Below are 71,669 nucleotides of genomic sequence, written 5' to 3'. Positions count from 1 at the left end.
GCAAAAAAATGTTGTCCTGTATTTTTTTTTATATTAAAATTGAGTGAAAGTGGACTCTTGTCTAAAACTTTGTTGGCTGCTACGTCTGTTTGCTCTAAATGTTCTTCTTCCTGAGCCATCAAAACACATTGTCCCACACTGTTAGTGTGAATGGCCTGGACCTGGGTTGAGAACAGCCCTGACATTTGCACATTTTTTAGGTGAGAAGACCATATATGTCAATGGACAAGACCAACTATCACCATTAAAACAAACGGTGCACTTTACACTGGCATGAGCAACCATCAGCAGACATTGAGATGCAGAGAGTTGAGCATCGTAATACAGTCTGGAGCATCCAACCGGCTCTGATCTCAAGTCTCAGGCGTGGATAGGTAGATCAGGGGTCATTCGCAGCTTGACCATATTCATTGAATAGGAAATATTCAAGGGGTAGTAGGCCCGACTCAAATAAAATAATTTACATTTTAGTCATTTAGCAGACACTTATCCAGAGCAATTTACAGTAGTGAGTGAATGCATTTTTCGTACTGGTCCCGTGTAGGTATCAATCCCAGAACCCTGGTGTTGCAAGCACCAAATGAGCCACACAGTCCAATAATTGAAAAATCAATCATTAAGATCTATTGTATTTAGACAAGTCCTATAGAGGTTCTAGGTACCATGAAGTTATGTTATAAAATATTCGCATCATGTTTTTGTGTAGAAACTGATGAAGATTGACTTAACAACTTAATTTAAAATACAGTGAGGTTTTCACAGTAGACAACTATGTTCTGGCTCTGTACTGCATCCCTTTGAAATGATACAATCACTATGAGTTTCAAGTGTGGACTGTCAGCTTTAATTTGATGGTATTTTAATCCATATTGAGTGTACCGTTTAGAAATTACAGCACTTTTTGTAAATAGTCCTCCCATTTTAAGGAATCCAAAGTATTTGGACAAATTCACTTACACGTGTATTAAAGTAGTCAAAAGTGAAGTGTTTGGTCCCATATTCCTAGCACGCTATGACTACATTTGCTGTTTGTTTTGGTTGTTTCATATTATTTTGTGCCCAATAGAAATGAATGTTAAATAATGTATTGTGTCACTTTTATTGTAAATAAGAACAGAATATGTTTCTGACCACTTCCACATTAATATGGATGTTACCATGATTATGGATCAGGTCCTCATTGCAAATGAGAATTTGTTCTTAATTGACTCACCCTGATAAATAAAGGTTAAATAAAATAAAACAGCCTAACCTCGCACCATTACCAATAACCGGGGTGGGGGGGATACACTACATGGCCAAAAGTATGTGGACACCTGCTCATCAAAAATCTCATTCCAAAATCATGGGCATTAATACGGAGTTGGTCCCCCCTTTGCTGCTATCACAGCCTCCACTCTTATGGGAAGGCTTTCCACTAGATGTTGGAACATTACTGTGGGGACTTGCTTCCCTTCAGCCACAAGAGCGTTAGTGAGGTCAGGCACTGATATTGGGCGATTAGGCCTGGCTCGCAGTCGGCGTTCCAATTCATTCCAAATGTCTTCGATGGGGTTGAGGTCAGGGCTCTGTGCAGACCAGTACGTTCTTCCACACCGATCTCGACCATCCATTTCTGTATGGACCTCGCTTTGTGCTTCCGCATTGTCATATGGAAACAGGAAAGGGCTTTCCCCCAACTGTTGCCACAACCTTGGAAGCATAGAATTGTCTAGAATGTCATGGTATGCGGTAGCGTTAAGATTTCCCTTCACTGGAACTAAGGGGTCTGGCCCGAACCACGAAAAACAGCCCCAGGAAATGATTCCTTCTCCACCAAACTTTACAGTTGGCACTATGCATTGGGGCAGGTAGAGTCCAATGGCAGCAAGCTTTACACCACTTCATCCGACGCTTGGCATTGGCAATGGTAATCTTATGTTTATGTGCGGCTGCTTTTAATGAAGCTCCTGACGAACAGTTCTAATGCTGATGTTGCTTCTAGAGGCAGTTTGGAACTCAGTAGTGAGTGTTGCAACCGAGGACAGATGATTTCGACTCCCGAGTGGCGCAGCGATCTAAGGCACTACATCTCAGTGCTAGAGCTGTCACTACAGACTCTGGTTTGATTCCAATCTGTATCACAACTGGCTGTGATTGGGAGTCCCATAGGGCGGTACACAATTGGCCCGGTATCGTCCGGGTTAGGGATTGGCCGGGCTAGGCCGTCATTGTAATTAAGAATTTGTTCTTAACTGACTTGTCTAGTTAGATAAAGGTTCAATTTAAAAAAAGGCTCTACGCACTTCAGCACTAGGTGGTCCTGTTCTGTGAGCTTGTGTGAACTACCACTTCCGGCTGAGTCTTTGTTGCTCCTAGACGTTTCCACTTCACAACAACAGCACTTACAGTTGACCGGGGCAGCTCTAGCAGGGCAGAAATCGACACACTGACTTGTTGGAAAGGTGGCTTCCTATGATAGTGACATGTTAAAAGTCAGTCACTGTGTTCTTCAGTAAGGCCATTCTACTGCCAGTGTTTGTCTATGGAGATTGTATGGCTGTGTGCTCGATTGTATACACCTTTCAGCAACAGGTGTGGCTGAAGTAGCTGAATCCACTAATTTGACGTGGTGTCCACATACTTTTGTATACGTAGTGTATTTATGCCTCTGTAACTATCTCACTCATCATTACTCACGATTCATTAATGATTATCCTTAATCATTGTAGCATCCACATTAATGTAGAAGTGTTTAGAAACATATTATATTCTTATTTACAATAAAAGTGACTCCAAAATGGCACAATATATTATTTTACATTCATTTCTATTTGGCACAAAATAATTTTAAACACAACCAAAACAAACTGCAAATGCATCCAACAAGTTTGTAGGTTCCCGAACTTGATGTAGTCATTGCGTTCTAGGAATATGGGACCAAATACTAAACTTGTGACTACTTTAATACACATATAATGGAATTTGTCCAAATAATTTTAGTTCCCTAAAATGTACAAAAAGAGCTGTAATTTCTAAACGGTTCACCAAATATGGATGAAAATGGCCTCAAATTAAAGCTGACGTCTGCACTTTAACCATTATATCACTTCAAATCCAAAGTGCTGGAGTTAAGAGCCAAAACAACCACAAATGTGTCACTGTCCAATTACTTTTGGACCTCACTGTATGTAGAATGATTTATTAGTCTCCAATTTGATTTGAAGGAGCTTTGTGGTAAAAGCACAAAGGCCTAATAGAAAGTTGTCATCAGTGAATATATGTTCGCATATGTCAAATCCAACACGAGCTATGTTGTATAGTGTTCAATAGAGTACAATATTAAAATATTGTCATAGCTAAACATAAACTTGCTATTTGTAACGTTCAAAAATGTCGCCTCATTGGATTATTAGTGTGTCCACAATTGCATATTACAACTCCTACATTCTTCAAGGCCTCACTTGTGCCTATAGTAACACCTTATATCAAAGGAGGAGTTAGTCCCGCTAGATCGCGCACTGAACAGGACGCGCTATTGAACGGAGCTTTGGACTGCTTTAACACCCCTGGATAAGCCCATAAATAAACGGGTTAAAAGCGAAAATCTGATTAAGGATTCATTCGAAGGGAATCTTTCTCCAAGCTGACTAGAATACCGTGTTAAATTGTTATTATTGTCGGAATCCCTCACTAAAACGCATTTACCAGCTCGGTGGTAAATGGATTAAATGAGGCAGAGGACTTTTTTTCTAGCCTAGAACTGCCCACTGAGGATGTGTTGGTCAAAGCGCACTAAAGAACAGAGAGCATTTAGTCTATCCACACAAAAATAAAAAACGAAACATTTTATTTATATAGTAGTTTGATTTTATAGCTTCACGTTACATTTACATGGTCTTATTTGTTGGCTAAGTATGATTTGAATATGAGTCAGTAAATTAGGGTTTAGAGACCGATACTTTTAGCCAGATTGTCAAATCAAAGCCCATCGTTGTATAATGTTTATTTTCTGCCACAGAAATGAGTAGATTGTCATCTGTTCAGCGCCCATGTTCACGTCTCGTGTTGGCACGAGAGCCACGCGTTCAGCAGCCTACCTGAGATGTTTCACACCATCCAGCTGTCAAATTGAGTTAGTCTTTACCTCAAGCTACACAGATGGTGTAGTAAATAGTTGCTTTTCTACGAAGGTCAAAATTATGGAAATTATTTTTTAAATTAGCAACAACTCCAGCTTCATAAAGACAATTATTAATTTCACGCGTGGGTAGGCTACATATGGAGGAAAGTTCTTAATAGGCTTTTAGTAAGATTTGTTATTGAATATGCCAGTGTATCAAATGAATTGCCATATGAGAACCAGCTTTCACTCTTCATAATTTGCTGACCCATTCACCTTGTAGAGTTTAGAAAAGATCCATGATGTGAGCGACGTTTACAGGCCATTCCCACGGCCACAGGCATACACGTGTGAAGTATACAAGGAGAGAAAATAGCAAAGTAAATGCCACCTTTTTGTTTTTGCCAACGGGAGTAAATTTAATCAGGTAACAAACCATTTGTCTGTTGTCTCGTGCAATGCATGAACCCAATCCCACACCCAAACAACGCAAAGGAGAGTAATCTGGTCCATTTTAGGCCTACCTCTATTGAAATATTTTTTTTTATCAAACGAATCCACAATTGTCGATTAATTCATCCCAAATATGTCCCGTTGTCCAAATTGTTGACTGAAAATAGAGATCCTTCTTTTTAGTATTCTTGACATTTTCATACAGTAGCCTATTTAATTACCAAAGTGTGGTGTGGTCCACGAGGCCTGAAAAAAAACTTGAGTAAACTAATTCGATATTGCTGTAAATTCTACAATTGGAAATTTGCGCTTCATTCATTTCGAATTACGCATGGTCCACAATCAATTCAATATAAATTATGATTAATTGACTGATTGCTGATTTAGTTATCATGATAATTAATCACAATCATAATGAAGATGAGAACTTTGATATGAGCTGCCAAGGTAGACGAATAGAGAATTCCAGTAGACATATATTTTAATTGACTAGGCTAAATGCCTGAGAAAATAGTAACACTTCGACAGAAGGGAAAGGAAAAGTTAGCATTTAACACCTTGGCACAAAGGATTTACCACCATCATTTCTGCCACGTGTTATAGCACATGGGGTGTTAAAACGTTTGCATGCACCCACGAGCCAAAAAAGTGCTATTGGAATAGCCTACATAAAAAGTAGGCTCGTGCGCTGAAAACGGATTTTGATGTTCCTCGTACCCCTGTGTTTAATCATGGAACATGGAGAAGAAACGCAAACTCACCTCTATCGGCTACTTTCACTATTAAAACATTGAATATGGTAATATTTCGCATTGTTTGTTATACATAGGCTATTCAAGGTTATTCAATGGTCTTATATAAAATGTAGCAGGGCAAAATGACAAATTGATTCCGGCCATATCTACTCTGATTTATTTTAAACAAAACAAATGATAACGTTTATTTTTATATGTAAATATGTTGTAGCCTTATCTTTTAACATTGTGCACAGACAGTTCTTGGCTACCCGACTTTATCAAACCATTTGGAATAGGTTAGAATGTTGCCCAAATGTAATGAGTTTTAATCCGTCTTTAGAGGGGCAATCTGCAGGTGCTACATCCATTTATTTTACTTGATTCTTGAAGAACAGAATTTATGAATGCCTCGTGAGCTTAGTTCAACCGTCGAAACCAAAATGTAAGCTTGTTTAACTCCAATGTTTGTTAAGAAAGTACATTTAAACAAACACTATACAGCCTCAAAACATGGTTCAAACTATAATTTTGATATCATGGGTGGTCAGTTCTTGCATCCATACGTCTGTCTATGAATTTGAGAGGTTGCATTTCTCCACACCCATCCCTAAGCTTTTTAACGGAACAGGGGCAGATTTCCCCTTCAGTCTTTTAATAAATATTGTGGGGTTTTTTTCTTCTCTCGATCAAGCGACAAATTAGCCTTCAGAGAAGAGGTCATGGTCTGAGCAAGTCTACTGCCCTGACGAACCCATATAACACTTTTGATTCGTAGTCTGGAAGAGACTAGAGAGGAGAGAGCGTCAGACACAGAATATTGTAAATCGAAGACAAAACGAGTGAATTTGGAAGATGAAACCTTCATCAGTAACTCAATTTGACGCCACAATTTCTCCTAGAAAGGTACAATATGTGATTTTAAACTTTTCATTTGCCCCATATTTGATTCTATATCTTAAATGTGTCTTTGATATTGTTGTTGAACCGACCCTCTCTCTAATTAGTCATATTGTATTATTCTTGACAGCTTCTCAAACCATAAGTGGAGAAGCATTGCAGAGGGAGAATGATCAGAAGCTTGGAGACCCTGAGAACCCTTCTTCTGCAGGGGCAACAGGATCAGGTATGGACAGCATCTCCCTTTCTTTACAGTGTATCTCCTTATCATCTCCACCAGCTGTTAAGTTTTTAGTCTTAGCAATGCTGACGAAACAGAGTTTTTTCTGATCTCCAGAGTTTGGCCAGCAGTCACATGGAGAAGCCAGGCAGAGATACTGGAACACACCGTGCTTTTCCTGAAGAGCAGAGATACTGGAACACAGTCCTTTTCCTGAAGAGCAGAGATACTGGAACACAGTCCTTTTCCTGAAGAGCAGAGATACTGTATGCAGAGGTCTAGTCAGTTCCAGGAGGGCTTCTCAGCCTGCATGCAGAGTTATAGTCAGTTCCTAAAGATTAAAGGGGTGGACAGGGATTTAGCTACAGTGCCACAGAGCAAAAACCAAGACGTGAGGTCGAAGGATGTCACGATCGTCTAATGAATTAACGGACCAAGGCTCAGCCTACGTAGAGTTCCACATGTTTATTAAATGAAACTCACAAAAACAATGAAGACCAACAAAACGTGACGTTCTGTAGAGCTCACAGGCCTCAACACAAAAACAAGATCCCACAAAAACCCAGTGGGCAAAGGCTACCTAAATATGATCCCCAATCAGAGACAACGATAGACAGCTGCCTCTGATTGGGAACCATACCAGGCCAACATAGAAATACAAAAACTAGACCGTGGATTGTCGCAGGGACTCTGGACCGTGGATCGTTGCCGGAAGAACCGGACTGTGGATCATTGCCGGAGGCTCTGGACCGGGTACCCTCGCAAGAGGCTCTGGATCGGGTACCCTCGCAGGAGGCTCTGTACCGGGTACCCTCACAGGAGGCTCTGGACTGGGGACCTTCGCAGGAGGCTCTGGACTAGGAATCCTCGCTGAAGTCTCTGGACTGGGAACCCCCGCAGGAGGCTCTGGACTGGGAACCTTCACAGGAGGCTCTGGACTGTGGATCTTCACTGGAAGAACTGGACCGTGGATCATCGCCGGAGGTTCCGGACTGGGAAACCTCGCAGGAGGCTCTGGACTGGGGACCTTTGCAGGAGGCTCTGGACTAGGAACCCTCGCTGAAGTCTCTGGACTGGGAACCCCCGCAGGAGGCTCTGGACTGGGAACCTTTGCAGAAGGCTCTGGACTGGGAACCCTCGCTGGAGGCCCTGGACTGGGAACCGTTGCAGGAGGCTCTGGACTGGGAACCGTTGCAGAAGGCTCTGGACTGGGAACCGTCGCAGGAGGCTCTGGACTGGGACCCCTCGCTGGAGGCTCTGGACTAGGAACCATCGCTGGAGGCTCTAGACTGGGGACACGCACTTCAGGGAGAGTGCGAGGAGCAGGCACAGGACGTACCTGACTGGGAAGGCACACTTGAGGGAGAGTGTGAGGAGCAGGCACAGGACATACCTGACTGGGAAGGCACACTTGAGAGAGAGTGCGAGGAGCAGGCACAGGACGTACCTGACTGGGAAGGCACACTTGAGGGAGAGTGCGAGGAGCAGGCACAGGACGTACCTGACTGGGAAGGCACACTTGAGGTAGAGTGCGAGGAGCAGGCACAGGATGTACCTGACTGGAGGCGTACTGGCGACCTGGTGTGTAGAACTGGCACCGATGGTGCCGGAACGATGACACACTCCGCACGGGGAGTGCGGGTAGCTAGCACAGGACGTACTGGGCTGTGGAGGCGCACTGGAGACCTGGAGCATAGAACTGGCACAGATGGTGCCGGGACGATGACACACTCCGCACGGTGAGTGCAGGTAGCTAGCACAGGATGTACTGGGCTGTGGAGGGGCACTGGAGACCTTGTGCGTAGAACCGGCACAACTTGTACCGGAACAATGACACACTTCGCACGGCGAGTGCGGGGAGCTAACACAGGACGTACTGGGCTGTGGAGGCATACCTCAGGGCGAGTACGGGGAACAGACACAGGACGTAACGGACTTTGGACATGTACTTCAGGGCGTGTACGGGGAGCAGGCACAGGACATAACAGACTTTGGACACATACTTCAGGGCGAGTACGGGGAGCAGGCACAGGACGTATCGGACAGGGGACACGTACTTCAGGGCGAGTGCGAGGAGGAGACACAGGACGTACCGGACTGGGGAGGCACACTGGAGGCCAGATGCGTGAAACTGGTGCAGATGACACCGGACTGGTGTCACGCTCCACACCACCTCTCTCCGGAATCTTTCGTTGAGTTCCTCCTTCGACTCCCTGACGGCTCTGGCTCATTCCTCGCCTCCCCCGACCACCCCGTGTGCCCCCCCCCTGTCTTTTGGGCTTAATCTGTGGCCGCAAACTCCCGCGTCGTCGCTGTCCTCCCTTCTCTCCTTGCTTCTCCCGCCAGGGAAGGCGATCCTGTCCTGCCAGGATCTCCTCCCAAGTCCAGGATCCCTTCCCATCCAATATCTCCTCCCAAGTCCAGGATACACTCTCCTCCTGGGCACGCTGCTTGGTCCTGTTGTGGTGGGATCTTCTGTCACGATCGTCTAATGAATTAACAGACCAAGGTGCAGCATACATAGAGTTCCACATGTTTATTAAATGAAACTCACCAAAACAATAAAGAACAACATAACATGACGTTCTGTAGACGTCACAGGCCTCAACACAAAAACAAGATCCCACAACAACCCAGTGGGAAAAGGCTGCCTAAATATGATCCCCAATCAGAGACAACGATAGACAACTACCTCTGAGCTACCTCTGATTAGGAACCATACCAGGCCAACATGGAATCATGTAGAAACCAACATTGATTGTGTATGTGTACCATTCAGAGGGTGAATGGGCCAGATTTTTTTTTAAAGAAACTTTGAACGGGGTATGGTAGTAGGCACCAGGCGCACTGGTTTGTGTCACAAACTGCAACACTGCTGGGTGTTTCACGTTCAACAGTTTCCTGTCTGTATCAAAAAGGGTCCAGCACCCAAAGGACATCCAGCCAACTCATACAACTGTTGGAAATATTGGAGTCAACATGGGCCAGCATCCCTGTGGAATGTTTGTAGAGTTCATGCCCCAACAAATTTGGGCTGTTCAAATCAAAATGTAATTTTATTGGTCACATAGACATATTTAGCAGATGTTATAACTGAAAGATAACATATATTCAGATGAATGAAAGATAACAAATATTCAGATGACTGAAAGATAACATATTTTCAGATGAATGAAAGATAACATATATTCAGATGACTGAAAGATAACATATATTCAGATGAATGAAAGATAACGTATATTTAGATGACTGAAAGATATAAATTCAGATAACTGAAAGATATTTCAGATGAATGAAAGATAACATTTTCAGATCAATAATAGATAACATATATGCAGATGACTTAAATGTAACATATTTTCAGATGACTGAAAGATTACATATTTTCAGATAAATGAAAGATAACATATATTGAGATGAATAAAATATAACATACCTTATTTTTAAATGACTGTCAAGACAACTTGTTTTGTTGATTTAATTGTTAAAATTACTCATACAATGCAAAAACCCTTGTCAGTATCCACACAATCTAAGAGCCATCATCAGTATCCACGAAAATGATAAGAATCATGGATATCCTGGATATCTTGCATATATAGCCTTTTTATGTCTCTATTTGGTTCCAGTGCGTCTCTTCGGTCCAGGATATCCTGCGCCGGCTCTACGCACAGTGTAGCTCCACGGACCAGGCCTCCTGTGTGTCTCCCCAGCCTGGTGAGTCCTGTGCCTGCTGCACGAACGAAGCCTCCAGTGGTGATTCATGGCACAAAGCCACCAGTGATGATCCATGGCACGAAGCCTCCAGTGATGATCCATGGCACAAAGCGTCCAGTGATGATCCATGGCACGAAGCCTCCAGTGATGATCCATGGCACGAAGCCTCCAGTGATGATCCATGGCACAAAGCCTCCAACGACGGCCTCCAGTCCGGGGCCCGCAACGAGGGTCCCAAGTCCGGGGCCGGCAGAGAGGGTCCCCAGAACGGGGCCCGCAACGAGGGTCCCCAGTCCGGGGCCCGCAGCGAGGGTCCACAGTCCGGGGCCCGCAACGAGGGTCCCCAGTCCGGGGTCGGCGGTGAGGGTCCCCTATGTTTTGTGTTTCTATGTTTTGGCCGGGTATGGTTCTCAATCAGGGACAGCTGTTTATTGTTGTCTCTGATTGGGAATCATACTTAGGCAGCATGTTTTGCCACCTTAGGTTGTGGGATGTTGTTTTTGTTAGCTCTGTGTAGCCTTCAGAACGTGACGTTCTTTTGTTGTTTTGTTTGGTGTTCGGATTAATTAAAGAATCATGAACACTTTCATGCTGCACCTTGGTCCACTTCTTCCGACGAGCGTTACATAGATGACTGAAAGATATTATTCAGGTGAATGAAAGATAACGTATATTCAAATGACTGAAAGGTAACATATATTCAGATATTTCTAAATGACTGTCAAGACAACTTGTTTTGTTGATTAAATTGTTGAAATTACTCATACAATGCAAGAACCCTTGTCAGTATCTACTCAATCTAAAAGCCATCATCAGTATCCACGAAAATGATAAGAATCATGGATATCTTGCATATTCATATTCATGGTTATCTAACATATTTTCAGATGACTGAAATGTAACATATTCAGATGAATGAAATATAAAATATACTTAGATGATTGAAAGATATTATTCAGATTAATGAAAGATATAATCTAATTACTCTCCTGCAACCCGCGTCACCCAATGTGGTGTGGATAATTTTTTTTTTCCTAAAGTATTTATATTTACTTCAGATCTGGAATCCCTCAACTGAAGCTAGCCAGCTAACTACTAGCTATCAGTCAGCAAACCATTGCCAGCAGTCATCAGCTAACCTTCAGCTCGGAAAGCTCTCGCTAGTTCTTGACTCTAACCAGAGCATAACGGACCTATTATTTTTATCCCCGGATTCCCACCGCAAACTGAACATTTTCATCTGGATCTTCACAACAAGCTAACTGCAATCCCGGATGACTACTCCTGACTAGCGTTTTCATCCCAGAGCAAGCACAAATTAGCTTGAATCTAGCCCGGCAAGAGCTCCTGCGCTACCACCGAAGTATACTCCTGGGCTACAATATCCGGACCCCTTCTACAGCCGGTATGGGGCATGGAACCCCGCAGATCCCCTACAACTGGAATACCGTCATAATCTGCCCGAGGACTCCCAACAGGCCCCTCAGGCGCAACGCCCGCTGAAGGCACATTATGTTAACCAGCTAGGCCTGCTAGCTACCTAGAGCTACTTGGAACCCTACTAATTCCACGACTGGTCTATCGACGTCACCGCACGAAGAGGCAAAACCAGACTTACCCTCATCACGATGTCCCCCAAAGGCTAACTTTCTAGGCCCTGCTATCTGCTTGCTGGCTAACCCGGTCGGCTAACTGCTAGCTTGCCTGCCGGTCTGCTAACTGCTAGCTCTTGCTAACTGCTTGCTTGCTAACCCGGTCTGCTAACTGCTAGCCCCTGCTAACTGCTTGCTAACCCGGCCTGCTAACTGCTAGCTTGCCCCGGTCTACTAACCGCTAGTTTCCGGCCCCGGCCTGCTAACTGCTAGCTTACCTTCCCGGTCTGTAACTGCTAGCCCATGCTAACTGCTTGCTTGCTAACCCGGCCTGCTAACTGCTAGCTTGCCCCGGTCTACTAGCTGCTAGCTTGTTTAGCCACGGCCTATTAACTGTTAGCTTGTTGGCATCGGCCTGCTAACTGTCTGAATCGCTGTGTCCCCAGCCAGCCCAACCACTCACTGGACCCATATATTCACTTGGCTAAGCATTGCCTCTCTCTAACATCAATATGCCTTGTCCATTACTGTCCTGGTTAGTGATTACTGTCTTATTTCACTGTAGAGCCTCTAGCCCTGCTCAATATGCCTTAATCAACCATGTTGTTCCACCTCATACATATGCGATGACATCACCTGGTTTAAACATCTCTAGAGACTATATCTCTCTCTTCATTACTCAATGCTTAGGTTTACCTCCAATGTGCTCACATCCTACCTTGCCTTTTTCTGTACACTATGCCTTGAATCTATGCTATCGTGCCCAGAAACCTGCTCCTTTTACTCTCTGTTCTGAACGTGCTAGACGGCCAGTTCGTATAGTCTTTAGCCGTACCCTTATCCTACTTCTCCTCTGTTCCTCTGGTGATGTGGAGGTTAATCCAGGTCCTGCAGTGCCTAGCTCCACTCCCACCCCACAGGTGCTCTCATTTGTTGACTTCTGTAAACGTAAAAGCCTTGGTTTCATGCATGTTAACATTAGAAGCCTACCCCCTAAGTTTGTTTAACTCACTGCTTTAGCACACTCTGCCAACCCAGATGGCTTAGCCGTGTCTGAATCCTGGCTTAGGAAAACCACCAAAAACCTTGAAATGTCCATTCCTAACTATAACGTTTTCCGCCAAGATAGAACTACCAAAGGGGGCGGTGTTGCAATCTACTGCAGAGTTCTGTATTACTATCTAAGTCTGTACCCAAACAATTTGAGCTTCTATTTAAAAAAATTCAACCTTTCCAGAAACAAGTCTCTCGCTGTTGCCGCTTGCTATAGACCTCCCTCTGCCCCCAGCTGTGCCCTCGATACGATATGTGAATTGATTGCCCCCCATCTATCTTCTGAGCTCGTGCTACTAGGTGACCTAAACTGGGACATGCTTAACACCCCGGCCATCCTACAAACTAAGCTTGATGCTCTCAATCTCACACAAATTATCAATGAACCTACCAGGTTCAACCCCAAATCAGTAAACACGGGCACCCTCATAGATGTCATCCTAACTAACTCGCCCTCCAAATACACCTCTGCTGTTTTCAATCAAGATCTCAGCGATCAAATGACCACCACTCATCACTGTCAAACGCTCCCTGAAACATTTCTGCGAGCAGGCCTTTCTAATCGACCTGGCCGGGGTATCCTGGAAGGACATTGACCTCATCCCGTCAGTAGATGATGCCTGACATTTCTTTAAAAGTGCCTTCCTCACCATCTTAAATAAGCATGCCCCTCTCAAAAAATGTAGAACTATGAATAGATATAGTCCTTGGTTCACTCCAGACCTGTTTGCCCTTGACCAGCACAAAAACCTCCTGTAGCGTTCTGCATTAGCATCGAATAGCCCCCATGATATGCAACTTTTCAGGGAAGTTAGGAACAAATATACACAGGCAGTTAGAAAAGCTAAGGCAAGCTTTTTCAAACAGAAATTTGCATCCTGTAGTACTAACTCAAAAAAGATCTGGGACACTGTAAAGTCCATGGAGAATAAGAGCACCTCATCCCAGCTGCCCACTGCTCTGAGGCTAGGAAACACTGTCACCACCGATAATTCCACTATAATTGAGAATTTCAATAAGTATTTCTCTACGGCTGGCCATGCTTTCCATTTGGCTACCCCTACCCCGGAGGGACTGTTGTTTTTCAGTTTTTGATTTGTTAAAAAAGTTTGAAATATCCAATAAATGTCGTTCCACTTCATGATTGTGTCCCACTTGTTGTTGATTCTTCACAAAAAAATGTTTGAAGCCTGAAATTTGGCAAAAGGTCGCAAAGTTCAAGGGGGCCGAATACTTTCGCAAGGCACTGTATATCTCACTGGTCACCCCCAAAGCCAATTCCTCCTTTGGTCGTCTTTCCTTCCAGTTCTCTGCTGCCCATGACTGGAATGAATTGCAAAAATCTCTGAAGCTGGAGACTCACATCTCCCTCACTAGAGCAGCTTACAGATCACTGCACCTGTACATAGCCCATCTGTAAACAGCCCATCTATCTACCTACCTCATCCCCATACTGGTATTTATTTATTTATTTTGCTCCTTTGCACCCTAGTATCTCTACCTGCACATTCATCTTCTGCCAATCTATTCCAGTGTTTAATTGCTATATTGTAATTACTTCGCCACCATGGCCTATTTATTTCCTTATAACTTACCTCATTTGCACTCACTGTATATAGACGTTTTGTTTTCTTTTGTTCTACTGTATTATTGACTGTATGTTTTGTTTATTCCATGTGTAACTCTGTGTTGTTGTATGTGTCGAATTGCTATGCTTTATCTTGGCCAGGTCGCAGTTGCAAATGAGAACTTGTTCTCAACTAGCCTACCTGGTTAAATAAATAAAAAATCATTAAAAAAACAACATATATTTAGATGAATGAAAGATAACTGTCACGCCCTGACCTTAGAGAGACTTTTTTATTCTCTATTTGGTTAGGTCAGGGTGTGACATGGGTGAGCAAATCTATGTGTTCTATTTCTTTGTTGGCCAGGTATGGTTTGTATGATTGGGGATCATACTTAGGCAGCCTGTTTTCCACCTGAGTTTGTGGGATCTTGATTTTGTTAGTTGCTCTATAGCCTGCAGAACTTTACTGTCGTTTTGTATTTTTAATTTTTGGGGGGTTTTCATTTTAAATAAAAGTAAGATGTTCGTCTACCACGCTGCACCTTGGTCTAATTTATCTAACGGCCGTAACAATAACATATATTCAGATGACTGAAAAATAACATATATATTTAGATGACTGTCAAGACAACTTGTTTTGTTGATTAAATTGTTGAAATTACTCATACAATTCAAGAACCCTTGTCAGTATCCACACAATTTAAGAGCCATCATCAGTATCCACGAAAATGATCAAGAATCATGGATATCCTCGAGTGAAATGTTTGGGCCTAATTTATTTTGAAAATATGTATATTTTTGACAACTGAGATCCAATGTATTTTTTATATTCTTACAAATAAAAATGTAAAATCACCTCAGTCTTGTTTATTTGCATCTGTGTTTTGATTCATGATTTGTTTTAATTTCTTGATTTGAAAACAAGTTTTAACTGCAAAAAAGGACGGTAGCACACAGAAACATTTTAATCTGCATAATAAAGTTAAGCAACATATGTCTTGCTGGAGAAGTGGAAATGTTCATAACCATAAACTGGACTAAAATTGAGAACTTTGATTCACCATGGAGTCACTTCCCACCGGGTAAAAACTAGTTGAATCTACGTTGCTTCCATGTCATTTCAAGCAAAAAAAAAGATCAATTTGCTGAGGTTGAAACAACGCGGAAAACTGATTGGATTTGAAAAAGGAAATCAATGTAAGGGAATTTAGTATTTTTTTCACCCAACTTTCTCCCTAAATCCAATGACATGGTGACATGTTTTGTTGTCTTCACTTTTGTTGACAACTCAACCAAATGTTATTCAAAACTAGACGTTGAACTGACATTTGAATCTCTTGAAATGAGTAGCCTGAACTATGTGTAATTCGATGCTTGGTGTGGTATAGTTTCACCTTTATTTTCCTTTCCCATGGAAATCTCTAAAGAGGGAGTTACATTTGCACTTGTAAAAGGGACATCGTTCTTATTTTCTCGACTGGCAGTTTGACAGTCTGCTGCAAGTAAGTGCGAATGTTATCCAAGGCGCGTATGGTGCAGGTTTGCCAGATTTACCGCCATGTGAAAATAAGGACCACAATAGAAATAAGCTGTTAAGCTTTATTGTGTTATCGTTGCTGATTTTCTTAAATTGTCTGTGGAGGCGTCACCAGCTGGAGGGCCCTTATGTAGGGAGGGATCTTGCACGAATATGATTTTCACATGTTGTTACTAGGCCTACTTGTGGCCATGGGTTAGTCTGAGAGCCTTAGCCATGACATCAATGATATTCTATGCTGCTGCGGTGCCAGGGATGCAGAGATATGATTATTCAGTGAGGATTGGTAGACCTCGTCCGCAGGCTGGATTGGGAGAAAGTGTCTGGTGAACGAGATCCTTATAGGCTGTCATGTGGGCTATCATAGAATAATGTTTCACAATTTTCTACAATAATGACTTAGCTAAACTGGTCCTTAAATTGTACATGAATTGACATGATTTACATTCATGTTTTAGCCTAACGTTTAATGTAGCGTACGCCTTCACTTTATTCCATTCTATGAATAGGTACTTTATTCATTTGCTGTGCCAGTCTTAAATTGAGGCATTTCAGAGGGTGAGGTTTGGCGGAGGAATATTGGTTTGCAGACCAACGCGCCGTTTTCAGGCCCATTATTCATGCTGGTTAAATCCTCTTCAGGGGGGCAATGAAGGGGGAATGGTCTTTCTCCGCTGGATATTAATTGCGGGGGACGCTGCACAATGCGGTCTCCGCTGTGCTCTATCCACTTTTCATTGAAATAGAAATGGGGACCGGAGCTGCGGGGGTGCACGCTTTATGTGGGCGGGGACACACCCCTTTGCTCAAGCGCAATGCTACCAGTGCGGTTTGAATTAGATTCTTCCGGTTAACATCTGGTCGCATGGTCCCGCTTGCCTGCCTCTGTAATTAGAGCAAATGTCTCGCTCCAGCAAACGACTCCCCACCTCGTTAATTCAAGTCATGGCAAGAGCACCACGGGGTTCCTAAACAACTTTTAACGGGAGCAAGGCTATATGTGTATCTTTAAACCAATGTGGGGTAAAAAATTGGAAAAGTATGTTATGGGAGAAATTACTTCAAAAATAATGTTGGGATTATATTATCAGAATATAATTTGCCAAACCCGGAATCCTCTGAAAGTAAACTGGCATGTGTTGTGCATGGCCCATGTTTGAATGACGCGTTACCTGGCTTAAAGTTCATATATAATTGACTTTATGATCTGATTAAATAACATTTACGAATATTTTGCAACACAAACAACTGTCAGGGACCTGGAGATGGAGTCCAGCAGCATCATGATAATTTTAGCTACCATGGCAGTCAGTACATGTACAACAGTACAGTGTAACTTTTGAAATTGGCCGAAATCTGTAGCCTTTTGTAAAAAAGTATGTGCTCAATAGCTATTAAGCCAACATTGGGTTTATCATTGTAGCAACTTTGAAACTGAGGATGTTAGGGAGTCAATGGGATCAGTAGCGTCATCGTGTGGCACAAAGTAGTGGTGTAGAACGCTAAAAAAGACAGACTTCTATTACATGGGCATACATTATTTAGTGCCTCAACAGGCTGGGAAAACAATTTGTAAATATATGTTGTATAATAATTATTCTGTGAATTTGCATCATTCACCATTAGTTTGATTAATTTTGTCCCCAACTTCTAGACTAGCCATTAAGTAATTCATTGAATTGTAATAGTTGCTGTGGCCTGAGGTAAGATTTTAGCCTGGTTGACACCAGACCACGTGGCAGAACTCGAATTGTGTAATCACTGTTGTCTGGAATGATCCAGTCTGTCAATTTAGCCAGGAAAGTAACATTATCGGCTTCTGCATAAAATTTAACAAAAATATAACACATCCCCTATGGCCCTGATAGCAATACATATTTCACTCACTCATCCCAGTCACACTGGCTGGCTCATGGGGCACCAACAAAGTAATCACTTCTGTCGGTCTGTGGCCATCTTCCCCACCGTGCCCCAGCTCCAATACATATATATGTTCCACATATTCGTCGCCAGACCCACTGGCACCAGGTCATCTACAAGTCCATGCTAGGTAAAGCTCCGCCTTATCTCAGTTCACTGGTCACGATGGCAACACCCACCCGTAGCACGTGCTCCAGCAGGTGTATCTCACTGATCATCCCTAAAGCCAACACCTCATTTGGCCGCCTTTCGTTCCAGTTCTCCGCTGCCTGTGACTGGAACAAATTGCAAAAATCGCTGAAGTTGGAGACTTTTATCTCCCTCACCAACTTCAAACATCTGCTATCTGTGCAGCTAACCGATCGCTGCAGCTGTACAGTCTATCGTAAATAACCCACCCAATTTTCCCTACCTCTTCCCCATACTTTTCTGCTCTTTTGCACACCAATATCTCTACCTGTACATGACCATCTGATCATTTATCACTCCAGTGTTAATCTGCAAAATTGTAATTATTCACCTACCTCCTCATACCTTTTGCACACAATGTATATAGACTCTTTTTTTTCTTTTCTACTGTGTTATTGACTTGTTAATTGTTTACTCCATGTGTAACTCTGTGTTGTTGTCTGTTCACACGGCTATGCTTTATCTTGGCCAGGTCGCAGTTGCAAATGAGAACTTGTTCTCAACTAGCCTACCTGGTTAAATAAAGGTGAAATAAAAAATGTCTAGACACTGCACTGTATTTCACTAGTGACCAGGAAAAAGATGGACAACAAAGCATTTAATCACAAAAAGAAAAACAATGTATTTATTATAATAACAGCAAAAGAAGTCACACTAACAAGCAGCTGCATACAATAAGTACAAAGGACAATAAGTAATTGGATTCATGGCGACATTGTTGGGTGAGTAGTAAAGCTCTGTGGCTGGATTCAGTGCTTTTCTTTCTCCCTGTATGTGTGTGCATCCATGCCATCTGTTGGTCAGACCTTGCCCACAGCCAGGCCCTGAGCCCTCTGGTACTCTTGCTGCAGACTAGACAGGACCTCACGATGCTGATCAGACTTCTTCTCCATGTCCTTTAGTAGAGTCTCATATCTTTGACTACAGCCCAAAACAGACAGAAAAATGAGTTACACTTCTGGATTAAATACTTAGGCAATAAGCGGTTGTTTTTTCGGACACGTTGTGGAGTTATTAAAATGAATAAACATTATCTTTCAGACTCACATCTCCCCATTTATGTATTCTAGCCTCTTTGCCACTGTGGCTTTGGCTTCCTCCAAGTCTTGCTTCACCAGAACTGGACCTATAAGCTTGTAAACTGTGTTCTGGGTGTCCAACAAGTCCAACTCCTGAAAGACGGAAAGGAAGTGTATCAGCAACGGAATATGTACTGGGATTCATTCATAATTACTGAACATCCATTGTGAAAGGATAGAGACATGTACTCACCTCTTTGACTATATTATTCTCTGTCACCTGAGCCTCCAGTTTCTGCCTGGCTGACATGCTCTTACTAACATCTAAAGGGAATAAAAGCAACGTTAGCAAATCAGTGTGGGTCTTGACATGCACATGTAAATGTAAACAATAACAACTTTGGGTACAAGAGGACCAGTGATACTGAGTGATGTAAATAGAACATAGCTAATACCCATTTCTATGGTCATGTCTATGGTAATAATATGCTGTATAGGGTGTAGCCAACTGTACAAACTATTGATCTTACGACGACCTATCGTAAGATCCTAAGACCGATCCTATGGGATGGAAGATGAGAGGGGTATACTACAAAGCAGGTTCAAGGTGTTAACCAGTTAACTTGCCTGAATATTCTGAAACTGAAATAACTTTTTTTTTAAAAATAAAGATACGCTTTAAATGGGTATGGAAGATCAGGTAGCAAAAGGGCAGTTGTCTAACGTTAGATTTCAAGAATAATGCACATTTTGCAAGTTACTTGACCTAATAGCTAGCTGTTACAGTATAACCAGACAGATGTAAATTTCTAGCTAGCTGCTGAGGTAACAATAAATGACCATGTCAGCAGAGATGTACCATGCATGTAACATTACAGCTATAGCTAACGTTAGCTAGTTAGCGAGCTAACGTTAGCTACATACCTTTTTGCATCTGCTGGTATTTTTCTAGCTCTGATTGTAATTTCTTCTGAATCGCCTCTGCCATGTCTACGGTGTTTCTTATCAAGCCTTTGTTTATTTTAAACTGGAACAAAAGCAGTTCCCTATATCTAGCAGAAACAGAATATCGTGCGTGGCTAGCTCAGGAACAACCCTTCTTCTTCGATGAGATTTAGCGGCGATTGGCACCCAATACATTTTGCATTACCGCCACCTACTAGACAGGAGTATAACTCCTTTATACTTGCTTGAAAATAAAAATAAATAAACAAATACCTTACCATCTAACAGTACACGCACTAAAAACTCACCACCCTACTCCACTATTTACATATATATAGTCCTGCCTCAGGCCAAAAGCCGGAAAGGACGGGACACCACCACTCTTCTGAAGTCAAGTCTCATACACCCAAATACCTCTCTGCAGCGGCCACCACAACCTCAATTTTCTGTGACTTACGTACCATCCCTGCAGTACAGCAACCATTTCTATAAATGCTAAAAATCCAATATTTCTGAAGCATATATCACTATCCTTCTGTACTGGTACAGGTCTACTGCTCACACCACTCTTCTCAGGATCCCTCCCCTTGAACCATCTTCCTCTACTTTCTTCACTGCCTCAGCATAAGACAACTTCTGCACTACTCTAACCCTGGAAACCTCAACCTGCCTCTCTCGCAGGTTGATCCCCAGCTCCATGGGCACGCCACCACCACAACTAACATATACCACTACTTTCCCCATGCTACACATTCCTTTGTCTTCTGCACACTTCTCACACATAGGAACCTCCCTCCTACACACTGCTGCCACAAGCACATAAGCTTGACACCTGTAACAATGTAATGTATTCGGGAAAAAAGTTTGTACAGGACAATTTATATATCCTAACATCACTTTTTTGGGCAAGCATCTCTTCTTCTTATTCTTCTTTGTAATTGGGTTTAGCGGTGGAACAACCCATTTTTGGAGAAAAGTAACTACTTCCAGGTAAAAATGTTTAAAGAAACTTTAGAATAGAAGTCCTTGTTTGAAAACTGTAAAGGAAGCAAAGCTGATATGAAGGGTAGCATAATTCGATCCTAAATCAAACATATATTCAATGTGTGGACTAAAAAGGCTGTTATAATCTCTTAATCCACGAGATCAGAGAGGAAGAGGCGAAGGGTAAAGGTTTTACTCCGCCCAAAATCTTTCCACGAAAATAAACCCACGATGTGAAGGATTTTTGAATGGAGGTCATTGAGAAATTGTCGAATTTGGTCAACAAAAAATGGAATTGCTTATTTTCTATGTGAGGCTTATTTTGTCAAATAATACGGTTGTTAGGAATGCACTGATATAAGTAAACGCAGGTGGCATTTCGGGCAAATAAAAACAACTTTATATCTGAGTTGTGAGAAAGATAGAGGACTCGTTTTAGCATGGACATTGCCATTGAAGGCTTCCACCATTTTAAAGTAGTCAACTGGGTGGGGCTTCCTATGATTTGGGAGAAATTAGCCAATGAAGAAGAAGGCATTTGACTACTTTGGGGAAATGATCAGGGGATGTAGTATTTAATTATGGATTTCATTTCCTTTGTGAGATTAGAATATTGAGAACATTGGGTAGGTTTAGACCTTCCGTCTCTGGTCTACACTCCAGTCCAGTTGGTTGCGGTAAAGCACCTTAAAGTTGGTTGCCATCCAACATTTAAAAAAATCCCCAGAAGAAGAAGAAGGGATCAATATCCCACTTCCGGGTTCATCTTCATCGCTTACGACATTTTGTAGCGACACTGTTCATTTCCTTTCTTTCCTCATGAAGATGGCTTCGTCTTTTTGGAAAGGTGTTGTATGTGTTGGTCTATTTGCCTTGGCTCATGCAGCTTTCTCAGCCGCTCAACGTAAGTGCGATATAAAAAAAGAAGATTATCATATCTGGGTTTTTATTTTGCTCTTTAGATCAAAATCCACATAGATATCAGCCATGCAGTGAACTGCGGCCTGTTAACTAGCGCGAGCTAGCTAGCTAATTTCCATTCCACATCAACCAAAACAGTTTAGCAAGCAATGGAAAATAGTTAATATGCCAGACATGTCTAACTACTAACTAGCTATTTAGTTAGTTAACTACTTAGTATATCATATTATTGTCACTGCAATCAGCTACAGTAGCTAACAGTGGGCTTTTTCGACATTGCAGCCGATAGTGCAGGCGACTGCTGACTGATCTACAAATCACCTTGTATCATAAATAAATAGTCATTGTTTGTAGATCAGTCAATGTCTGCTTGCCAACGCGATATGTTAGTACAATGTTAGCATAAAATATATATTTTTTAATTTACTAACTAAGCCTTCGTTAAAATGAAAACAAGGAAGCTATGCTCCCCAAGTCCAAGTACTAACAGTTATGCAAATTAGATTGCAAAATCTGCGGTGTAATCATTAGTCCACGTTTTGCAAATGAAAATTGGACAAATTCAGATAGGGGTTTCCCCGTTTCGTTTGCTTCCGTTTAAAAAACGTTTAGCCACAAACGTCGGAGTGAATATACCTCTGTTATAGATGGAACTAGGCTACCAACTTGTTTTGGTCTTAACTGTAGCCACATTGCTTCCAGTGTGATAAATGTTATTCTCTTCTACCACCAGATCGATCCTACATGCGTCTGACAGAAAAAGAAAATGAAACCCTACCAGTAGATGTAAGTTATTTAATACTTAATAGTTAATTTTATATTATTTATTATATTCGTTGATGTTTAACTATTATATTCATTGCTCCGTTTGCCATATTGTTTTCATTTTGTTTTGCAGATTGTCTTACAGACTTTGTTAGCGTTTGTTCTGACCATTTATGGTATAGTCCACATTGCGGGAGAGTTCAAAGAAATGGATGCCTCCTCAGAGCTGAAAAACAAGTAAGCCACCATTTCATATTAGTCATGGACTTTCCTATATGGATAACCCTATGTTGTTATTGACCCATCTCACTGAAAACATGAGTATAGTTTAAACTTGACTCAATGCCCTCTTCCCATTTTTCAGGACATTTGACACGTTGAGGAACCACCCATCTTTCTACATGTTCAATCATCGGGGTAGGGTGCTCTTCCGCTCCCCTGACCAAGAGGCTTCCGCTGTCCCGAACCCACAGGCCCTGCCCAACCCCCTGCGGCTTCGCAAGCTGGAGCATTTGCACTGAGACTGGCCTTCTCTGCCCACATGTCTTTATTTCTGTGCAGATGAGCTTATTGGTTAGATGGAGGGAAAAGTAATTTCTCCCACTTTTAATTTGTCTTTGTACATATATTAATATGCTGTACAAATTTGCATCTTTCCATAAATGTGGTTACCATATTTAACTCCTGACTGTGCCAACCAACCCCTCAGTTTTCAGGCATATTGTTTGTATATAATTGTTATTGCTTAGGAGTTGTAAGGATTTGACACCTCATCCCCTACCTCTTCCTAACAGCATGGGGGAAATTTTCCCCTTTGTTGGACAAGGGGCATAATAGAATGTTTTCTGTTTTGTTTACCACACATGTCTATCATGAGCAGCTGTCTGGAACTATTTATTTCATATTTTATCTGCAGATATGAGATTTGTTTTATGGAGTAAAAAGCCTTCACTTCAGTTAAAGAATTCATGACCATTCATTATGCCGATCTGTTGCAAAACGTTTCTTAAATGGGAGCAAATGAAGCGAGGAGGGACTAATCTGAAATTGTCCAATTGAAACACTCTTGTTTAAATGATTACACCCCTGATCTCCTGGAGTTTGAAATTAGGCTTTTGAGTTTATTCTGTATGCAATAAAGAGTTATTACAGTCGGAGTCACAAACGTCAAGCCTGAAGGGTGCAGCAGAGTAAGGCAGTGTTCCAGAAATGCTAATGATACTATGAACACTAAGTTTAGACTAATGGTACATTTATTTCAGGCAATGTGTTTTTTTCTTCATTTTACATTTTGGTTAAGATTAACTCCCTGTTTTTAACTTAATAAAATCATACTGAGATTTTATCAATGTCAGGCTGCATGTTCTTTTGATGCATTTATTGGTCAAAGGTAACTAAATGCATGTAATATCTTGCACATCCACTACAGTTTATATATATGAAAGTATGTGGACACCCCTTCAAATTAGTGGATTTGGCTATTTCAGCCTCACCCATTGCATAAAATCGAGCACACAGCCATACAATCTCCATAGACAAACATTGGCAGAACAGCCTTCCTGAAGAGCTCAGTGACTTTCAATGTGACACCGTCATAGGATGCCACCTTGCCAACAAGTCAGTTCGTCATATTTCTGCCCTGGTAGTGCTGCTCTGGTCAACAAAATTTTATTTGTCATATTAGTGGATTTGAATACAAGTGTAAACGTATTTTAAATTTAACTTGGCAAGTCAGTTAAGAACAAATTCTTATTGACAATGACGGCCTACCGAGGAACAGTGGGTTAACTGCATTGTTCAGGGGCAGAACGACAGATTTTTTACCTTGTCGGCTCGGGGATTTGATCCAGCAACCTTTCTGTTACTGGTCTAATGCTCTAACCACTAGGATACCTGCCGCCCGACCATACAGTGAAATGCTTACTTTACAAACCCTTCACCAACAATGCAGTTTTAATAAAAAATAATAATTAAAGAGCAGCAGGAAATAACACTAGTGTGGCTATATACAGGGTGTTATGGTACAGAGTCAATGTGTAGACTATATACAGGGGGTACTGGTACAGAGTTCATGTGGAGACTATATACAGGGTGTTATGGTACAGAGTCATTGTGGAGACTATATACAGGGTGTTACGGTACAGAGTCAATGTGGAGACTATATACAGGGGGCACTGGTACAGAGTCAATGTGGAGACTATATACAGGGTGTTACGGTACAGAGTCAATGTGGAGACTATATACAGGGGGCACTGGTACAGAGTCAATGTGGAGACTATATACAGGGGGCACTGGTACAGAGTCAATGTGGAGGCTATATACAGGGGGTACTGGTACAGAGTCAATGTGGAGGCTATATACAGGGGGTACTGGTACAGAGTCAATGTGGAGACTATATACAGGGGGCACTGGTACAGAGTCAATGTGGAGGCTATATACAGGGGGTACTGGTACAGAGTCAATGTGGAGGCTATATACAGGGGGTACTGGTACAGAGTCAATGTGGAGACTATATACAGGGGGCACGGGTACAGAGTCAATGTGGAGGTTATATACAGGGGGCACTGGTACAGAGTCAATGTGGAGGCTATATACAGGGGGCACTGGTACAGAGTCAATGTGGAGACTATATACAGGGGGCACTGGTACAGAGTCAAATGTGGAGGCTATATACAGGGGGCACTGGTACAGAGTCAAATGTGGAGACTATATACAGGGGGCACTGGTACAGAGTCAAATGTGGAGGCTATAAACAGGGGGCACTGGTACAGAGTCAAATGTGGAGACTATATACAGGGGGCACTGGTACAGAGTCAAATGTGGAGTCTATATACAGGGGGCACTGGTACAGAGTCAATGTGGAGGCTATACACAGGGGGCACTGGTACAGAGTCAATGTGGAGACTATATACAGGGTGTTACGGTCAATGTGCGGGGGCACCGGTGTCGAGGTAATTGAGGTAATATACACATGTAGGTAGAGATATTAAAGTGACTGCATAGATAATAACAGAGTAGCAGCAGCGTAGAAGGGGGGGGGGTGCAAATAGTCCGGGTAACAATTTGATTAGCTGTTCAGGAGTCTTATGGCTTGGGGGTAGAAGCTGTTTAGAAGCCTATTGGACCTAGACTTTTTGCTCCGGTACCGCTTGCTGTGCGGTAGCAGAGAGAACAGTCTATGACTAGGGTAGCTGGAGTCTTTGACAATTTCTAGGGCCTTCCTCTGACACCGCCTGTATTAGAGGTCCTGGATGGCAGGAAGCTTGGCCCGGTGATGTACTGGGCTGTACACACTCCCCTCTGTAGTGCCTCGCTGTCAGAGGCCGAGCAGTTGCCACACCAGGCAGTGATGCAACCCGTCAGGATGCTTTCGATGGTGCAGCTGTAAAACCTTTTGAGGATCTGAGGACCCATGCCAAATCTTTTCAGTCTCCTGAGGGGGAATAGGTTTTGTCGTGCCCTCTTCACAACTGTCTGGTGTGCTTGGACCATGTTAGTTTGTTGGTGGATGTGGACACCAAGGAACTTGAAGCTCTCACCCTGCTCTAATACAGTCCCGTTGACGAGAATGGGGGCGTGCTTGTCCTCCTTTTCCGGTAGTCCACAATCATCTCCTTTGTCTTGATCACGTTGAGGAAGCGGTTGTTGTCCTTGCACCACACGGTCAGGTTTCTGACCTCCTCCCTATAGGCTGTCTCATCACTGACGGTAATCAGCCCTACCACTTTTTGTCATCAGAAAACTTAATGATGGTGTTGGAGTCGTGCCTGGCCGTGCAGTTATGAGTGAACAGGGAGTACAGGAGGGGACTGAGCACGCACCCCTGAAGGTCCCCCGTGTTGAGGATCAGCGTGGAAGATGTGTTGTTACCTACCCTCACCACCTGGGGGCGGCCCGTCAGGAAGTACAGGATCCAGTTACAGAGGGAGATGTTTAGTCCCAGGGTCCTTAGGTTAGTGATGAGCTTTGAGGTCATTATGGTGTTGAACACTGAGCTGTAGTCAATGAATAGCATTCTCACATAGGTGTTCCTTTTGTCCAGGTGTGAAAGGGCAGTGTGGAGTGTAATAGAGAATTGCATCATCTGTGGATCTGTTGGTACGGTATGCAAATTGGAGTGAGTCTACGGTTTCTGGGATAATTGTGTTGAGGTGAGCCATGACCAGCCATGACCAGCCACTTTCTCATGGTTTCTGGAGGGAAATGCTGTAGGAATGCTCAACCGGTGTCGCTCAACCAGCTGACAGAAACTTTCAACCGGTTTTTCCCATTAAGCAGCGATTCGGAGTCTGAGGCCGAGCCTTCTCTTGTCTCTACTCCTCCCGTTACTGGGTCTGAGACGCCGAAGCTTCCCACCATTAGCTCTGACAAATTGAAAACCCTAGTCATTGGCGACTCCATTACCTGCAGTATTAGACTTAAAACTAATCATCCAGCGATCATACACTGTTTACCAGGGGGCAGGGCTACCGACATTAAGGCTAATCTGAAGATGGTGCTGGCTAAAGCTAAAACTGGCGAGTGTAGAGAGTATAGAGATATTGTTATCCACGTTGGCACCAACGATGTTAGGATGAAACAGTCAGAGGTCACCAAGTGCAACATAGCTTCAGCGTATAAATCAGCTAGAAAGATGTCTCGGCATGGAGTAATTGTCTCTGGCCCCCTCCCAGTTAGGGGGAGTGATGAGCTCTACAGTCTCACAACTCAATCGCTGGTTGAAAACTGTTTTCTGCCCCTCCCAAAAGATAGAATTTGTAGATAATTGACCCTCTTTCTGGGACTCACCCACAACACAAACAGGACCAAGCCTGGCCTGCTGAGGAGTGACAGACTACATCCTAGCTGGAGGGGTGCTCTCATCTTATCAACAAACATAGACAGGGCTCTAACTCCTCTAGCTCCACAATGATGTAGGGTGCAGGCCAGGCAGCAGGCTGTTAGGCAGCCTGCCAGCTTAGTGGAGTCTGCCACTAGCACAGTCAGTGTAGTCAGCTCAGCTCAGGAGCATCAAAAGTCGTGCTATAAATTCACAGACAACACAAAGATTCCTTGATGCCCTTCCAGACTCCCTCTGCCTACCCAAGGACGTCAGAGGACAAAAATCAGTTAACCACCTAACTGAGGAACTCAATTAAACCTTGCGCAATACCCTAGATGCTGTTGCACCCCTAAAAACTAAAAACATTTCTCATAAGAAACTAGCTCCCTGGTATACAGAAAATACCCAAGCTCTGAAGCAAGCTTCCAGAAAATTGGAATGGAAATGGCGCCACACCAAACTTTAAGTGTTCCGACTAGCTTGGAAAGACAGTATCGTGCAGTATCGAAGAGCCCTTACTGCTGCTCGATCATCCTATTTTTCCAACTTAATTGAGGAAAATAAGAACAATCCTACATTTATTTTTGATACTGTCGCAAAGCTAACTAAAAAGCAGCATTCCCCAAGTGAGGATGGCTTTCACTTCAGCAGTAATAAATTCATGAACTTCTTTGAGGAAAAGATCATGATTATTAGAAAGCAAATTACAGACTCCTCTTTAAATCTGTGTATTCCTTCAAAGCTCAGTTGTCCTGAGTCTGCACAACTCTGCCAGGACCTAGGATCAAGAGAGACACTCAAGTGTTTTAGTACTGTATCTCTTGACTCAATTATGAAAATAATCATGACCTCAAGCTGCATACTGGACTCTATTCCAACTAAACTACTGAAAGAGCTGCTTCCTGTGCTTGGCCCTCCTATGTTGAACATAATAAACGTCTCTCTATCCACCAGATGTGTACCAAACTCACTAAAAGTGGCAGTAATAAAGCCTCTCTTGAAAAAGCCAAACCTTGACCCAGAAAATATTAAAAAACTAAATCGGCCTATATCGAATCTTCCATTCCTCTCAAAGATTTTAGAAAAGGCTGTTGCGCAGCAACTCACTGCCTTCCCGAAGACAGAAAATGTATACGAAATGCTTCACTCTGGTTTTAGACCCTATCATAGCACTGAAACTGCACTTGTGAAGGTGGTAAATGACCTTTTAATGGCGTCAGACCGAGATTCTGCATCTGTCCTCGTGCTCTTAGACCTTAGTTCTGCTTTTGATACCATCGATCACCACATTCTTTTGGAGAGATTGGAAACCCAAATTGGTCTACACGGACAAGTTCTGGCCTGGTTTAGATCTTATCTGTCGGAAAGATATCAGTTTGTCTCTGAATGGTTTGTCCTCTGACAAATCAACTGTAAATGTTGGTGTTCCTCAAGGTTCCGTTTTAGGACCACTATTGTTTTCACTATATATTTTACCTCTTGGGGATGTCATTCGAAAACATAATGTTAACTTTCACTGCTATGCGGATGACACACAGCTGTACATTTCAATGAAACATGGTGAAGCCCCAAAATTGCCCTCGCTAGAAGCCTGTGTTTCAGACAAAAGGAAGTGGATGGCTGCAAACTTTCTACTTTTAAACTCGGACAAAACACAGATGCTTGTTCTAGGTCCCAAGAAACAAAGAGATCTTCTGTTGAATCTGACAATTCATCTTAATGGTTGTACAGTCGTCTCAAACAAAACTGTGAAGGACCTCGGCGTTACTCTGGACCCTGATCTCTCTTTTGACGAACATATCAAGACTGTTTCAAGGACAGCTTTTTTCCATCTACGTAACATTGCAAAAATCAGAAACTTTCTGTCCAAAACTGATGCAGAAAAATTAATCCATGCTTTTGTTACTTCTAGATTAGACTACTGCAATGCTCTACTTTCCAGCTACCCGGATAAAGCACTAAATAAACTTCAGTTAGTGCTAAATACGGCTGCTAGATTCCTGACTAGAACAAAAAAAATTGATCATATTACTCCAGTGCTAGCCTCCCTACACAAGGCAAGGGCTGATTTCAAGGTTTTACTGCTAACCTACAAAGCATTACATGGGCTTGCTCCTACCTATCTCTCTGATTTGGTCCTGCCGTACATACCTACACGTACGCTACGGTCACAAGACGCAGGCCTCCTAATTGTCCCTAGAATTTCTAAGCAAACAGCTGGAGGCAGGGCTTTCTCCTATGGAGCTCAATTTTTATGGAATGGTCTGCCTACCCATGTGAGAGACGCAAACTCGGTCTCAACCTTTAAGTCTTTACTGAAGACTCATCTCTTCAGTGGGTCAAATGATTGAGTGTAGTCTGGTCCAGGAGTGTGAAGGTGAACGGAAAGGCTCTGGAGCAACGAACCACCCTTGCTGTCTCTGCCTGGCCGGTTCCCCTCTTTCCACTGGGATTCTCTGCCTCTAACCCTATTACAGGGGCTGAGTCACTGGCTTACTGGTGCTCTTTTTTGCCGTCCCTAGGAGGGGTGCCTCACTTGAGTGGGTTGAGTCACGGATGTGATCTTCCTGTCTGGGTTGGTGCCCCCCCCTTGGGTTGTGCCGTGGCGGAGATCATTGTGGGCTATACTCGACCTTGTCTCAGGATGGTAAGTTGGTGGTTGAAGATATCCCTCTAATGGTGTGGGGGCTATGCTTTGGCAAAGTGGGTGGGGTTATATCCTTCCTGTTTGGCCCTGTCCGGGGGTATCATCGGATAGGGCCACAGTGTCTCCTGACCCCTCCTGTCTCAGCCTCCAGTATTTATGCTGCAGTAGTATATGTGTCGGGGGGCTAGGGTCAGTTTGTTATATCTGGAGTATGTCTCCTGTCTTATCCGGTGTCCTGTGTGAATTTAAGTATGCTCTCTCTAATTCTCTCTTTCTTTCTCTCTCTCGGAGGACCTGAGCCCTAGGACCATGCCTCAGGACTACCTGGCATGATGACTCCTTGCTGTCCCCAATCCACCTGGCCGTGCTGCTGCTCCAGTTTCAACTGTTCTGCCTGCGGCTATGGAATCCTGACCTGTTCACCGGACATGTTACCTGTCCCAGACCTATTATTTGACCATGCTGGTCATTTATGAACATTTGAACATCTTGGCCATGTTCTGTTATAATCTCCATCCGGCACAGCCAGAAGAGGACTGGCCACCTCTCATAGCCTGGTTCTTCTCTAGGTTTCTTCCTAGGTTTTGGCCTTTCTAGGGAGTTTTTCCTAGCCAACGTGCTTCAACACCTGCATTACTTGCTGTTTGGGGTTTTAGGCTGGGTTTCTGTACAGCACTTTGAGATATCAGCTGATGTACGAAGGGCTATATAAATACATTTGATTTGGATTTGTTGCGCTACCGAGTTCCAAACTGCCTCTGGAAGCAGCATCAGCACAATAACTGTTCATCGGGAGCTTCACAAAATGGGTTTCCATTGCTGAGCAGCCGCACACAAGCCTAAGCTATGCTCAAAGCCAAGCGTCGGTTGGAGCTGTGTAAAGCTCGCTGCCATTGGACTCTGGAGCAGTGGAAACATGATCACTGGAGTGTTGAATCACACTTCACGATCTGGAAGTCCAACGGACAAATCTCGGTTTGGCGGATGCTCGAAGAACGCTACCTTACCAAATGCATAGTACCAACTGTAATGTTTGGTGGAGGAGGAATAATGGTCTGGGGCTGTTTCATGGTTCGGGCTGAGCCCCTTAGTTCCAGTGTTGAGAATTCCTAACGCTACAGCATACAATGACATTCCAGATGATTCTGTGCTTTCAACTTTGTGGCAGAGGTTTGGGGAAGGCCCTTTCCTGTTTCAGTATGACAATGCCACAGTGCACAAAGCGAGGTCCATACAGAAATGGTTTGTCGTGATCGGTGTGTGGAAGAACTTGACTGGCCTGCACAGAGCCCTGACCTCAACTCCATTGAACACTTTTGGGATGAATGGGAACGTCGACAGCGAGCCAGGCTTAATCGGCCAACATCAGTGCCTGACCTCATTAATGCTCTTGTGGCTGAATGGAAGCAAGTCCCCACAGTAATGTTCCAACATCTAGTGGAAAGCCTTCCCAGAAGAGTGGAGGCTGTTCTAGCAGGAAAATGGGACCAACTCCATATGATTATGGAATAAGATGTTTGAGGAGCAGGTGTCCACATACATTTGGTCATGTAGTGTATATCTGTGAGTCAGGATGCAGTAGTTAGGTTACAGATTGATACTTCAGGGCTCTCAGTCAAGGCTGTAATACATGTACATCCCAAATTGCACCATATTCCCTATATAGTGCAATACGTTAGACCAGAGCTGTATGGTCCCTTGACAAAAAGGGTGACATTTTGGACGTAGACATGATTAGAGGTATAGGTTTAAAATCATAAACTTTTCCGACTGAAAGCTCAACGATAACCCAGACGACCGAGCTTGTATATACTTCTAGTATATTCCACTAAATGCTAAAAGTGGGCTACATTTAGACTGTTATCTCATTTGACATTTCCAACAAGCAATTGTACATGACACAATTTTACTTACTAAGTGCACAACATATCTAACAATACACTTCATAGTACATTTAGTCATTTGTTTCTTTTATTTTTTGTTTATTTAAAAAAGAATTGTACATTTTCAATGTTATATATAACAGTTAACAAAATGGCCTTTATACAACTTTTACTCTCAAAATATTCTCTTTTTTTATGTTCTGGTATGAACACCATCCAAAAATAGTTTAGATTTATGAACAATAAAATACAATCTTTCATTTTAAAAAGAAACTTTGGGGGGGGGAAGACAAAAGAGAAATGGGTAGCTTGTGTTTGTTCTCTGAAATACAGTGCCTTGCGAAAGTATTCGGCCCCCTTGAACTTTGCAACCCTTTGCCACATTTCAGGCTTCAAACATAAAGATATAAAACTGTATTTTTTTGTGAAGAATTAACAAGAAGTGGGACACAATCATGAAGTGGAACGACATGTATTGGATATTTCAAACTTTTTTAACAAATCAAAAACTGAAAAATTGGGCGTGCAAAATTATTCAGCCCCTTTACTTTCAGTGCAGCAAACTCTCTCCAGAAGTTCAGTGAGGATCTCTGAATGATCCAATGTTGACCTAAATGACTAATGATGATAAATACAATCCACCTGTGTGTAATCAAGTCTCCGTATAAATGCACCTGCACTGTGATAGTCTCAGAGGTCCGCTAAAAGCGCAGAGAGCATCATGAAGAACAAGGAACACACCAGGCAGGTCCGAGATACTGTTGTGAAGAAGTTTAAAGCCGGATTTGGATACAAAAAGATTTCCCAAGCTTTAAACATCCCAAGGAGCACTGTGCAAGCGATAATATTGAAATGGAAGGAGTATCAGACCACTGCAAATCTACCAAGACCTGGCCGTCCCTCTAAACTTTCAGCTCATACAAGGAGAAGACTGATCAGAGATGCAGCCAAGAGGCCCATGATCACTCTGGATGAACTGCAGAGATCTACAGCTGAGGTGGGAGACTCTGTCCATAGGACAACAATCAGTCGTATATTGCACAAATCTGGCCATTATGGAAGAGTGGCAAGAAGAAAGCCATTTCTTAAAGATATCCATAAAAAGTGTTGTTTAAAGTTTGCCACAAGCCACCTGGGAGACACACCAAACATGTAGAAGAGGTGCTCTGGTCAGATGAAACCAAAATTGAACTTTTTGGCAACAATGCAAAACGTTATGTTTGGCATAAAAGCAACACAGCGCATCACCCTGAACACACCATCCCCACTGTCAAACATGGTGGTGGCAGCATCATGGTTTGGGCCTGCTTTTCTTCAGCATGGACAGGGAAGATGGTTAAAATGTTAGAATGGCCAAGTCAAAGTCCAGACCTGAATCCAATCGAGAATCTGTGTAAAGAACTGAAAACTGCTGTTCACAAATGCTCTCCATCCAACCTCACTGAGCTCGAGCTGTTTTGCAAGGAGGAATGGGAAAAAATGTCAGTCTCTCGATGTGCAAAACTGATAGAGACATACCCCAAGCGACTTACAGCTGTAATCGCAGCAAAAGGTGGCGCTACAAAGTATTAACTTAAGGGGGCTGAATAATTTTGCATGCCCAATTTTTCAGTTTTTGATTTGTTAAAAAAGTTTAAAATATCCAATAAATGTCGTTCCACTTCATGATTGTGTCCCACTTGTTGTTGATTCTTCACAAAAAAATACAGTTTTATATCTTTATTTTTGAAGCCTGAAATGTGGCAAAAGGTCGCAAAGTTCAAGGGGGGCGAATACTTTCGCAAGGCATTGTACAGAAGGTTGGTTGTTCCCAAGCTGTGCTAGTCCAGAAAAAGGTGACCGACGAACGGGGAGCAGAGATTTTGGTTGACCACACAGTTCTTCCAGGGGAGAATCAATGGGGAGACTGTGACACTTGGGGCGCTTCCAAAATGGCACCCTATTCCGTATATAGTGCACTAGAGTGCCGAGGAGAAGGCAGGGAGAGAGAGAGTGGAGACAGCAGGCCAGGCTCCAGTCCCTCAAGATGGACCCCAACAGCTAGCGTCCTCTCAGTGACTGCACCAATGTTTTACTGAACCAAGTCCCCACGTTACTGAACATAACCTACATGAAGTGTGCTATTGCTTTGAGAACAGCTCCCATGCTGGGACAGTTGATCCATGGAGGGCATCTTAGGTCAGTATGTGATTTGACATGGTATTATTGTCCTGCAGGCCCATGCAGCACAAAATACCCACAGCACTCCAACACCTAGAAGACTTGAGGTAGATCAGATTTCTCATGTGAGCCACAACGCCTATGTAGTTAGTACACAGTGTGTTTCTTACATCAAATGTATATTTTTAGGCCAAACATAAATAGGCTAATGTTAAACCTTCTGATCAGTCGGCAGATATCCTTATTGCTCTAAACTGTAATGTGAGCACAGTTGTCCTACAGCTGTATTGTCAATAGTCATTACCAGTATTACTAGTAATTACACTACATGTAAAATTGCTGTAATAAGAGTTCCATTATTACATGCCTCACATGAAAAATCCTTCCTGTCCTATAATGACTAATCAGAACTGCACTAAGACCTGATTCAAAAGGTGTGTGTGTGTGTGTGTGTGTGTCATAGAGAAATATAGAGAACTAGTGCCCAAAAGCCAGTTTGAGCATGGGCAGCGTCATTAAGGACTTTCACCATTTTGAAGTAGTCAACTGGGTGGGACTTCCTATGGGTTCAGGAAGGATCACATGAAGGGACAAGCCAAATAATTACACTTGTGAGCAAAACATTGGCTTTATACCTGTTCAAACAACACATTCTAGAGGACAGTATGCGCCCTTTCAGTTTGTTTACCAACTCATAGAAGTAGTAGAATAAGAAAATGGGCTACTGCAAAATGGAGATGGCCTCAATGGCACTGCCCATGCTCTCACAGACGGCATAAAGAGACAGATACAATGATGCAATGTCTATCTAAGTCTATGGTGTGTGTGTGTGTGAATTAATCAATGTCTGTGGACAAACTGAATTAGCCATATGGTCAGCAATGGCATCAGTCACTATTGGAGTGGATTACATCCAGAGTCTCTTAACTTATCTCCACATTGGTCTGGCTCTGGCCCTACCCTCCTCCTCCCTCCCGAATTATAACCACTGACCCTTCCATCTCCATGTGTGAGTGCTGTTGAGGCACAATGTCACAACACATAGATAGGAAGGGATCTCAGCCCTCTGTTGTCTCCTCTATTGCCTCCTTCTTTCAACTTTACATCCTATGGGGTGTTGTTGGACCATGTGTAAGTCATGTCTTATTAAGGAGAGTACCCTGTTCCTGTCCATGTCTTGTTAAGGAGAGTACCCTGTTCCTGTCCATGTCTTGTTAAGGAGAGTACCCTGTTCCTGTCCATGTCTTGTGAAGGAGAGTACCCTGTTCCTGTACATATCTTTGTGATTCTGAGCAGGGACCCCTGCAGGCCACTTCTTCACTATCTACCATGGTCGTTGTTGAGGCGGACAGCAGGGAGCTGCAGCTCCTTCTCCTCAATCAACTCCAGAGCTGTCTCCAACTGCTGGATCAGCACCCGCTTCTTAAACCTGGGAGGAGAGGAAAGAGAGAGAGAGAAAGAGAGAGAAAGAGATAGGGGAGAAAAGGGATGGAAAGAAAAAATAACAGATGAAAAATGGAAGGAAACAGAGGCCATGAGGTTTGCAACTGCATTGCAGTGGAGGTGTTATACGACCGGATGCAACGACTGCTTTGACGAAGCAGAATAATGACTGCAAATGTACTTATGGCCAACAATTTATGTCTGCAGTGTACAGTGTACTGACAGCACTAAACCTGGGGAGGAATCGCAGTTAGAGCTCTAAATGGGTAACAGCAGTGAAGTAAGTAGCTTACTATGCTTAAAAAATGTCCTTATCTTAAGTTGCATTTTTTATTGCATTTCTTAACTTGCATTTTGTATTTCCAAATATCATACAGACCGATGTAACCACCCTTGCTGAAAATTAATATAATGAATGAATGATGAAAGCAAGATTGCAGCAATATTCTCCTACACAGTGGAGCTTAGTTATACTGTGTTGTTTTCATTGTTCTCAGTCTGTACTGTGGGTAGTCTGGTGTAAACAGACAGATGGTGGGTCAGTCTGTACAGTGGGTAGTCTGGTGTAAACAGACAGATGGTGGGTCAGTCTGTACTGTGGGTAGTCTGGTGTAAACAGACAGATGGTTTGTCAGTCTGTACAGTGGGTAGTCTGGTGTAAACGTACAGACGGTGTGTCGTTCTGTACTGTGGGTAGTCTGGTGTAAACAGACAGATGGTGTGTCAGTCTGTACTGTGGGTAGTCTGGTGTAAACAGACAGATGGTGGGTCAGTCTGTACAGTGGGTAGTCTGGTGTAAACAGACAGATGGTGGGTCAGTCTGTACAGTGGGTAGTCTGGTGTAAACAGACAGATGGTGTGTCAGTCTGTACTGTGGGTAGTCTGGTGTAAACAGACAGATGGTGGGTCAGTCTGTACAGTGGGTAGTCTGGTGTAAACAGACAGATGGTGTGTCAGTCTGTACTGTGGGTAGTCTGGTGTGAACAGACAGATGGTGTGTCAGTCTGTACTGTAGGTAGTCTGGTGTGAACAGACAGACGGTGTGTCAGTCTGTACTGTGGGTAGTCTGGTGTAAACAGACAGACGGTGTGTCAGTCTGTACTGTGGGTAGTCTGGTGTGAACAGACAGACGGTGTGTCAGTCTGTACTGTGGGTAGTCTGGTGTAAACAGACAGACGGTGTGTCAGTCTGTACTGTGGGTAGTCTGGTGTGAACAGACAGACAGACAGACAGTGGGTCTCACCTGGCAGCCTCCTTGATCGCGTGATGGATGAAGTACCTCTGGACCGTCACAGACCCCTTCACCTCCTCCAGCAGCCTGAATATGGTCTCATAGTCTGGGAACAAGGACAGGCACAGTCAGGGATCAGTGGAGGTGGTCCAGCAGATGGAAGATAAGGGACTTTTCTAGTTTTGTCCAGAGCCCTACACTATAAAGGGAATAGGGTGCCGTTTGGGACACGACTCAGTACTCTTCTAAGTAGTATGTGTATCACGACTCAGTACTCTTCTAAGTAGTATGTGTATCACGACTCAGTACTCTTCTAAGTAGTATGTGTATCACGACTCAGTACTCTTCTAAGTAGTATGTGTATCACGACTCAGTACTCTTCTAAGTAGTATGTATGTGTATCACGACTCAGTACTCTTCTAAGTAGTATGTGTATCACGACTCAGTACTCTTCTAAGTAGTATAGGTATCACGACTCAGTACTCTTCTAAGTAGTATGTGTATCACGACTCAGTACTCTTCTAAGTAGTATGTGTATCACGACTCAGCACTTTTCTAAGTAGTATGTGTATCACGACTCAGTACTCTTCTAAGTAGTATGTGTATCACGACTCAGTACTCTTCTAAGTAGTATGTGTATCACGACTCAGTACTCTTCTAAGTAGTATGTGTATCACGACTCAGTACTCTTCTAAGTAGTATGTGTATCACGACTCAGTACTCTTCTAAGTAGTATGTGTATCACGACTCAGTACTCTTCTAAGTAGTATGTGTATCACGACTCAGCACTTTTCTAAGTAGTATGTGTATCACGACTCAGTACTCTTCTAAGTAGTATGTGTATCACGACTCAGCACTTTTCTAAGTAGTATGTGTATCACGACTCAGTACTCTTCTAAGTGTGATATGGACAGAAATGCACTGCACACGACAGCGTTGGGACAGTAGTATGTGTATCACTACTCACTGCGGCCAGGTTTGCGGACCTCCTTGATGACCCGTGTGCGCAGCTCAGCATTGCTGCCATCTAGTGGGGCTATGGTGACCGCCTCAGGCTCAGCTTGGTCTGCTCCATTTTCATCTCCCTCCAGCTCTCCCTCCGGGTCCCCCTCACAGCTTTGCTGCTGTCTCTCTGAGGGGTGCCGCTCATCCAAGCCACCCTCCCCTAACCTGTCCTCCTCCACGCCACTGTCCTCCCCACTGTCCTCCGCACACATCCCAGGCCTCTCATCCTCTCTCTCCTCCAGGATGAGTGCATTTGTGCCCCCTCCCACACCGTCCACCACCACTCCAGGCCAGCCGTCCCCTGATTCAGGCCCCACAACCCCCTCCCCGTTATTCTCTGTGCCCAGCATGCTGTTCCCCTCTGCTCCTGTGGGGGGCAGAAGAGCACATTTCATGACATTATCAAGATGATGAACACCCACACCAGGGAAACTGTCTTAAATGAAGATCCATTTAATATTGAGGTTAAAGTTTTATGTCTGCATGTCATTTTCTGACCACTAACTAACACTTTCAGTAGAATGAGATCCGCCATTTCCATACTGTATGTGTCCAGTTCTATTACACTCATATAGCAATCAATACAAACTGAAATCCATGAGCATACTACATATCATTAAAAACCTTATTTAAACAAAAACAAATGTTTAAGTGTCAGTCAGGATGAAAGGGAATTTCTCTGGGAGTTGAGAGAAGAGGAAGTGTTGATGGTCTCGGAGGGATCCAGTCAGTCGGCGTCAGAGAGACAGTCAGGCCCGAAGCCTCAGCAACTCACCCCTACCTTTGTGCAGTGGGATGGGCTTGATGCCAGGCTGGCCCTGGACCCCGTTCCCATTGGACCCCTTCCCCACTACATGGTTGGTGATGATTGGTGGAGTCTGGGGCCGACGCAGTAAAGGGGACATGCTCCGCCTTCTCTTCAGAGCAGCCCCCGAGTTGGGGTCCCCAGTAACACCTCTCTTCTTGCTTTGGGGACCCGTTACAAACTCATCTGCCTCATCAATCATCATCCCCTGGGATCAAGAACAAAGAAACCAAGGGGTTGTAGGCAAAAGACTTGCAAACAATAATTATGATGTCATACTTTTATCACTGTTGTTTTTGCTGATCTCTGCCGTGTGTGTGTGTATGTTTGTACCTTCTTGTCCTGTTTGAATGGGTTGCCGAAGGTGTGCAGGCGTTTGGGTTGGTCAGGGTCGATCTCTCTCAGAGGAGACGGCATCATCTTTAGATACTCCTGATAGTTGCCCATCTGAACCATGGGTATACTGTGAAGGTAGTCTAACAACCAGCACATAGTCAATGTCAAAACAAATTCATTTAATTTCAATCAGCATAAAAGCCCACTGTTGTATTCATTAAAAACATTCTTAGGATGGCTAGTATCAACAGTTCATGTGACATTTTTCCACTTCTTACATACTCTTTTCATACTGTAGTCAATAGACTGACAAGAATAATCTAACTGATGATTCATTCTTTAGATTCTAAGCCTTTGGGGAAGGGGGCACTAAGCTGACATATGGAATTTTACTATGGATCATTTAGCTGTTTGATTTGGAATTTTAGGACCTCTTTAGGTATAAATAATAATATAAAACAACGTTTTGATAAAACATAGATGTTTGCCTTTACTACTATAGCCCATAGAAACACATTGAATAACACATTCATTAATTTCAAAAAGACAGTCACAGAATAAATCATAAGAAACAAGGTTTTGAAGTGTCTGTCCTAAATCTAGGAGATATATATATATATATATTATTTTTTATCAGGAGATATATTTTTTTACACATATTTAAGCCCTTTTTTTGGGTTGGAACAAAACTACTTTCATACTTCCATTTCTTTTTAAAAACGGTACCGGTTCATTTCAGACCCATGACACGTGTGGGGTCGTAGAGCAAAAACGGAGAACACCATCATGTTCATGAGAATCTCCCCTTTCCACAATGGGGTTTGTAGTCCAAATGTTTCGGACGCTACCTAACAGAAGGTGGCACATCGTCGGTACCGACAAGTCTCCTGACACTTGGTGGGGGCCGTAGAGTAAAAGTTTTGTAGGTCAAACCATTCGGACACTACAGACGATTACACACAAAAAACTGATTTTCAGGATGTCTCATGGTCTGACAAGCACCGCTCTAGCTCTGTCACCTTTCACCACAGAGGCAGAAGTGCGACACTGGCGGGCAGATGCGGTGGATTGAGAAGCATCCAATGCAAAAAAACTGATATCTCTCGCTCAAACTGATGGATTTTGATGGGGATTTTTTTGTTATGTAACTTAGATTGACGCACCAGTGCATCAACCGACTCTAGGGGGTTAAGCAGCTTTCAAGCCTGCCTACCTTCATCTTGTCCTCTGATAAGTTTCTGAGTAGTCCTCAGAAGGTTGGAGCGCATCCGTGTCAGCTGATCTAGAAGGTTCCTCCTTGGGATGTCATAGGCGTTTCGATACGCCTGAGGCTTTAGATCCTGAAGAGATCGGAAGTAATGAGATACAGAAACCCTGTCTGCCACTTCAATCTAGGAACATCGTCTGCATCCCAAATGGAACCCTATTCACTGGGCTCTGGTCAAAAGTTGTGCACTATATATGGCATAGGGTGCCATTTGGGATACAGTTATCCTCTCAGGCATCTCAGCGTTTCACCCTGCCAGTTCTGTACCTTGTTGAGCAGTGCAATCTGAAAGCCGGCAAACTCCTTGAAGTTGATGTCTGCAAGGCGGAGGGACATCTCTCCTGTGATACCCTGCAGCAGCTGCTTGAAGTCTTTGCGGTGGGCCAGGGACAGGGTGTTGGAGTGGTTCTTCACCTTTATCCCAGTCTCTTGGGGAGCCTTCTTCCCTACAGACACGATCAGGCGATCCGACTCCATCTTTGCCTGCAGACAGAGAAAGAGACAAAGACAGGTTCTTTATTCACTAATTCACACCAGCTGGGTGTGCTCCTAAAGTGTATTCAGACCTACATAAGTGACCCTTGTAAGTTAAACACGTATCACGTTGTACAAACTTTGAAATCTATAGATATATACTAAGTCTAGGTGTGCGTCCCAAATGGCACCCTATTCCCTATATAGTGTACTACTTTGGGCCCTGGTCAAAGTAGTGCACTACATAGAGAATAGGGTGCCATTTGGGATGCTACCCAGGTGAAGGGAAGCGCCACCTGCTGGCTAAGCTTCTTTAGGTAGGAGATGACACTGTAGCTGAGGCCACAGTCCATGTTGTCGGAGATGAGGTTGGGTGCTCCCATCATTCGCAGTGCCTTCTTCAATGGCTGTATGGAAACACAGAGAGAGCACATAGAGAAAGTGCATCACCATCAAACAAACATGAAATACATAAAGCACATATGGATACAAATATATATTTACATATATGACATTGACCAAGAACAGTACATTACCAAGAGAAAGTAAGGAGGCATGGTCTTCAGGTAGATCTCAAAGGCCTGCCGCCACTTTAGGTTTGGCTTCAGTTTGTGCACTTTAAACAGGTCATCTGTGAAGACAGCAGGGTTGGGGGTTGGGAAGAGGAAAAAGACCCGAGACAAAATACAAAATAACCTTAAGACCAATATATCAAAATAATCTACACAAAACTGGGTATTTTTTATTTATTTAATTGAAATACATACATTTGCACGTAGCAGCCTTAAATAAGTCATAAAACAACCTGTGACCTTCGGCTTACACGAACAGTACCAATAGCCGAGTTCATATATTGTTAGTCTTCAGAACTTTGTGGCCCCTATTACTCAACATACACTGCATTGGTGTCAGAAATGAGATTCCATACCTTACCATGAATATCATGTAATCAGAGGTGCAGATGGAGGCATAAAGGGGTTTGATATAAAGTTGAGGTACAGGACTCACTTCCCAAATGACAGAGTGTAGTGATAGTATGGCAATATCAAAAAACAAGAGTTCACTTCCACCTTTGGGACCATCACGGCATTATCCTCACTCCTCCTCCACCAACACCTCTCAGGGCAACACGATAGGGACCTAACATTTCTTAAACAAATGCAGCAAATTTGGGGTAATATGGGGTATCAAAATTCTGAAGCATTATAATATATTTTTAAAATACAAAATACCATTCTCTGAAGTATGTTCTTACAAATACATTGTGATTTTGGTCAGGTACTCAGGCCTACCAAATACATGGTGATTTTGGTCAGGTACTCAGGCCTTCCAAATACATGGGGATATTGGTCAGGTACTCAGGCCTTCCAAATACATGGGGATTTTAGTCAGAACCTCAGGCCTTCCAAATACATGGGGATATTGGTCAGGTACTCAGGCCTTCCAAATACATGGGGATTTTAGTCAGAACCTCAGGCCTTCCAAATACATTGGGATTTTAGTCAGGTACTCAGGCCTTCCAAATACATGGGGACTTTACTCAGGTACTCAGGCCTTCCAAATACATGGTAATTTTGGTCAGGTACTCAGGCCTACCAAATACATGGGGATTTTAGTCCGGTACTCAGGCCTTCCAAATACATGGGGATATTGGTCAGGTTCTCAGGCCTTCCAAATACATGGTGATTTTAGTCAGAACCTAAGGCCTTCCAAATACATGGGGATTTTGGTCAGGTATTTAGGCCTTCCAAATACATGGGGATTTTGCTCAGGTACTCAGGCCTTCCAAATACATGGGGATTTTAGTCAGAACCTCAGGCCTTCCAAATACATGGGGATATTTGTCAGGTACTCAAACCTTCCAAATACATGATGATTTTAGTCAGGAATTCAGGCCTTCCAAATACATGGGGATTTTAGTTCGGTTCTCAGGCCTTCCAAATACACAGGGATTTTGGTCAGGTACTCAGGCCTTCCAAATACATGGTAATTTTGGTCAGGTATTAAGGCCTTCCAAATACATGGGGATTTTGGTCAGGTACTCAGGCCTTCCAAATACATGGGGATTTTGGACAGCTACCCAGGCCTTCCAAATACATGGGGATTTTGGTCAGGTACTCAGGTCTTCCAAATACATGGGGATTTTGGACAGCTACCCAGGCCTTCCAAATACATGGGGAGTTGGGTCAGGTACTCAGGCCTTCCAAATACATGGTGATTTTAGTCAGGTACTCAGGCCTTCCAAATACATGGGGAGTTGGGTCAGGTACTCAGGCCTTCCAAATAAATTGTGATTTTAGTCAGGTACTCAGGCCTTCCAAATACATGGGGAGTTGGGTCAGGTACTCAGGCCTTCCAAATACATGGGGATTTTAGTCAGGTACTCAGGCCTTCCAAATACATGGGAAGTTGGGTCAGGTACTCAGGCCTTCCAAATACATGGGGATTTTAGTCAGGTACTCAGGCCTTCCAAATACATGGGGAGTTGGTTCAGGTACTCAGGCCTTCCAAATACATGGGGATTTTAGTCAGGTACTCAGGCCTTCCAAATACATGGGGATTTTGGTCAGGTACTCAGGCCTTCCAAATACATGGGGATTTTGGACAGCTACCCAGGCCTTCCAAATACATGGGGATTTTGGTCAGGTACTCAGGTCTTCCAAATACATGGTGATTTTAGTCAGGTTCTCAGGCCTTCCAAATACATGGTGATTTTTGTCAGGTACTCAGGCCTTCCAAATACATGGGGATTTTTGTCAGGTACTCAGGCCTTCCAAATACATGGTAATTCTGGTCAGCTACTCAGGCCTTCCAAATACATGGGGAGTTGGGTCAGGTACTCAGGCCTTCCAAATACATGGTGATTTTAGTCAGGTACTCAGGCCTTCCAAATACATGGGGAGTTGGGTCAGGTACTCAGGCCTTCCAAATACATGGTGATTTTAGTCAGGTACTCAGGCCTTCCAAATACATGGGGAGTTGGGTCAGGTACTCAGGCCTTCCAAATACATGGGGATTTTAGTCAGGTACTCAGGCCTTCCAAATACATGGGAAGTTGGGTCAGGTACTCAGGCCTTCCAAATACATGGGGAGTTGGGTCAGGTACTCAGGCCTTCCAAATACATGGGGAATTTAGTCAGGTACTCAGGCCTTCCAAATACATGGTGATTTTTGTCAGGTTCTCAGGCCTTCCAAATACATGGGGATTTTTGTCAGGTACTCAGGCCTTCCAAATACATGGTAATTCTGGTCAGCTACTCAGGCCTTCCATATACATGGTGATTTTGGTCAGGTACTCAGGCCTTCCAAATATATGGTGATTTTAGTCAGGTACTCAGTCCTTCCAAATACATGGGGAGTTGGGTCAGGTACTCAGGCCTTCCAAATACATGGTGATTTTAGTCAGGTACTCAGGCCTTCCAAATACATGGGGAGTTGGGTCAGGTACTCAGGCCTTCCAAATAAATTGTGATTTTAGTCAGGTACTCAGGCCTTCCAAATACATGGGGAGTTGGGTCAGGTACTCAGGCCTTCCAAATACATGGGGAGTTGGGTCAGGTACTCAGGCCTTCCAAATACATGGGGATTTTAGTCAGGTACTCAGGCCTTCCAAATACATGGGAAGTTGGGTCAGGTACTCAGGCCTTCCAAATACATGGGGAGTTGGGTCAGGTACTCAGGCCTTCCAAATACATGGGGAATTTAGTCAGGTACTCAGGCCTTCCAAATACATGGGGATTTTGGTCAGGTACTCAGGCCTTCCAAATACATGGGGATTTTGGGCAGCTACCCAGGCCTTCCAAATACATGGGGATTTTGGTCAGGTACTCAGGTCTTCCAAATACATGGTGATTTTAGTCAGGTTCTCAGGCCTTCCAAATACATGGTGATTTTTGTCAGGTACTCAGGCCTTCCAAATACATGGGGATTTTTGTCAGGTACTCAGGCCTTCCAAATACATGGTAATTCTGGTCAGCTACTCAGGCCTTCCAAATACATGGGGAGTTGGGTCAGGTACTCAGGCCTTCCAAATACATGGTGATTTTAGTCAGGTACTCAGGCCTTCCAAATACATGGGGAGTTGGGTCAGGTACTCAGGCCTTCCAAATACATGGTGATTTTAGTCAGGTACTCAGGCCTTCCAAATACATGGGGAGTTGGGTCAGGTACTCAGGCCTTCCAAATACATGGGGATTTTAGTCAGGTACTCAGGCCTTCCAAATACATGGGAAGTTGGGTCAGGTACTCAGGCCTTCCAAATACATGGGGAGTTGGGTCAGGTACTCAGGCCTTCCAAATACATGGGGAATTTAGTCAGGTACTCAGGCCTTCCAAATACATGGGGATTTTGGTCAGGTACTCAGGCCTTCCAAATACATGGGGATTTTGGGCAGCTACCCAGGCCTTCCAAATACATGGGGATTTTGGTCAGGTACTCAGGTCTTCCAAATACATGGGGATTTTAGTCAGGTACTCAGGCCTTCCAAATACATGGTAATTCTGGTCAGCTACTCAGGCCTTCCATATACATGGTGATTTTGGTCAGGTACTCAGGCCTTCCAAATATATGGTGATTTTAGTCAGGTACTCAGTCCTTCCAAATACATGGGGAGTTGGGTCAGGTACTCAGGCCTTCCAAATACATGGTGATTTTAGTCAGGTACTCAGGCCTTCCAAATACATGGGGAGTTGGGTCAGGTACTCAGGCCTTCCAAATACATGGTGATTTTAGTCAGGTACTCAGGCCTTCCAAATACATGGTGATTTTTGTCAGGTACTCAGGCCTTCCAAATACATGGGGATTTTTGTCAGGTACTCAGGCCTTCCATATACATGGTGATTTTGGTCATGTACTCAGGCCTTCCATATACATGGTGATTTTGGTCAGGTACTCAGGCCTTCCAAATATATGGTGATTTTGGTCAGGTACTCAGGCCTTCCAAATATATGGTGATTTTAGTCAGGTACTCAGGCCTTCCAAATACATGGGGAGTTGGGTCAGGTACTCAGGCCTTCCAAATACATGGTGATTTTAGTCAGGTACTCAGGCCTTCCAAATACATGGGGAGTTGGGTCAGGTACTCAGGCCTTCCAAATACATGGTGATTTTAGTCAGGTACTCAGGCCTTCCAAATACATGGGAAGTTGGGCCAGGTACTGAGGCCTTCCAAATACATGGGGATTTTAGTCAGGTACTCAGGCCTTCCAAATACATGGGAAGTTGGGTCAGGTACTCAGGCCTTCCAAATACATGGGGATTTTAGTCAGGTACTCAGGCCTTCCAAATACATGGTGATTTTAGTCAGGTACTCAGGCCTTCAAAATACATGCTGATTTGGGTCAGGTACTCAGGACTTCCAAATAGATGGGGATGTTGGTCAGGTACTCAGGCCTTCCAAATACATGGGGATTTTGGTCAGAACCTCAGGCCTTCCAAATACATGGGGATTTTGGTCAGGTACTCAGGCCTTCCAAATACATGGGGATTTTGGTCAGGTTCTAAGGCCGTTCAAATACATGGGGATTTTAGTAAGGTACTCAGGCCTTCCAAATACATGGGGATTTTAGTCAGGTACTCAGGCCTTCAAAATACATGCTGATTTTGGTCAGGTACTCAGGACTTCCAAATAGATGGGGATGTTGGTCAGGTACTCAGGCCTTCCAAATACATGGGGATTTTAGTTCGGTTCTCAGGCCTTCCAAATACACAGGGATTTTGGTCAGGTCTCAGGCCTTCCAAATACATGGGGATTTTAGTCAGGTACTCAGGCCTTCCAAATACATGGTGATTTTGGTCAGAACCTCAGGCCTTCCAAATACATGGGGATTTTGGTCAGGTACTCAGGCCTTCCAAATACATGGGGATTTTGGTCAGGTTCTCAGGCCGTTCAAATACATGGGGATTTTAGTAAGGTACTCAGGCCTTCCAAATACATGGGGATTTTAGTCAGGTACTCCGGCCTTCCAAATACATGAGGATTTTAGTCAGGTACTCAGGCCTCCAAACACAAAGGACAAAATACTCAAAAGTAATTTAAATACCTATTTCAAATACATGTAACAGAAACACCCCAGAAATGTCGCTAATGTATGACTGTTACAGCTTCAGCATAGAAGACATCCACAATCTCACTTACCAAGGAGTGGCAAAACAACTGGGTAGTTGTAAGGCATGACGAAGAGGTTGACACAGGAGAGAGTGGTGCTGGCCTTCAGGTAGCCAAAGGGCTGGGCTAGGTCACTGTGCTTTCCACTACTGTTCACAAAGACCTGCAGGGAAAGAGACAGAGAGAGAGAGAATTGGGGGAGACAGCAAGAGAGTGAGAGAGAGACAGATAGAGAGAGAGAGAGACAGAGAGAGGGGAGGGGAGACAGTGAGAGGGGAGAAACAGGAAGAAAGAGAGACAAAGAGACAGAGAGACAGGGGGGGCAGTGAGGAGGGTAGAGAAAGAGAGAGAGACAGAGAGAGAGAGGGGAGCGAGAGACAGAGAGAAAATGAGAAAGAGAGAGAGAGAGAAAGAGAGAGCATGAGAGAGGGGGGTGGCGAGCGAGAGACAGAGAGAAACAGAGAGAGAAAGAGAGCGAGAGAGAGAGAGAAAGGGGGAGCGAGAGAGAGAGGAACAGAGAAGGAAAAAGAGAGAGGCAGAGAGAAAATGAGAAAGAGAGAGCATGAGAGAGGGGGGTGGCGAGCGAGAGACAGAGAGAAACAGAGAGAGAAAGAGAGCGTGAGAGAGAGAGAGAGAGAGAGAAAGGGGGAGCGAGAGAGAGAGGAACAGAGAAGGAAAAAGAGAGAGGCAGAGAGAGAGAGCAAGTGAGAGAGAGAGGGCTCAGCACAAACAACATCCCACAGCATAAGTAGAAATACAAACACCATAACTCCTTGAGGTTGTATGTGGGAGTATTTCTCCTACCTGCCAGCACATGTGTGGGGACTTCCTCTCCAGGATATACTGGGTGAGTGGCGAGGGCTCCAGTTCGTACTTGTCAAAGGGCAGCTTGTCAATCACCATGGGCTCACAGTCCACACAGGTGAAACGCACCATGGGGTGGGCAGAGCGAGGAGGCTATTGGTGGGCAAAGGGAGAGAATGACAGAGAACATTTAGAGCATTTCATACAATGTTGTCCTTGTTGAGGAGAAATAAACATCCTGAAACTATACCAATGTCATGTCGACACCACAGGAACTACTGTGTGTGTGGGTGGGGTGGGGGTGGGGGTGGGGGGGGGGGTTGAAAAAGGGAGTAGAGACAGAACATTAAACAGTAGGATGGAGCTGGCAGACTCTAGTCAGTCAGCATCCACCCTGACCCTCTGTCCTTGGCACTGCCCCAGTAACACTACAGATAGTCAATATACAGAGGGAAAGAAAAACAGAGAGAGAGTCCTAGGCAAACTTCACCCCCAGTTTTTGGCAATAAAGACACAGTGAGGAGCAATCATTCACAGGATGCCAAGGGCCAGGACTACAGATCTCAGAGGCCAGGACTACAGGTCCCAGAGGACCAGGACGATGTCAGGTCTCAGAGGCCAGGACTACAGGTCCCAGAGGGCCATGACTACAGGTCCCAGAAGGCAGGACAACTATAGGTCCCAGAGGGCCAGGACAACTATAGGTCCCAGAGGGCCAGGACAACTATAGGTCCCAGAGGGCCAGGACAACTATAGGTCCCAGAGGGCCAGGACAACTATAGGACCCAGAGGGCCAGGACAACTATAGGTCCCAGAGGGCCAGGACAACTATAGATCCCAGAGGGCCAGGACAACTATAGATCCCAGAGGGCCAGGACAACTATAGGTCCCAGAGGGCCAGGACAACTATAGGTCCTAGAGGGCCAGGACAACTATAGGTCCCAGAGGGCCAGGACAACTATAGGTCCCAGAGGGCCAGGACAACTATAGGTCCCAGAGGGCCAGGACAACTATAGGTCCCAGAGGGACAGGACAACTACAGGTCCCAGATGCCAGAACAACTACAGGTCCCAGAGGCCAGGACAACTACAGGTCCCAGAGGCCAGGACAACTACAGGTCCCAGGGTGCAACAGTGCAGAGCCACATTTAACACCAAGTACTGGATTTAAGAGGAGCATAATGCTTAACTCTCATCCTCTTTCACATGACCCATTAACTGACTGCTTAATAATCACACAAACAATATCTTAGTATTTCAAAATGGAGGGACTAATGAGCTTGCGTTAGTGTTACTGCATCAGTAACTGTGGGGTTAATGGCATCTTCTCACCAGAGCGGGGGAGTTCTGGTCCGGCCAGAAGGACTCGGGGATGGGCCAGTGGCCTACAGGCACCCCTGTCTTGGGGTTGGGTCGCACGTAGATGAGCTTGTGGCAGCTGTGCCAGGGCTGTGGGCTGAAGGACAACACGGGCCGGCTCGGGTCAACCATACCATCTGTAGAACCAAACAACAACAACATGCAGTGTCCATTTCTCAACCGAACACAAACAGAAGAACAGCCACAGGTCCGAAGCAGCTGTTCGGAACACATCAGTCAAGCGCTGTCAGAGAGAGTCACCTTGAGACCATCAGAGGACACTTCATCAGTGACACACATAGTCATACACAAGAAGTTAGAGCGCATTCCTGTTATCACATACCTTCGCCTACCAGAGGCGGATCTGGCCCTGTCTTTTCAAAGTTGATGACGACACCACTCAGAACCTTCTGGACCAGAGAGTCCAGACACTGGTTCAGCATCCTCTGAGTCCGTACACAGTATGACCGACCTGGAGAAAGAAAGAGTAGGAGGGATGAAGAACAAAGACAGAGAGATGGAGAAGACCTGTTATTAAGGGCTATAATGATACCAGTTTTGCAATATCTTTTCCATGACAAAAATTAAAACAAGAAGCAGTTATTTTGTCCTCTAAAAAACGTCTGTATGTAAATTATTGTGTGACTCTAGATGACAACATAACGATGTTTGTTTCCAACATTAGGGCTGTTTCCTAAAGAGGTTAAATCCGCTTCGTGTTTTGTTTCCTTGCCATGATACTAAGGAGTATGGTGATACCGGTATCGTCCCGGCATAGTGTTATTCTGCATGTACACTCTCAGTCAAAAGTTTGGACACCTAGTTATTCAAGGGTTTTTCTTTATTTTTACTATTTTCTACATTGTAGAATAATAGTGAAGACATCAAAACTATGAGATAACGCATATGGAATCATGTAGTAACTAAAAAGTGCTTAACAAATCAAAGTATATTTTAGATTCTTCAAATTAGACACCCTTTGCCTTGATGACAGCTTTACACACTCTTGGCATTCTCTCAACCAGCTTCACCTGGAATACTTTTCCAACAGTCTTGAAGGAGTTCCCACATATGCTGAGCACTTTTTGGCTGCTTTTCATTCACTCTGCGGTCCAACTCGTCCCAAACCATCTCAATTGGGTTGAGGTCGGGTGATTGCGGAGGCCAGGTCATCTGATGCAGCACTCCATCACTCTCCTTCTTGGTCAAATAGCCCTTACACAGCCTGGAGGTGTGTTGGGTCATTGTCCTGTTGAAAAACAAATGATAGTCCCACTAAGCCCAAACCAGCTGGGATGGTGTATTGCTGCAGAATGGTAGCCATGCTGGTTAAGTGTGCCTTGAATTCTAAATAAGTCACAGACAGTGTCATCAGCAAAGCACCCCCACGCCATCACACCTCCTCCTCCATGCTTCACAGTGGGAACCACACATGCGGAGATCATCTGTTCACCTACTCTTGAGTCTCACAAAGATATGGCGGTCGGACCCAAAAATCTCAAATTTGGACGCATCAGACCAAATGAAAGATATCCACCGGTCTAATGTCCATTGCTCATGTTTCTTGGCCCAAGCAAATCTCTTCTTCTTATTGGTGTCCTTTAGTAGTGGTTTCTTTGCAGCAATTCGACCATGAAGGCCTGATTCACGCAGTCTCCTCTGAATAGTTGATGTTGAGATGTGTCTCTTTCTTGAACTCTGTGAAGCATATATTTGGGCTGCAATTTATGAGGCTTGTAACTCTAATGAACTTATCCTGTGCAGCAGAGGTAACTCTGGGTCTTCCTTTCCTGTAGCGGTCCTCATGAGAGCCAGTTTCATCATAGCGCTTGATGGTTTTTGAGACTGCACTTGAAGAAACTTTCAAAGTTCTTTACATTTTCAGGATTGACTAACCTTCATGTCTTAAAGTAATGATGGACTGTTGTTTCTCTTTGCTTATTTGAGCTGTTCTTGCCATAATATGGACTTGGTCTTTTACCAAATAGGGCTATCTTCTCTATACCACCCCTACCTTGTCACAACACAACTGACTGGCTCAAACGCATTAAGAATGAAAGAAATTCCACAAATTAACTTTTAACAAGGCACACCTGTTAATTGAAATACATTCCAGGTGACTACCTCATGAAGCTGGTTGAGAGAATGCCGAGGGTGTGCAAAGCTGTCATCAAGGCAAAGGGTGGCTACTTTGAAGAATCTCAAATATAAAATATATTTAGATTTGTTTAACACTTTTTGGTTACTACATGATTCCATGTGTGTTATTTTATAGTTGTGATGTCTTCACTATTATTCAACAATTTAGAAAATAGCAAAAGAAAAACCCTGGAATGAGTAGGTGTGTCCAAACTTTTGACTAGTACTCTATATCTTCCAGAAAGTAGTTGCAGATTTAATTTCCAGTCTCTAGAAACATTGCACATGTTAAATGATACATAGGCTGGACCCTGAAGAAGGTACTCTGTGCCCAAATGTTGGTTGACCCATTAAATTGTTGAGAGCATATATAGACTGTGACCTTGTGTCTGTGTTTTTATACATTACACATTTTGACATCACAACAGACACAGTCCCACCCCAGAGCCAGTTAGAATGAGTACAATGGGCGTCTCTATTGAAGTCAATGATGCCATAATAGTTGAACTGGCAGACATTTGTCAGTGTACCCATAGGGCAAGAAGTAAAAGCAGGATGTTAACTATTTCTATGGGGGGCATCCTACCTCCAGTGACCTCACACATCTGGGTGATGGCAGACTCGTCGTTGGGGACGCTGCCCAGCTGCTCGCTGTCGGGCGTGGCTGCCCCAGGGAGACGCAGCACCAGGGCGAAGAGCCGCTGGTCCCACCGGAATGGCTCCTTGGTCAGCTCACTGCCTGGCAGTGGAGAGGTCAGGGGCAGGTGAAGCTGGAGACAGGGAGAGAGGAGCACAAAGGAGGGAGAGTAGGCAACAACAAAAAAATTGACAATGTGCCCTTGAGCAAGGTACTAAACCCTAATTGTTCCTGTAAGTCGCTCTGGATAAGAGCGTCTGCTAAATGACTAAAATGTTGAATGTAGAAGTGGGGAAGATGTGAAAATTGGATTAGCATTTCATTTGTCTTGTTATTAGACTCTGGCTGGACATCTTAATTGGGCCCAGATGAGTTGTATTCTTCTTATACAGTGTAATAACGATTTAGACAATGTGAGTCATCTGAATAACATGCAGCTCATAAAGAATCATATGTCCTGGAATTCTTTGCCTGCTTCAAATGTGGGCTCTCTTTAACAGCCTCACTTACTAGCCAGGACCATAGTAGAACTCTACTGGCTGGAGAGTGAAACTGTTCCTTCTTCATTAGACCTAGCCAGGACCACAGTCCACTGCTTTTAAACCTGGGGCCATATGTATCAAGCTTCTCAGAGTAGAAGTGCTAACTTAGGATCAGTTTTTCCTTAATAAGATCACATGGACAGGGGGACCTGATCCTAGATCAGCACTTTTACTTTGAGACGCTTTATGAGCACGGCCTCTGACTTACAGTTAACCAGTCAGAGGAATGACCATTGTCCTCGCTCACCTCATCCGGCACCCCAGAGGTGTGAGTCAGCTTGTTCCCATCCGTGATGGTGATGATCACCGAAGGCTCCAGAAAGAACGGGTTACGGCCCTGAGGATAGACAGGGAAGTTCATGGGTTAAAAACCTTTTTGCTGTTGGTCAGGCTGAGAGATTATTGTTGTTTTGGTACTCTGTGAGGACAGAGGCTCCTTCCCTGGACTACATACAACAGTGGAGGCTGCTGAGGGGAGGACAGCTCATACTAATGGCTGGAATGGAGCCAATGGAATCAAACACATGAAAACTATGCGATTGATATATTTGATACCATTCCACAAATTCCGCTCCAGCCATTACCACAAACCCGTCCTCCCCAATTAAGGTGCCATCAACCTTCTGTGATATACAATACAACTTTATTGTCCAGATGTTCCAGAGAACCACTAAATATTGTCTTGTGTTCTCAGCCCCCCACCACCAGACACCAAACAGACAGTTGAGACGAGTACAGGGTTGTGGGGTTAAGTGCCTTGCTCAAAGGCCCAACAGTAGGGGAATGTCTTGAGGGTGTGAACCCAGAGTAGCCCTCAAGTTGCCAGATTAATTCCGCCCCTTTTCTAGCGCCCGGCCCGGGAATCGAACCGGACACCTTTAGGCTACAGGTCCAACTCCTTAGCTGCTGAGCTTCCTACCGCCAGCCTTCTCTTATTTACACACAAACACAAACACACTATCAAGATTTTTTTAGATATATATGTTTTATTGAACCTTTATTTAACATGGCAAGTCAGTTAAGAACACATTCTTATTTACAATGACGGCCTACCGAGGAACAGTAGGTTAACTGCCTTGTTCAGGGGCAGAACGGCAGACTTTTACCTTGTCAGCTCGGGGATTCGATCCAGCAACCTTTCGGTTACTGGCCCACCGCTCTAACCACTATGCTACCTGCAGAGAAAGACTAAGAAGATTTACATACTCCCGATGTTCATCGCTAGCCTAGCCCTAATGGTCTAATATTGCTCATATTGGCTGATTGGCTAATATACACAAATACATACACAAACTGAATATTCCTCAAATATATATGCACTGTATTGCATGCTATTGTACACAATGCTTGTGCATAATAATACGTTGAAAAAAGTTAACTATTGCCTGATATTCCATAGGATATTTTGGGGGAAATACATGCTATTTCTATGACCTGGGTGATGTACTTTATACTAAAGTATGTTATATTTAAAGGTGTAGAGGGTTGAGTGTCAGGAATACCTGTCCATAGTTGTCGATGCCAGAGACAAGGCGGTTTAGGTTGAGTAGGTCAAAGGCCGCGCGGAGAGCGTGACCCAGAGTTGTCAGTCCAGACGCCTGCAGGTTCTTCAGTTCACTCATAAACGTGGCATGGTTCTCCTTCCAGCCCGCCTGAAATACACACAGGGATAGTGTGTCACACACACACACACACACACACACACACACACACACACACACACACACACACACACCACATGAAGGGAATGCAATACATTGCATACTCAGGCAGACAGAGGGAGTCTTGCGTCATCACAATACACTGCATGATCAACCCACATAAACACCAGTCATGAAAGTGGACACAACATACACACGCTCACTCTTACACACACATACACAGACAGTATTACATTACATTGACCCCAGAGCACAGAGGCATGTTTGCACGCACAAACAAACACACTGACTCATATTAATCATATTAGTGCTGGGTTAAAGACAACCACACACTGTCTCATATTAAACATATTAGTGCTGGGTTAAAGACAACCACAGGCTGACTCACATTAAACATATTAGTGCTGGGTTAAAGACAACCACACACTGACTCACATTAAACACATTAGTGCTGGGTTAAAGACAACCACACACTGACTCACATTAAACATATTAGTGCTGGGTTAAAGACAACTACACACTGACTCACATTAAACATATTAGTGCTGGGTTAAAGACAACCACACACTGACTCACATTAAACATATTAGTGCTGGGTTAAAGACAACTACACACTGACTCATATTAAACATATTAGTGCTGGGTTAAAGACAACCACAAACTGACTCATATTAAACACATTAGTGCTGGGTTAAAGACAACTACACCCTGACTCACATTAAACATATTAGTGCTGGGTTAAAGACAACTACACACTGACTCACATTAAACATATTAGTGCTGGGTTAAAGACAACTACACACTGACTCACATTAAAACATATTAGTGCTGGGTTAAAGACAACTACACACTGACTCACATTAAACATATTAGTGCTGGGTTAAAGACAACTACACACTGACTCACATTAAACATATTAGTGCTGGGTTAAAGACAACTACACACTGACTCACATTAAACATATTAGTGCTGGGTTAAAGACAACTACACACTGACTCACATTAAACATATTAGTGCTGGGTTAAAGACAACCACAAACTGACTCACATTAAACATATTAGTGCTGGGTTAAAGACAACTACACACTGACTCACATTAAACATATTAGTGCTGGGTTAAAGACAACCACAAACTGACTCACATTAAACATATTAGTGCTGGGTTAAAGACATATAGTAAAAGCTCCATACTCATATAGGCTAAAGAAAATATGTATTATCACAACAGATGAAAGATATTTATCATACATTAGGCTTTATATTAAAGGGTTAGTTCACCCAAATGACAAAACACTAACTGGTTCCTTACCCTGGAAGCAGTCTATGGACAAGGTATGACAGCAATACATGCTTTGGTTTAGTTTTAGCTGGCACACTTTCCACATGCTCACGTTTAAGCATTTGTGGCACAAATCCCATTCAAGTCATGGGACCAAAATTAGCATTTTTCACGGATCATGTTAAAATCATCTATAAGTGACTTTGCTGAGCCACAAGCTAATTTGGATATGATGCGCAAAAAAATGCTAATATCGGTCCCTTGACGTAAATGGGATTTGTGCCAAAAATGCTAAAACGTTAGCATGTGGAAACAGTGCCAGGGAAACTAAAACCAAAGCATGGATTGCTGTCCATAGAATACTTACACGGTAAGGAAACCAGTGTGTAATTTTGTAATTTAGGTAAACTATCCCTTTAAATAATATGTTTATGATCCTATGAAGCTACGAGATTACATCTTCCTTAGGTTATGCCTTTAGAGTGCTTGGTTTGAAAATGGTAGGTCTATTTGTAATGTAGAAAATATCTCAGAAAACACAAAGTAATGGCCACTATTGGCTCTTGCTGAAGCACTTCCTGAAGCTGCTCATCCCATGAGACCAGGGCTTTCATATGAGACCAGGCCTTTCCTATGAGACCAGGGCTTTCCCACGAGACCAGGGCTTTCCCGCGAGACCAGGGCTTTCCCACGAGACCGGGGCTTTCCCGTAGGAGAGCAGCCTAGTAGGGGAGTGTGAGTGAGTGGCTGCTTTCGCTCTTTCCTCCACTGAGGTCAAGTACCTTGCTGTTACAGCATTATGCTTAATCTACGGATGACCTGCAGGCTTACCAGCCCCACCGTAAGCGGTACCATGCTTCCTAAAGAGAGTGAGGAGGAGAAGGAGGAAGAGAGAAATAGAGGGTGGGAGTTTGGAGGTGACATGGACACTGAGCAGGAAATACAACAGGACAGAGTTGGCTTAACTTTTAAGTGTTTGTAGTCCTTGGATACAAGGCATAAGTTATTATATCTAACCTCTAGATTGTGTGTACTCCAATGTACTTATGAAGTAGTGAAAAATAGCATAAAACAATGCTAAAGCAATTGTATATGTGAAGTAGCACGTTGCATTCCTTCACTGTAGAAGAAATGCAATTGGCCCAGCATCATCCGGGTTTGGCAGCTGTAGGCCATCATTGTCAATAAGAATTTGTTCTTAACAGACTTGCCGAGTTAAATAAAGGTTGAACAAAAATAAATAAATAAAGAAGGCTGTAGAAGTTAAGACAAAATCCTACTGGCAGGTTGTAGAACTGAAGAAAAAAAACTACTGTCAGGCTGTAGAACTGAAGACAAAACTCGACTGGCAGGCTGTAGAACTGAAGACAAAGCCCTACTGGTAGGCTGTAGAACTGAAGACAAAACTCGACTGGCAGGCTGTAGAACTGAAGACAAAGCCCTACTGGCAGGCTGTAGAACTGAATACAAAGCCCTACTGGCAGGCTGTAGAACTGAAGAGAAATCCCTACTGGTAGGCTGTAGAACTGAAGACAAAGCCCTACTGGCAGGCTGTAGAACTGAAAACAACGCCCTACTGGCAGGCTGTAGAACTAAAGACAAAGCCCTACTGGCAGGCTGTAGAACTAAAGACAAAGCCCTACTGGCAGGCTGTAGAACTAAAGACAAAGCCCTACTGGCAGGCTGTAGAACGGAAAACAAAGCCCTACTGGCAGGCTATAGAACTGAAGACAAAGCCCTTACCGGTAGGCTGTAGAACTGAAGACAAAGCCTTACTGGCAGGCCGTAGAACTGAAGACAAAACTCGACTGGCAGGCTGCAGAACTGAAGACAAAGCCTTACTGGCAGGCTGTAGAACTGAAGAAAAAGAACTACTGTCAGGCTGTAGAACTGAAGACAAAACTCGACTGGCAGGTTGTAGAACTGAAGAAAAAAAACTACTGTCAGGTTGTAGAACTGAAGACAAAACTCGACTGGCAGGCTGTAGAACTGAAGACAAAGCCCTACTGGTAGGCTGTAGAACTGAAGACAAAACTCGACTGGCAGGCTGTAGAACTGAATACAAAGCCCTACTGGCAGGCTGTAGAACTAAAGACAAAGCCCTACTGGCAGGCTGTAGAACTAAAGACAAAGCCCTACTGGCAGGCTGTAGAACTAAAGACAAAGCCCTACTGGCAGGCTGTAGAACGGAAAACAAAGCCCTACTGGCAGGCTATAGAACTGAAGACAAAGCTCTACCGGTAGGCTGTAGAACTGAAGACAAAGCCTTACTGGCAGGCCGTAGAACTGAAGACAAAGCCCTACTGGCAGGCTGTAGAACTGAAGACAAAGCCCTACTGGTAAGCTGTAGAACTGAAGACAAAGCCCTACTGGTAGGCTGTAGAACTGAAGACAAAGCCCTACTGGTAGGCTGTAGAACTGAAGACAAAGCCCTACTGGCAGGCTGTAGAACTGAAGACAAAGCCCTACTGGTAAGCTGTAGAACTGAAGACAAAGCCCTACTGGCAGGCCGTAGAACTGAAGACAAAGCCCTACTGGCAGGCTGTAGAACTGAAGACAAAGCCCTACTGGTAAGCTGTAGAACTGAAGACAAATCCCTACTGGCAGGCCGTAGAACTGAAGACAAAGCCCTACTGGCAGGCTGTAGAACTGAAGACAAAGCCCTACTGGTAGGCTGTAGAACTGAAGACAAAGCCCTACTGGTAAGCTGTAGAACTGAAGACAAAGCCCTACTGGTAGGCTGTAGAACTGAAGACAAAGCCCTACTGGCAGGCTGTAGAACTGAAGACAAAGCCCTACTGGCAGGCTGTAGAACTGAAGACAAAGCCCTACTGGCAGGCCGTAGAACTGAAGACAAAGCCCTACTGGCAGGCCGTAGAACTCTTAACTCGCACTCAATAATTCAAACGAAAGAGTAATTCAATTTTACCTGCCCAACCTTCTTTCCCCCCCTCCAAATCAACAATTCATTATAGGCTGTATAAGTGTGCAACCAGAGTCCCTTGTTTTAAGACAACCTTGTCTGGTGGGTGGGGTGGGAAAGGGAGGGAAAACAGGTGGAGGGAGACATGAAAAAGAGTGAAAGAGGGTCAAGGATGTATGCTTTAGAAAAAAAATTGCTCCACTATGCTGATGTTGTTTGGGGAAGGGTTAGGATATTGAGACTGGTTTGTCAACATTATATTGTGGTAGGCTATTTATTTGTGGGCTGCGCTTCATGCCATGTGGTGAAACAGGAATACAACATGACACAAGACATAGAGCTAGCCTATAGCACTGACATCATCGTCTTCAAATGTCTCTCGGCAACCCAGACACCGAGTTAGAGTGCTAAGAAAAAGACAACATCAAATTCACAATGAAAAAAGTGATTACATCATCATTAATGATTTATTATCAAAAACTGTTATATGTACTTGTGTCTGTATATAGCTAAGCCCCCCCACCCCCAATTTAACAGTGGTAGTCTATGAGCCAGGGTATAGCAGCTGAATATAGCTAGGTCCCCCCACCCCCGGTAGAACAGTGGCAGTCTATGAGCCAGGATACAGCAGCTGGGGCCTAGGCTAAGTCATGCTGGGTTCCTGCACATACTGAGTGCAGGACAGGAGACCGCTTTCCATAAACAGACAGATAACAACTTGTTCCACGCAAAAGCCCAGTTATGAGAAAGCAGACTCCTATAAATAAAAAACATTAAGTTCCCATGATCCTTTAGTTAAGGAGCAGAACCAAAATGTGCCAGGTTGAAGGCACGTGATGAGGTCTTGATTCATGGAACTTGAGCAGGCAAGACAGCACCACCAGAAAGAACCAATACCCATTCAGTAGAATGGAAAAAGAAAGCATCATGTCATTGTGCATTTCTGACTCAGAAGGGTGGTGATGAACTAACTGGTCATGAGAGCAGGAGATGAGAGCAGTGTGAGCATGGTAGAAATCAGAGCTATCACTGCAGTGAAAGCTAGGCTGCTTAACAAGCCCAAAGAGCTGTGATCATATGGAAGGCAAAGGGAAGGGGTCACAGACTCACAGCCAGTGAAGCGGAGTTGGTTTCAGACACGAGTGCAGATAGTGCTATTACTATTAGGATGTGTGGCCCTAAACCAGAATCCCATAAGAAAAGGGCAGAAGTCTTCCTTATATGCATATTGTATTACTGAATGACAGCCCTGGATGTACCGGTCAGGCATGTGAATGACAGCCCTGGATGTACCGGTCAGGCATGTGAATGACAGCCCTGGATGTACCGGTCAGGCATGTGAATGACAGCCCTGGATGTACCGGTCAGACATGTGAATGACAGCCCTGGATGTACCGGTCAGGCATGTGAATGACAGCCATGGATGTACCGGTCAGGCATGTGAATGACAGCCCTGGATGTACCGGTCAGGCATGTGAATGACAGCCCTGGATGTACCGGTCAGACATGTGAATGACAGCCCTGGATGTACCGGTCAGACATGTGTATGACAGCCCTGGATGTACCGGTCAGACATGTGTATGACAGCCCTGGATGTACCGGTCAGACATGTGAATGACAGCCCTGGATGTACCGGTCAGACATGTGAATGACAGCCCTGGATGTACCGGTCAGACATGTGTATGACAGCCCTGGATGTACCGGTCAGACATGTGAATGACAGCCCTGGATGTACCGGTCAGACATGTGAATGACAGCCCTGGATGTACCGGTCAGACATGTGTATGACAGCCCTGGATGTACCGGTCAGACATGTGTATGACAGCCCTGGATGTACCGGTCAGACATGTGTATGACAGCCCTGGATGTACCGGTCAGACATGTGAATGACAGCCCTGGATTTACCGGTCAGACATGTGAATGACAGCCCTGGATTTACCGGTCAGACATGTGAATGACAGCCCTGGATGTACCGGTCAGACATGTGTATGACAGCCCTGGATGTACCGGTCAGACATGTGTATGACAGCCCTGGATGTACCGGTCAGACATGTGAATGACAGCCCTGGATGTACCGGTCAGACATGTGTATGACAGCCCTGGATGTACCGGTCAGACATGTGTATGACAGCCCTGGATGTACCGGTCAGACATGTGTATGACAGCCCTGGATGTACCGGTCAGACATGTGAATGACAGCCCTGGATGTACCGGTCAGACATGTGTATGACAGCCCTGGATGTACCGGTCAGACATGTGAATGACAGCCCTGGATGTACCGGTCAGACATGTGTATGACAGAACCTGGATGTACCGGTCAGACATGTGAATGACAGCCCTGGATGTACCGGTCAGACATGTGTATGACAGCCCTGGATGTACCGGTCAGACATGTGAATGACAGCCCTGGATGTACCGGTCAGACATGTGTATGACAGCCCTGAATGTACCGGTCAGACATGTGTATGACAGCCCTGGATGTACCGGTCAGACATGTGAATGACAGCCCTGGATGTACTGGTCAGACATGTGTATGACAGCCCTGGATGTACCGGTCAGACACGTGAATGACAGCCCTGGATGTACCGGTCAGACATGTGAATGACAGCCCTGGATGTACCGGTCAGGCATGTGAATGACAGCCCTGGATGTACCGGTCAGACACGTGAATGACAGCCCTGGATGTACCGGTCAGACACGTGAATGACAGCCCTGGATGTACCGGTCAGACATGTGAATGACAGCCCTGGATGTACCGGTCAGACATGTGAATGACAGCCCTGGATGTACCGGTCAGACATGTGAATGACAGCCCTGGATGTACCGGTCAGGCATGTGAATGACAGCCCTGGATGTACCGGTCAGACACGTGAATGACAGCCCTGGATGTACCGGTCAGACACGTGAATGACAGCCCTGGATGTACCGGTCAGACATGTGAATGACAGCCCTGGATGTACCGGTCAGACATGTGAATGACAGCCCTGGATGTACTGGTCAGACATGTGAATGACAGCCCTGGATGTACCGGTCAGACATGTGAATGACAGCCCTGGATGTCCCGGTCAGACATGTGTAAACACAAGCCTGAATGATTATAACACAATGTTAAACATTTGGAGTCATTTCACGTAAAGACTGCCTTTTGCATCCCTTTGTTATTTAATTTTAAAAGCCTGTTATATTAAATGAAGTGGCCTGTAATATAGACCACGTGGATAATTCAATTAATCAGATTTTTAAAATATGAATAACGACTTGCTAAAATGCCAAAATTCAGCATATTGACATGTCCCCCCATGCACCTTCTGTGACTTCCAGGAAAATTGTAACCCACTTAACCCTAACATTTCCAAAGGTTTTAACTATCATTATATAGTTATCTGGTTGCTTTGACAAAGTCTTTCCTGAACATTATATCTATTTCATGTGATTAGTGATTCATTTGCGTCTGTCCTTATTACATGAAGTGAACTCTCGTTTTAATGTGGTGAAACTATTCCTTTTACAAAATGTTTTTTCAAAAGAAACATTGAACATCTAATAGTCAAATCATAGTGTAAAAGCAGGTACATTTTTTGGCCATTTTGTGATGGAAAACTGAGTGGGTTGAGTATAACACGTCAACCCTGTTACCCATAGATAGACCGGCTAGAAATGTTTTAACAATGAACTCAATTGCCACTCCTTGTTGAACACAACAAGACAACAAGACTCCATTCCTCCTGTAACAAGGGGATTTATAGCTGATTTAAGATTAAATTGTCAACCCTTTTACGGTCAACCCTGTCACGTTTTTTTATGAAGTTGAACATGTGCTCTTTTTGACAGAACGTGGATGAACTGCTTCAGCATGCATAGCGTACACACAGTACACATCTCCTGCCTAATAACATGTCATGCTAGAGAGGAAAGGAGTGTGAAAATGAAAAAAAATCCAAGTGAGAAAAGTAATGTCAGCGCTGGGGCAGGAGGAGGAAGAGGAAGAGAAGAATGACCTTCCTCTCGACGGTCCAGGAACGGGACAACAAGTGAACTCAGGGGGAGGAGGAAAAGACAGCATTGTCTTTATCCAGCAGCGTCTCCATGGAACTCCTCTCTTATTGGTGGCTGAATAGCTTATGAATAATAAAACAGGGCTAAACAGCCACACTGCTCAGTAGAAGTGCAGAAGTTCAGTAGTCAGATTCCATCTCGCACCAGGCAATGTAGGCAAGACATTACAGGCGGGGTTATTGTTGGGCAAAATCTGTTTGTCTGGTTGTCAAAACCTAACACAGGGAGGAGCTTTCTCTCCAAAGTGCCTAGAAAAAAATTCAGTAGACATGCAGTTAGCTAGTTATTTTCCAGAACGCTTAGCACTTCTGCTTTTGAATAGTTTCATCAAAAGTCCCTTGATAATAATCCATTAATATGCAACAAATCAGGAAAAATGCCCTCAAGGAAAATTCTGAAGACAATTAGGCTTTATAGGCCTATCTGGTAATTTAATACAGAAACAGAACCTGAACAAGCTCTGACACCAAGGAATGTGAAATGGAATAGCTAATGAACCACCACCTATCCTTGGATGGAGAGGAAGAAGACCTGGAGAAGGAGGAGGCGATATGTGTATGCATTGGAGGGAGGGGGGTGTAGAAAAGCCCTGGGAGGATGTCTGGCCACCTGCCAGAGAGACAAAGCTAATGAAGTGCCAGGGAATAAGCCACTCTACAGTACTGTCACTGTCAAACCACAAAACTACAGCAGCATACACTGATGCAGGCACACCTTCTGCACATCGGCAACGTTGCACATGAAAGAAGCAACAATGCAGTTTCATACACTTGGCCTTTACACATTCATTATAACATAGGCTACATGCAATGCACTTCAGCACTACTCATTTGACTATTATACAAAATATGTGCCCATCCCCAACAAGAGTGCATGAATAGACATGTGACAGTGAATTCATATAGGATTAATACATGGTTATCTTAAGATGAATGCACTAACTGTAAGTCATTCTGGATAAGAGTGTCTGCTAAAAGACTAAAATGTAAAAATGCTGTCAGATACTTGACAGCAAGTTAGCCCCAACTGCTTATTCATGTTCCTAAGTCTGGTGTAATGTTACACTGACATCCCAATGATAAAGCTAGCTGCTGCAGTGACTGCATGATTCATATGGGTTCATTCGAACAGTCACATCTAATTGTTTTGTAAACTGAGAGAACTTGTCATTGAAATATTATTTCCATGTTTGAGAGCGTTGGTGTTAGCTGCCACTCACATACACTAAAATGGAGAACATATTTCACTCCATATTTTCCTGCTTTGGGGCAGAGTTGAATTGGATATCAAAACAAATCAAATTTTATTTGTCACATGCCTTATAAACAACATGTGTAAACTAACAGTGGAATGTTAATTTACGGGCCGTTCCCAAATTGCAGAGTGAAAAAAATTGAGAAATAATAGAAAAGGTAAAACATGTAATAATAGAATTAATAATAAATACACAATGAGTAACGATAACTTGGTTATATACACGGGGTACCAGTACTGAGTCGATGTGCAGGGGTACGAGGTAATTGAAGTAGATATGTACATATAGGTAGAGATAAAGTAACTAGGCAACAAGATAGATAACAAACAGTAGTAACAGCAGCATATGTGATGAGTCAAAAAGAGTTAGTGCAAAAAAGAGTCAATGCAGATAGTCCGGGTAGCTATTGGTCAACTATTTAGTAGTCTTATGGGGGTAGAAGCTGTTCAGGGTCCTGTTGGTTCCAGACTTAGTGCACCGGTACTGCTTGCACGGTGGTGGCAGAAAGAACAGTCTATAACTACCCATAAGGAGTCATATGTGCTTATGTGCCTATGCCACACTATTACATGACATTTGATTTGCTAAAATTTGATTTGATTATGTAAACATTACTACCTGCTGCCTCTGCCTGTTGCTTAATTATTGGCATGGGTTAGGATGTTTTATTTTTATATAAGAAAAGGGACCCTGTTTATACTACGAATGCAAGGCTGAGGGTGGGGGCATTGGGAAATGGTCATCTCTATCCTGATCCTTGAGACCTCCCTATCCTAACCTTTAACCTTCACATTAACCATTTTAATGATGATGGTGTGTATACAGACTGGGGGTGGTTATGATGTTGACACTTTATAAGGGCATTTGATCATTATGCAGTTATGATAGTGTAAACTACAGAATGGGCACCTTACGGTGTAAACTCAGATTTAGGTGAAAATATTGAGTGTCGTGTGAACATTATCATGTTCTATGATAAAGGAGGTTTTATCAAATCAAATAAGTTTGAGTCGCCCAGTCCACATTGGCCAATGCGAGTGCATAGAGTTCAGCCACAGAACGAATGCAACAAGAGGACTCGTGAAGAGGTGCAGGCCAGTTGACCAATCCAGGATGAGTTAGCCCACAGAAATAGAGACGTCACGATAGATAATATATCTCTCCGCCTCCATCTCAGCGCCCGAGAGCTCTCCCAACACAAAAGCAAAATGTCCGCCATGTTCAGAGGCAGCGCTGCACCGGTCTGCGGATATTTTTGACAAAAATTTGCCGTTTTCGCCACCGGGAGGCCGCCCAACCCGCAGCTACAAACCAGAGGGACAGTAAAGTCTCACTGCCAGCAAAATATCCGCGCCTTAATCACATATAAAACAATTTAACAGTATTTATTTACCTTAACTCCGTATGGTGGATCATCGAATGTAACTAGCATGTACCTGTCGCCTCTACTAGCCGGGTCTCGGGCACGCAGCTGTTAAAGAAAACGAAACAATACATGTTAATTTCGACTGAATATGTCAAAGGGACCCTCAACACTATCAAGGCAAATAGTAAGCTGAAAAAAATTGCGGTAAAATTATTCTTTACCTTCATAAAGATCTCAACCGCGCCTTTAGCAATGTCCAGATACGTCGTACCCAAATAAGTGCGCTGATTCATAGAAGCGGACGTGTCTATCAGGAAAAGTAAAATAGGCATCTTAAATGTATAGATATATAGCTATATGCTTTCTAAAATACCTATTATCGTCATATGACCTATCTTGCGGCCGGGGCATGCATATATGTGTGTATATTTTTTTGTAATAATCAGACCCCCCCCAAAAGAGGGTCGTACAGCCACCCCTTGCCGCTGCCTGACTCTATCTGTCTTTCCTAAGCACTGCTGGGTTAGCGCTGTTAGAGAAGTTATCTTCCGAACAGAGTGAAACGCCTTCCTTTCACCGCTGCGACCGTATTGGTTGAGCCTGACCACAGTGGCCACTCCCTGCCGTGCATAAATATGTAATAATGAGGTCGAGATGGTTTCTCGGTTCTTGTTCTGCTAAGCAGAGGATCATTCAGAGAGGGGATACATGTACTGTTGCAAGAAGATACATTAATACAAATATTGATGATATGGCCACTCTATTCTGCATAGTATAACGTTGTAATGACTTCACATACATACAACATATACTAAAAAAGCAATATGACCTCATCATTTGCGAGTATTAATTAATGGTATGGGATAGTTGAACATAAAGGACGACGACCCCTTGTTCCCGTTTTGCTGTCTTGGTGGGGGAGGGTGCGAGAGAGTCGCATCACCGTACGATTTTGATAATAATCGTGCCTTCCCTCACCTTCCCCTCCATGTTAAATCTCCTCTGTGCAAGCAGCACCTCGAAGCGCCATATTGCAAAATGCAAAAGCTCCAGTGCGAATGCGTGCTTGCACGAAGGTGAATGTTCTGCTGCTGCCTCATCATGGCTCCTTATTTTATGTTTCTGCTACTTGGGAATCGTTGTGTAATTTCTGTAGAACACGTTTTAAAGACAGTAGGAGCCACACTGTTTACCAAAACCCTTTTAGTTTTTTTGGTCAGGGACATATGCAACGACCGCCCTTCTGCCTGTTTGGGTCGTCACTAGTTAACACAACCACAAAGTCATAATTATGGCGAAACCCCGCCCATTTCTACCATTTATCTTCTTGCAATTCGATTTACCTAGCCTACCACACTGCTAATAAGCTTATTTTGTCGTTGCCAATTTTGACTTTGTGGCTGTCTTAACTAGAGACTAGTGTACTTGGCTGAATATGACGGAGAGGGAGGGTTGTCGACTTGCTGTCATTAACCTAAACGTAGCAGGCAGTAAAAGAAACTGCTGTGATAGCTGCCAGTACATTTACATGCAGATTTACGATAGATCCTTTTATCGGTTACAGGAAGTGAGGAATCTTGCATAATAATCACTGATGACACAACACACAAACATAGCTTTATGGGCTACAGAGTTTATGAACAGTTTATGCATTATGCAAGCCTGGTGTTTCAATAGGTCTCAATTAATAAAAATGTAGACATTTGTTGACTCTATATTGTTGAACACAAATGTTGAATGTTTTCAACCTTGGCCTATAAAACGTGTATAATACAGTAGAGCAGAACATGTTAAAGGTGGTATTACCAGGCTACCACTTGCCTACTATTTATTATTTTGCCTAACTCTTATTTAATCAACATTTACATATCAATGCAGGCACATTGACAGGTGCATGGGCCTGTCACCTGTTCAGAATCATTTGTGCACTGCACAAGTGGTCTAGAGTGTAATAACCAATATATATATATATATATATATATATATATATATATAAAGGTTGTTATTAAAGCAAATAATATGTGACTTTAAGATACCATTATTCATAGTATTCATATTATAATTGCACCAGTACTGAGTATGCTTTCAGACTTTGTCAAGAGTTAACTGAATCAAGGCCTGCTCTGAGGCTCTAAGTAGAACATGTGGTCCAGCCACATGACAGCATGCAACAAAAGAATGCAATGAACTAACTCAATCAAGAAAAATAGTGCTTGACAAGGAATCAAGTCTTGCCCAGTTGACACGTTTTATTTAAAGTGGCTTTAACAGCAGGTAAGTACAGTGTGTCCATACTCCATATTATAATGTCACCGTAGGAACACTGATGACGTAATGAATCTACTCTGGCGGAATTCCTTCTCCCTCCGATATCCCAGAATTCACAGCGTGACCTGCAGTATTGACAAAGAAAAGAACGACAGAAAACAGGGTGGGCTCTGCAAAACAATACCCCCACAATTTGACGACAATAAGGTAAAACACTACTATTTGCAACAATTCCTATGAATTATTCAGATTCAGATGCCATTTTTGGAATGACATTGCTTGTGTCAGCTAGCCTGTCACCAAAATAGCTACGGTTGCCAGTGAGGTTCGCTTTCTAGCTAACGTTAATGCGTCTTTGTTTTGATGGCTAACGACGTTATTTGGCAGATCATGGTGTACGTAACGTTAGCTATATAAACATCTGGTGTACAGTCAAGTTGGAAAGCGTTCACCCCCCAATCACTCAGCTAGCTAAGTTACCTAACCACTTTGTTATGTTGATAGCTAACTAGCTTGTTATTGTTATGAAATCCGTGTAACCAGTTAGCAAGCCAAACATTATTTGGCATTAATCAGCAACACGTCACTTGCATGGATTGACTGGGGTGCAATATATTTAGTCTCAGCTAATTAGCTAGATCGTATAATGTCGTATGTAACGTTACCTTTGGATTTGTAAAGTAACTAGTGAACTAGCTAAGATTACCGTAACATATTTTGGAACAAAAACGGCCTAGCTACAGTACAGTTTTCAGTGTTAATAATTTAATTAATCACTTATTCGATATTTTGTCCTCTGGTGCGTTATTCAAAGTTAACAAAACTATTGCGAAACAATTTCACACGGGAATGGGTTTCGTCCAGTTCTGAAATTCTCCAAGATAACAAAACATGTTCACGTGATTAGCCATGATGAGGCAGACTTTAACTAGCTATGTTATTGAAAGAGAAATTATATGGGCCTACTGCAGATTTTAAGCTACTGTGTCAACCCCCAACACCCACCCCCATCAATAGGCTATTATTAAGATACTATTTACATAAAGTCTGACCAATATTTACAGGTTCTTTCCATTTCAAATCAAATGAAAATACATTTGTGACCACACCACAAATGCTTTAATCTTGATGTTTTCCCATTGTATTGTACACAGGTCCTGGCATTGGTACAATGGAATAACCTCCAACTCTAAATTAATACAGTCTCCCTTATCATGTCACATGAAAAGTTAATGAAGGGATGAAATATGGATTATAAATATTTACCATCATCATATACAGTACCAGTCAAAAGTTTGCACACACCTACATATTCCAGGGTTTTTCTTTATTTTTACTATTTTCTGAATTGCTGAATAATAGTGAAGACATCACAACTATGAAATAACACATGTGGAATCATGTAGTAACCAAAAAAGTGTTAAACAAATCAAAAAATATTTTATATTTGAGATTCTTCAAAGTAGCCACCCTTTGCCTTGATGACAGCTTTGCACACTCTTGGCATTCCTTCAACCAGCTTCATGAGGTAGTCACCTGGAATATATTTCAATTAACAGGTGTACCCTGTTAAAAGTTCATTTGTGGAATGTATATCCTTCTTAATACATTTGAGCCAATCAGTTGTGTTGTGATAAAGGTATTATTTTTTTGTATTACATTTTTTTATTTCACCTTCTCATTTACAACTGCGATCCGGCCAAGATAAAGCAAAGCAATGTCACACAAACAACACAGAGTTACACATGGGATAAACAAATGTACAGTCAATAACACAATAGAAATGTCTATATACAGTGTGTGCAAATGTAGTAAGATTAGGGAGGTAAGGCAATAAATAGGCCATAGTGGCGAAATAATAGGGGTTTTAGGGGTGGTATACAGAAGATAGCCCTGTTTGATAAAAGACCAAGTCCATATTATGGCAAGAACATCTCAAATAAGCAAAGAGAAACAACAGTCCATCATTACTTTAAGACATGAAGGTCAGTCAATGCAGAACATTTCAAGAACTTTGAAAGTTTCAAGTGCAGTCGCAAAAAACATCAAGGGCTATGATGAAACTGGCTCTCATGAGGTCCGCCACAGGAAAGGAAGACCCAGCGCTACCTCTGCTGCAGAGGATAAGTTCATTTGAGTTAACTGCACCTTAGATTGCAGCCCAAATAAATACTTCACAGAGTTCAAGTAACAGGCACATCTCAACATCAACTATTCAGAGGAGACTGCGTGAATAAGGCTTTATGGTCGAATTGCTGCAAAGATACCACTACTAAAGGACACCAATAAGAATAAGAGACTTGCTTGGGCCAAGAAACACGAGAAATGGACATTATACCGGTGGAAATCTGTCATTTGCTGGTGACACTGTCTGTGATTTATTTAGAATTCAAGGCACACTTAACCAGGATGGCTCCCACAGCATTCTGCAGCTATATGCCATCCCATCTGGTTTGCGCTTAGTGGAACCATCATTTTGTTTTTCAACAGGACAATGACCCAACACACCTCCAGGCTGTGTAAGGGCTATTTGACCAAGAAGGAGAGTGATGGAGTGCTGCATCAGATGACCTGGCCTCCACAATCACCCGACCTCAAACCAGTTGAGATGGTTTGGGATGACTTGGACCACAGAGTGAAGGAAAAGCAGCCAACAAGTGCTCAGCATATGTGGGAACTCCTTCAAGACTGTTGGAAAAGCATTCCACATGAAGCTGGTTGATAGAATGCCAAGAGTGTGCAAAGCTGTCAAGGCAAAGGGTGGCTACTTTGAAGGGTCTCAAATATAAAATATATTTTGATTTGTTTTTTTGGTTACTACATGATTTCATATGTGTTATTTCATAGTGTTGATGTTACTTTATAACTATACACAATTAGTCATTAATCTGTGGTGTACTTGGTTGGAATGAAGTCTCACCACTGAGACTGTTGTTGTTTACCAGGGTGCAGCATTACGTTATCCTGCTAAGAAGCTGAGGGTGAGTGGGAAGGGCCATCTGCAAGTGAGGGGAGGTTACAAACCTGCAGAGCTTCCAGAGAGAGGGCCCTGACAGACACCTCTTCAGAGCTTCCAGAGAGAGGGCCCTGACAGGCACATCTGCAGAGCTTCCAGAGAGAGGGCCCTGCCGGACACCTCTTCAGAGCTTCCAGAGAGAGGGCCCTGCCAGACACACCTGCAGAGCTTCCAGAGAGAGGGCCCTGCCAGACACCTCTTCAGAGCTTCCAGAGAGAGGGCCCTGCCAGACACCTCTTCAGAGCTTCCAGAGAGAGGGCCCTGCCAGACACACCTGCAGAGCTTCCAGAGAGAGGGCCCTGCCAGACATATAGGACGAGAGAAAGGGACTGGGGAGTGAGCTCAGCTGGAGCCAATGCAGCAGCAGAGTGGACAGCCTGAGCTAGTGGAAGGAAGCCTTCCCGTGTTCGTGTTCCCCACAGAGCTTGTCTTCTACGCGGACGAGCAGACCTCCCACAAGCAGGTTCTCACCCTCTACAACCCCTATGAGTTCGCCCTCAAGTTCAAAGGTAAATAAAACATTGGGTTTCAAGATAACTAGGTATTGATATAAGAACCATTTTAGCCATCAATTAAGGATGCAAGAGAACCACATTGATACTGTAGAGTATACACTACTCATTCAGTTTATTTTCTCGGTCAGTGCTATGCACAGCGCCCAACAAGTATACCGTGGTGGATGCCACCGGAGCCGTCAAACCACAGTGCTGTGTTGACATGTGAGTAATAAGCTTACTATTACATGTCGTAACTAGGACCATCAGTTACCCACCTTTAAGGCATATTAATGAAGGACATGATATTCATGCCCCTGCAAGCCTGAGTTCAAGCAATAATAGAGAATGATTTAATTGGAAGCAAGCTTCTGCTTAAAAAATGCAGTCATTCCAGTCAAATATTCTTATCGTTCACCTTGTATTTTCCTCTGTGTGTCTGTCTGTTCTCAGAGTGATTCGACACAAAGATGTGCGGGCCTGTCACTATGGGGTGTCTGATAAGTTCCGGCTGCAGGTGTCTGAGCAGAGCCAGAGGAAGGCCCTGGGCCGGAAGGAAGTGACGGCCACGTTGAGGCCCTCGGCTGCCCAGGAGCCCCCCAGCCCCCGGCCCCAGGAGGAGGAGCGACAGATGAGGGAACAGCTAGCAGACAGCGTCTTCTTTGAGCAGACCACCTTCCAGACAGGTAGGAGTATGACTCGCCGCTGAAAAGGGATATCTCGCCCAAATACCTATTAAGTGTGTTATGTACCCTGAGACCAAAAATATATTAGCCAACATTATGCAGGCTACATTTGTTGTTTAGGTGAACTAACTGAAATGGAGGCACTGCATGTCATTATATTGTCCTGACACCAATATGGGAGTGATCAAGTGAGAGCAGTGGATTGTTATGGTGTGTGTGTTGTACAGAGAGCCGCTCTCAGTCTGGGGGCCCAAGCCTGCTGACGGTGCTGTTGGGGTTGGTGTGTATGGCTGCCCTCATGCTGCCCACCCTAGGGGAGCAAGAATCCACCGTGCCTGTCTACCTCCACTTAAGTGTTACCAAGAAACTTGTAGCTGCTTACGTT

General features: G+C 43.7%; 4 protein-coding genes across 6 annotated transcripts in view; 2 read left to right on the top strand and 2 right to left on the bottom strand.

Annotated features, from left to right (window-relative positions):
* Window positions 1-18,584: 18,584 nt before the first annotated feature.
* On the bottom strand, window positions 18,585-20,158 carry pfdn6 (prefoldin subunit 6). Its single transcript, XM_020503619.2, has 4 exons — window positions 19,931-20,158; window positions 19,260-19,330; window positions 19,035-19,159; window positions 18,585-18,908 (listed from the first exon to the last, which is right to left on the bottom strand). The coding sequence occupies exons 1-4, from the start codon at window positions 19,992-19,994 to the stop codon at window positions 18,788-18,790; spliced, it is 381 nt and encodes a 126-aa protein (XP_020359208.1). The 5' UTR covers window positions 19,995-20,158; the 3' UTR covers window positions 18,585-18,787.
* Window positions 20,159-21,696: 1,538 nt separating this feature from the next.
* mmgt1 (membrane magnesium transporter 1) lies at window positions 21,697-23,966 on the top strand. The gene is made up of 4 exons (XM_020502069.2): window positions 21,697-21,839; window positions 22,590-22,642; window positions 22,755-22,858; window positions 22,986-23,966. Exons 1-4 carry the CDS (start codon window positions 21,755-21,757, stop codon window positions 23,140-23,142), a joined length of 399 nt encoding a protein of 132 aa, XP_020357658.1. The 5' UTR covers window positions 21,697-21,754; the 3' UTR covers window positions 23,143-23,966.
* Window positions 23,967-34,959: 10,993 nt separating this feature from the next.
* ints6l (integrator complex subunit 6 like) lies at window positions 34,960-65,330 on the bottom strand. 2 transcript variants are annotated; one of them, XM_031789797.1, is made up of 18 exons: window positions 65,042-65,330; window positions 64,848-64,925; window positions 53,784-53,933; window positions 52,529-52,618; window positions 51,689-51,872; window positions 49,307-49,435; window positions 48,937-49,100; window positions 47,606-47,758; window positions 46,832-46,964; window positions 41,231-41,325; window positions 40,991-41,101; window positions 40,488-40,703; window positions 40,167-40,293; window positions 38,951-39,093; window positions 38,588-38,825; window positions 37,775-38,179; window positions 36,820-36,913; window positions 34,960-35,562 (listed from the first exon to the last, which is right to left on the bottom strand). In XM_031789797.1, the coding sequence occupies exons 1-18, from the start codon at window positions 65,150-65,152 to the stop codon at window positions 35,454-35,456; spliced, it is 2,730 nt and encodes a 909-aa protein (XP_031645657.1). In that variant the 5' UTR covers window positions 65,153-65,330; the 3' UTR covers window positions 34,960-35,453. The 2 variants fall into 2 exon arrangements, with proteins under 2 accessions (XP_031645657.1, XP_020357657.2); XM_020502068.2 differs by having other exon boundaries at window positions 38,594-38,825; window positions 65,042-65,152.
* Window positions 65,331-67,170: 1,840 nt separating this feature from the next.
* The window catches only part of mospd1 (motile sperm domain containing 1), a 5,926-nt gene continuing 1,427 nt past the window's right edge, over window positions 67,171-71,669 (top strand). Inside the window, exons 1-5 of one of the 2 annotated variants that reach the window (XM_020502066.2) lie at window positions 67,171-67,295; window positions 70,034-70,613; window positions 70,748-70,823; window positions 71,052-71,284; window positions 71,512-71,669. The exon at window positions 71,512-71,669 is cut by the window's right edge and continues 4 nt beyond it. In XM_020502066.2, the coding sequence (XP_020357655.1) occupies window positions 70,460-70,613; window positions 70,748-70,823; window positions 71,052-71,284; window positions 71,512-71,669 (621 nt within the window). In that variant the 5' untranslated portion in view covers window positions 67,171-67,295; window positions 70,034-70,459. Of the gene's footprint in view, window positions 67,296-70,002; window positions 70,614-70,747; window positions 70,824-71,051; window positions 71,285-71,511 lie in introns of both variants that reach the window. The other variant, XM_031789796.1, reaches the window with a different exon arrangement.

The sequence above is a fragment of the Oncorhynchus kisutch genome, linkage group LG15 (genome assembly GCF_002021735.2).
Source record: "Oncorhynchus kisutch isolate 150728-3 linkage group LG15, Okis_V2, whole genome shotgun sequence".
Taxonomy (NCBI): Eukaryota; Metazoa; Chordata; class Actinopteri; order Salmoniformes; family Salmonidae; genus Oncorhynchus; species Oncorhynchus kisutch.
This window is presented reverse-complemented; position numbering and strand designations above follow the sequence as displayed.

What these genes read in the sequence shown, in the direction of transcription:
- mmgt1 (XM_020502069.2), top strand. Translation starts at nt 21,755, where the DNA reads ATGAAGATGGCTTCGTCTTTTTGGAAAGGTGTTGTATGTGTTGGTCTA. An exon ending in ATGAAACCCTACCAGTAGAT is followed by an intron (nt 22,643 to 22,754) that starts GTAAGTTATTTA and finishes TTTGTTTTGCAG; the next exon opens with ATTGTCTTACAGACTTTGTT. An exon ending in TCCTCAGAGCTGAAAAACAA is followed by an intron (nt 22,859 to 22,985) that starts GTAAGCCACCAT and finishes CCCATTTTTCAG; the next exon opens with GACATTTGACACGTTGAGGA.
- ints6l (XM_031789797.1), bottom strand. Translation starts at nt 65,152, where the DNA reads ATGCCTATTTTACTTTTCCTGATAGACACGTCCGCTTCTATGAATCAG. An exon ending in AGTTGTTTTGCCACTCCTTG is followed by an intron (nt 41,326 to 46,831) that starts GTAAGTGAGATT and finishes CTGTCTTCACAG; the next exon opens with ATGACCTGTTTAAAGTGCAC. An exon ending in CATTCAAACAGGACAAGAAG is followed by an intron (nt 38,826 to 38,950) that starts GTACAAACATAC and finishes TCTTGATCCCAG; the next exon opens with GGGATGATGATTGATGAGGC.
- pfdn6 (XM_020503619.2), bottom strand. Translation starts at nt 19,994, where the DNA reads ATGGCAGAGGCGATTCAGAAGAAATTACAATCAGAGCTAGAAAAATAC. An exon ending in ATACCAGCAGATGCAAAAAG is followed by an intron (nt 19,331 to 19,930) that starts GTATGTAGCTAA and finishes TATTCCCTTTAG; the next exon opens with ATGTTAGTAAGAGCATGTCA. An exon ending in GAATACATAAATGGGGAGAT is followed by an intron (nt 18,909 to 19,034) that starts GTGAGTCTGAAA and finishes TTTGGGCTGTAG; the next exon opens with TCAAAGATATGAGACTCTAC.